This window comes from Triturus cristatus, chromosome 7 (genome assembly GCF_964204655.1).
Source record: "Triturus cristatus chromosome 7, aTriCri1.1, whole genome shotgun sequence".
Classification (NCBI taxonomy): Eukaryota; Metazoa; Chordata; class Amphibia; order Caudata; family Salamandridae; genus Triturus; species Triturus cristatus.
In genome coordinates, this window is record NC_140590.1 from 176672843 (window position 1) to 176744931 (window position 72089).

Consider the following 72089-nt stretch of genomic DNA (forward strand, 5'->3'; position numbering starts at 1 on the left):
AATGCAGATTTGAGCCCCCAGGGCCAAGTGCTGCACACATCAACAACCCCTCACAAGCCCCCCAACATCCAGGAATACCATGATGAGATCCTGGATGCCCTGCTGGACTGCGCAGTACCCGCTGTCTTCTTCGTCGCTGCTTTGGGGGTGGTCTTGGGGGGGTGGTATTGGCAGTGGTTGTTGTTGCCTTAGTGGGACCCCTAAACTGCATGATCACCACATTCATGGCGTCTGTGGCTCTTCTGATGGAGCTCTGGCCTAGTCTTTCCGATGTAGCTCTATTCATCACCAATTTAAGTCATAATTTTATCTGGTGTTAAATTTCTGGTGCTAACGGGGCTTAGCACGACTTTTCTTGTCACTTTGCGGGTCCGGTTCATCATTGATAATTAGGGGTGGGCGGAATTTGCGAAATTCACTTTCGCAAACTATCGCAAAATGTTTGGAAATCTCCGCAAACACGCAGAAATATCGCGAAGACGCAGAAGTATTTTTTCCCGCCCGTTCGCTGTATTTTCTGCGTGATCGCGGCTCGCCAACTTACTTGTTGGATTTGGCGTGTTCGGGGTCTCTTGCTCCTTTTCGTGTTCGATATGACGTGCCCGCGTCCTCACGCTCCCGCTCGCAGTGGAGAATGACGTGTTCGAGATCTCAATCATCTCATACTCTCGCGGTGCATGATCGCGGGAAGAAAGACGTGATCGCGCGACGAATGACGTGATCGTGTGACGAATGACGTAATGTGGGCGCGAACTTTTGCGAGACAGCGCAAATGGCTACCAACAAACCAACATCTCGTGGAGAATGCGACCGGATCGGGAAAACTTGTTGGCGAACGCGGGGATTCAGGTAAGGCGATCGCGCGCACGCAAGAATGTATTTTTTTACAGCGCGAGCAAGAATTTTTTTTTCGGTAAGATGCGGATTGTGGAAATTTTGACATTTTCGCGCTCTTCACGGAATGCGAAAATGTAAAATTAGCGCAATTTCCGCGAGCGGAACGGAATTTCCGCCCAGGCCTATTGATAATAGTGCGATGTTGTGTTAGTGACTTTTTCCGTGAAGTTTTGGGAAGGAACACCTACTTTGAATGTCATTGGCGATAAATATCGCTGGCATGCAAGGCGATAAACAATCCGGCTGCTATCACCGGAAAGCTGTCGCTAACGCCTGTTAGTGCTAGCTTGATAATAGCGCGATTAAAAAAAAACGTTTGAGAGGCACGAAAGAGCCACTAAAGCGGCGATAACTCACTTGATAATATACCCCTAGGAGAGGTGGGACTTGCTGGGTGTCCAAGGCTAAACAGTTCTAGTGAAGAGGGCCAAGAAGGCAGAATAAAAAACTCTTGAGGGCAGCTTGGCTGCCAGTAGGAGACTACTTTGAGCAGATGGTGGCTTCTGGACTGGGAAGTATTTTGAGTACTGTGTATGTGGCAAGAAGGTGAGGTAGGTGTTAGCCTGGGAAAATTTTGCAAAATTCTTAATGCAAAGTTTAAAATAGTGTCTAGTCGGACAAATGAATACTGAGTTAGGAGAGGAGTAAATTTATGAAATAAGTGAAAGATGTGGGTGTCAACAGCATGAAGGCAATGATCAAACTCAGAAGAGCAGACAATTCTTTTTACAAAGGTGGTATAAAGTGAGGAAAGAGGACAGAGCCTTGAGAGACCCACATTGGAGATCAGGTGAGACTTTGTATTAGAGAACCCTGGGTGACCATGAAGGATCATTGAAAGAGACAGGAGGTGAGCCATTTAGAGGCTCGGCCTCAATGCCTTGTGATATGAGTGTGGAGAATTGAGAAGGCCAATTGAGAATATCAAAGGCTTCTTTTTTATTGCATTGGAAATTGTGAGCTTTAAGGTTTGTATGTATTTGATTGCATTATTTTGTAGAAGTCCTCAAAATTGTGTTTTCAGATTATGAATGGTCAGTGAAATCCATGTGTTAGAAATTGGGTTTCTGGTTGGCAAAGCTATGCACCCTGTTCTAGCAGGAACCACAATGCTAGTCAGGGTAAGTCAGATACGCTCCCTAAATTAACCTGTGCTCACCCTCTGGTAGCTTGGCACAGAGAAGTCACTTTTAACATAAGAGGCAATCTGTAAAATATTTGTGCAACACTTCAAATTGTAAAACAGTGAAAACATCACGCAACAAGATATCAAATCTGGTTAGAAAAATCGAACTTGATGTAATGAACAAAAAAAGAGCAAAACAACATAAATCCAATAAGTATAGTCAGAGGTATGAAGTTTTAACAAAATTAAACTGAAATGCAGTACTTAAAAGCATAAACACCAACCGCGGCTATCTGCTTGTGCTAGTTTTGGTCAATTGCAAAAGTTCAGGCCAACCACGCTGGAGCGAGGATCAGGTACAGTTGTTATACGTCCTTTGGATATAGGCGATGCATGGGTTCCAAGATGTGCAAAGTCAGAGATGTATTGAAGCTGTAGGCGACGCGTTGCACCGACAGCGAAAAGCTGTACTCAAACCTTGCAACAGCTGCGAAATGTCGTCCTCGAAAAAGATGTGCCGGATCCATGAGGCTCAAAGCGGGCAATCTGTGGATTTTAGCAGTTACAGCCCTTGTATCCACTTCCAAAGGCCCAAGACTGGGTTGACGCTACTTGGCTGGGCAAGACTTTCGGATGTCATAGTCAAGGTGCTGTAGGATGATGGGTTGGAAGTCTTTGACATCCCTGAGACTTCTAACATGAGGTAAGCCAGCAAGTCACTCTGGTTCTGGGTTGGAGAAATGCAGGTCCAGTCCTTCTCACTCCCAGGGAAAGAGGGCAGCAGGCAGCAGGTCAGCAGAGTAGAAGTCTAGCAGAGAAACAGTCCAGCAGAGTGGTGATACTTTCAGCAGCACAGCAGACCTTTTTCCTAGCAGAGTATCCGAAGGTCAAGAATGTTAGACCTGGCACCATTGGCGTGGGTCACCCTTCCATTTTTGTCTGTGCCTCAATGTGTTTTTGTGCTGGTGTTAGCTGCTCAGGGCACTGTGCCACTGCCATCCAGTGCCACCGTGCAAGTGCTCCCTATGGGAAAATGTATTATGTGAATTGACTTCCATGTTTGGCTTATTTGGTTTACTATCAGTCCCTAGTAGAGTGCACCAGGGGTGCCACGGGCTTGTATATCCAAATGCTGCTAGTGGGCTTGCAGCACTGGTTGTGCCACCCACAGAATCAGCCGGGTAAAATGTGTCTAAGGTCTGCCATTGCAGAACCTGCATACAGTCTGGTACTGTTATGCTGACTGGGCAAGTGTCCCCACTTGCCAGTCCCTAAACCTTCCCTTACCTTCATGTTAGTCACCCCTATGGTAGGCCCTAGGGCAGGGTGCATTGTAAGGATAAGGTAGGACATGCCCTGAAGTGTGTGGCATGTCCTAATAGTGAATTACAGCCATTTTCGTTTTTCACTATTGTAAGGCTACCTGCTCTCCATAGGCCAGAATGGGCTGCTAGATTATAACGCTCTATAATCCTAGAAGGCTCAGGAAGCATGGTAGACATTCAAGTTTAGTATGCCTGAACTCGGAATAATAAAATACATCTTTTAGCAAAGGTTATTTTAATATCCTGGGTTTGCAAATGCTACTTTTAGAAAGTTAGCCTTTGCGTGCCTAACCATTTCAGTCCGCCTCTGCTGGGAGGGGCTATCTTCTTTGTGTGTAGCTCGAGTGACAGGGCTGGGAAGTTCCAGGAGACAGGCTGGGGCTACCTGGTGGTGAATAGAGAGATTACACCAGGATGGGTGGGAGGAGTGCACCTTGACTCTGAATAGGGCAGTGCTCTGCCACCACAATGCTGGCTCCACCCCCTGGGGAGCGTCTGATGTCTCTGCTCTGCCGGCTGAAAGAAGAAGCCAGAGTCCCAACAACAAAGTGCTCCTCACTGAAAAGAACTGGACTGGGATTATGCAAAGGCCCCCCTGGCCTGTAAAGACAAAAGAAACTTGGTATAAATGTGGGAGCCCTGCTCCTAAGAAATCAGATCCTGATTGAACCACGAAGAAACTCTGCCTGACTAGAAGGACCTGGAAGAAGCTGAAGGAGGAGTAACTTTCCCTGACCTGGGGGATTGGCCTGCAGTTGGTGCCTTGCTGAGAAAGGAGACGAAAAGACTAAGAGAGACTTTGCACTTTGTTTCAACAATCTCCAAGGGCTTGGAAGAAGAGCTTGCCCCCTGAACTGAGTCCCAGGACCATTGGACTCATCTGCCTTCCAAAACTGAGTTGCCTAGACAATTCTTGCTTGTTTCCCGCTGGATTTGGCCCCAGTACGACTCGTACTCCATCCGCCGCGAAGCCGTGTCTTTGCCGACCGGCACGTGCATCTACGCTGATCCAAAAGCGTTAGTACGCGCCGTATCCCTTCCGGCCGCATCGCACCTAACCTTCCCCACCGATTCGAGTCGTACAGCCCTGGCTGCCGAACCCTGTACGCTGAACACAAGCTTCGCTGTCCCGCAGGTACGGTCCGTACGCTGCTAACGTACTGCACTGTGCCGTGCTCAGAGCTGAGACGCCGCATCACACTGATCCTCCCCGTACGCTGTACGGCGCCGAGAAGTGTCGCCGCCTATCCACACCGAAGGTACGGCTCGAATGCCGAACGCCACGGACTCTGCAAGCTGATCCGGGCCTCCGCACGTATCCCTGAAGGTCCCGTACCAACGCCGCGTCCCGATGCCGCGACCCGACCAGCATCCGAATACGATGCCGAACTACGAACCGGACCCATCAACTTGTCCCGCACTGTCCGTCGTGGACCCCACAAACTTAAGGTACTTTGTTCTGTTCGCACCGCAGCGTGCACGCTACGGACCCCGGAGTCCGCAATGATTGTTTGACTCGTACTTTACTTGTTTTAATGCCAACGAGTCGCACATCCAGGGACGAACCGTACAGAGCCTGAAAAGAAGCGTAATTGACTAAAAGAAGCCTATTTTTGTATGTTAAGCCTTTCCACAAGAACATTGAACTTTGAAATAATACTGTGGTCATTTCTAATCATTATTCTGGTCTTGTTGTAAGCCTTATATAAAGAAAGCTATTTTTGATTTTGATACAACCTTGACTGGTGTCCATTTGTGGTGTGTCATTGTATTACTTTATGTGTTCACAAATGCTTAACCTATGACGCCCTGAGGATGGTCTTGTCTGCTTGCGCCACACTACCTAAAGGGTTAGCAGGGGTTATTTGAAAGGGTGATCCCCTTATCCTGACTTAGAAGTAAGTGTCCCTGCTTGTCACAAGTGCATACCTGTGCCAACCAGAGATTCCCAATTCTAACAAAGAACTATACTTAATTGGTAGTGTCAGAGGTCCAGTACTTATACCCAGTTGTGCTTTTGAATTGGGGGGACTTCAACAGTCTCTGACCTTCCTGCCCTGGTTCCAAGCTAACTACAGGGGAGTATGCAGCCCTTTGTGTGGGGACAGTACACCTATTCAGGTGAAAGTGTCAAATCCTCCCTCCCATTCTGCCAAGGTTGGTCCATCAGGATGTGGATGGCCCATCAGTCACATCTAAGCTCCCTTTGTGCGTGGCTGTCTGGAGGGAATGCACAAAGACCCGTCTGTCACCCACCCAGATGTGTATTCAGAGACAAGCAGAAGGCACCTAATAGTTAAGATTAGAGAATTCCAACTTCCTAAAAGTGGCATTTTTAGAATTACTATTTAAAATCTAACTGTCACCATAAGTTGGTATTTTAAATTATGATTCCAGCTGGAAATTATACTTATAAGAAGAACTCAGGTAATCCCAATTTTAACCTATAGAAGAGATAGGACTCGCAGTAATGAAAAACAAATGTAAGATTTTTTCACTACTAGGACATGTAAAAGTTAAAAGTACACGTCTTACTTTCTCAATACATTGGAACCTGCTCTTGGCCTGCCCAGTGACTACCTTAAGGGTGACTTATGGTATTGAAAAGAAAGGTTTGGGCCTGGCAAGAGGGTTAATTTTTCAAGTTGACATGTCGGTTTAGAACTGCACACACAGGCTCTGCAATAGCAGGCCTGAGCCATGTTTAAAGGGCTTCTGAAGTGGGTGGCACAATCAGTGCTGCAAGCCCACTAGTAGCATTTGGATCACTGACAAAATATCGAAGGTCAAAAAATCGACCTACAAAAATATCGGACCAAAAATATCGATGTCAAGAATATCGACATCCTATCTACAACATGGTAAGTAGAAAAATATCGAAAATAAAATATAGAGGTGTCGATTCCGATCCTGTAAAACCCGGGTACGAATGGTCAGACGGAGTGTTTTTTCCGTCCGACTGGTACCCGGGAAAAACACCTTACAAACTCACAAGTATGATTTGCACAGAAATACCATTACCGCCCGAGTCGGAAAAAACACCGACCGGCAAAAATTTACATACAAATCTCTGTCTGGACGGCGCACAAGTGATGTCCGGACGGAGTCAGGCAGCGTTTCACGGACCAGCAAGTACGATTCGTGCCGACGTCACTCCGCACGCAGCAGTTTTTACGGGAGCCAAAAACTGCTGGGAAATTGAGGACGACGCGAACAAGGAGCCCCGGCACGCCAGGGACAGCGATGGACCCCAACCTACGCGTCATCCCGGCCCTCATTGCCTACCACCTCGTATACAGAAACCGCCGCAGATGCCGCAGAAGGTCAGAACAACCCCAAGGGCAAAGGGGGGTGTGTGTGCAAGGGTCAGGAAACATAACCCGCACCCCACAAATAATTACAACATCATGCACAGTAATTACCCCCATGGACTGGTCACTTCAGGGGGCGTGTCCACCAATCCCACGTCCCGCCACAACGGAAGTGGACGTGGACGCATACCCGTCACCACGACAATAGTGGTACGGCACATACCACGCCCACCCCTATGTCACACCAACAATGGCGGTACAGCCTGTACCCACGTCCCAAAGGCATGGGTATGGGCCGTACCCCCAAAGTTGGGGTGCCCTAGGGGTACGGGCCCCACCCAGGCCATCAGCGCGTGGGTACGGCTCGTACCACAACAGTGGACAGATACATAGGGGTGTGTGTCTATCACTCCCAGCAGTGCCCAGACATATGAGGGGTGGGTGCCCATCACTCCCAGCAGTGCCCAGACATATGAGGGGTGGGTGCCCATCACTCCCAGCAGTGCCCAGACATATGAGGGGTGGGTGCCCATCACTCCCAGCAGTGCCCAGACATATGAGGGGTGGGTGCCTATCACTCCCAGCAGTGCCCATACATATGAGGGGTGGGTGCCTATCACTCCCAGCAGTGCCCAGACATATGAGGGGTGGGTGCCCATCACTCCCAGCAGTGGCCAGACATATGATGGGTGGGTGCCTATCACTCCCAGCAGTGCCCAGACATATGAGGGGTGGGTGCCTATCACTCCCAGCTGTGCCCAGACATATGAGGGGTGGGTGCCCATCACTCCCAGCAGTGGCCAGACACATGAGGGGTGGGTGCCGAGGACCCCCAGCAGTGGACAGAGACATGGGGGGGTGTACATCATTATCAGATGACCACAGCTCCATGGGTGAATGTAGGTATCCCTAACTTAGGACAATGATGACAGTGCCATAACAACACATCACTGACAGCAGTGTCCCACTCCCAGGAGGATGGACGTCCATCCCCCACTGCATGACACACCACATGTGGGTGTGAGGACAAATTACACATGCATACCCACCCCTGGCGGAGGCAGCACAATACACACACTGAGATCATGCCACAAGACTGCACCCTCATGTCAAACACCACTAAACAAAGAGAGCCAAAGGGAACACACACTGTCACCCAAATTCCAGGAATGATAGGAATGTACAGGTGCCGGGGCAGCCAACAAGTTGTTGCCTCCCATGGAAGGAAAAGGGTGGAGTACACACAGATACAATGCCCACAATTGTTAGGCAGGTGCCCAAATACCCTGCAGAACAAGTAACACATGTGTGCTAGGCTGGGAGTACACACATGCAAAGTGCGGAAAAGGGAAAATGTCCACATGAAGTCATGTCAATATACTCCATACACAAGTACAATTTCCACCAAGGATGCCACAAACGATGCAGGTGGAGACATGGCTGAGCATGCATGGCCAAAGTCGAAGGGATGTGTCACACACCGAGGAAATGTTGACACAGCTAAGCACAACAATTGGGAAACACCCTGCAGGGAAGATGACAGGTGCCACAGAGGAAGGAACACACCTTGGGACAATGTCACCATGCAGTAAGAGCTAACATGACCTACGAATATATGCAGACACCTTGTGACGGCATGCAGATACCAGGGTCCACCCCATGAGCAGGACACAACAACATTTACCAGACACCCAACACATCATCACCACCCCAACTCAGGGAACAGCAGCACCAGCAGCAATACCAAAATAGAAATAGTGTGCAAACGATAAAATAACAACCACATTCAGCATCTCGAAGAAAAGTAACTACAGTACACCATTCAACAAGCCCATAGGCCACGCCAGATGCGAAGTCCCGGGGGGGGGGACACGTTGGGACGTGTCTCCCCAAGCTCGCCTGCACAGTTCACTGTACCATATTATCCACAGAAGGGGGGCATCATGTGGGGGGGAAGAACCAGGCACCGCAGGGACAGGAGGGGCACGGGTAGGTGTTGTGGGTGCAGGGACGGATGACTCCACCACAGGGGGTGGGGCAGCGCCAAAGGAGGAGGGCAGTATGGCACTGCACATGGCCGCAAGCTCTTCCAGTGTCTCCCCTGCACCCGAAGGCACCACAGGCCCCAAGGAGGGGGGGTGGTCGGAGGGATGGGTCGCAGCGCAACTGGGGGAGGGTGTGGACAGGGGGGGACTCAACTACCCTGCCCGGGGAATCCCACAAACGCTTGCGGGGTGGTGTCACACTGGGGCTGAGGGACGGACTGGCCATGAAAAAGAGTCTGTCCGACTGTTGGGCAAGAGAGCCAAGGGGAGTGGTATTGGAGGTAGTGGGTCGTGAGGAATACGGACTCCTACCGTGACAGCGTGGCTGCTGTGTGCCCCCCGACCCAGTGCTTGTGCCTTCTCCCCCCTGTGTGTGCGTGACAGGAGGTGTGCGCTTGGCCTTCCATGGTTGTGTGCCGTGTGTGTCCGGTGGGGTAATCCCAATTTTAACCTATAGAAGAGATAGGACTCGCAGTAATGAAAAACAAATGTAAAAGTTTTTCACTACTAGGACATGTAAAAGTTAAAAGTACACGTCTTACTTTCTCAATACATTGGAACCTGCTCTTGGCCTGCCCAGTGACTACCTGGGGGACGTCTGGGTGTGCATTGGACAGGCATGGGACTGGAAAGTGCGGATGGTGCCGGGGTAGGGGGGGACAGAGCGCTGCAGGAGACCCACCGCTGCCGTCAGTGACGAGTCCATGGACCTCAGCAACATCCGGTGGTCAGACATCACTGATGACATGCCCTCCATGTACGACACCATCCGTGTCAGCAGTCTGGTGTGGCCATGGGGGACACGCAGCAGCGATGTCCGAGCACCCTGCAACTGCCGCTGAATGTCCACAGACTCGGCATTGACGGCAGCAGGGGAGACTGGGGCAGGGGGTGCGGTGCCTGGCACGAAGGAGACATGTTTGGCGTACCACAAACTCCCCTCAGAACCCAGAACCCCTCATCCGACTAGCTAAGTGTCCCATCCGTTAGCCGAGGTTGAGCTCGGCGGTCCCAATGTATAGACAACCCAGAACAAGCAACTCACAACATTCTCAGGAATAGTGGGAATCAGACATACCTGTTCATAATTCTTCTCAGATCAGTCCACAACAGAATAGACACAGACTAGGTAAAGTTGAAAGGGTACATTCAATGAACCTCACGTCCTAAGATGCAGGACTGTGGCTAACATAAGCAGACAAATGGTTAAGGTCAGAATCATCAGCATTGTTGCAATATCATAGACAATGAAAGGAGCAATCATAAGAAAATGACAGTGGAAACAGCAACCTTCCTGTCGCCAGTAAACTAATAGAAGTATCAGTCGACTAATAGAAGGTCTCTAAGCTTGAACGGGGGACCCCCACCGTACAGATCAGCTCAGTGGAATCACATCACAGGATCATCTAGTCCCATCTCCTGCTAAAGTCCTCCATCACAATGAAACGAAAACGTGCTGCACTGCAATATGGCAAGCACTCGTCTATCAGGTATCTGCAGCTGCATGCATGTCATGGCTAAATAGTGGGACAATCAACCTGCACACAACAACATGCACCGTCTAGTCACCCGGACTGTCTGTGTACACAATGTACAGTACAAGCTCGCTGCTCACTGTGAAGGATGTCAATCAACAGACAGTCCTCATGTGAAGTAAACTCGAGTAGGCATTTCAAAAGTAATAACACGCAACTACAGTGTCGCGTGCAAAAGCAGCAAAATTGGCAAGATGGCTAACTAACAACTGACGCGGTGGTGCCAAGTTAGCATTGTACATAGGGAGATAGGAATCGTCACTACACCCCCCCTTGTTCGTAACACTAACCACTAGGGGCGCAAATTCGAGAACGCAGAGTTCATGTGTGATGGAACGGAACCAAGGGCATGAACTGGAAGTCCATAGAAGGGAAGCGAAAAAGTCAGGAAAGAAATTTCAAATATGAACGATGTTGAAGGGCAATTACCCATGTAAAAGGGGAAAAAATATCACATCGACGGATGCACCATGAAATGAGCAGGGCTAAAGTCAATCCATCAAGGCATAAGCAGAATAAGTTGCAACAGCTTCCAAGAGGAAATCATCTGAACGTTCAGCAAAATTGTCTGCCATCCAGTTCAGCAGGGGGAAAGACCACACGTGTTCCTCAACAATCGGGGCATCCAGCACAATTTGTGGACAACAGGTGGGGACATCAAGATAACTTTTGGATAAGAATTCATTTGCAGCCGTTCCGATGTCCCAATTGCCTAGGACTATGTGCAGCAGCACAGGCCATGATGCTGACGCCAGAACAGTCCAACTCATGAGCCGCTGTCTTGTAACGCAAGTTGTGAATCCACAGCGCAGTACGCAGATCAATTATGGCACCCCAGCTACGAGGGCGAGAAGCAAAGGGACACCTCTGAAGACGCTAGACAAAATCGAACGATGAAATGCGGGGATCACACCAAACAGAGTTTGGAAGGAGGTCACAAGGCCGGAGACCACAATGTAGAAAAAAACAGCCAGGCCACCTGTTGACGAGGCATGAAAGATAGTCTGAATCCGAGTCCAAAATATGTAGTGGGAGATCAGTGTTACAAAGCGCTTGCACCTCTTTGCACGTGTGAGCTACGTGAAGGACAAATGTTTCTCGGGATGAAGTCAACACGACTTGTTTTTGAGACAATGGAGGCCTTATTCTGCTCATCTTGTCGGACTGTGCTTTCAAGGTTGGAATGGAAGGCCAGATGGATACATCCAGCCGGCCATGCGGGGGTGGGAAAAGGACGGAATGACAGAAAACCACTCGTAGTGATACAGTCACGATGTCAGGAATTCCCGGAAGCATCCCACAGCAAGCTTCATCATTGAATAGCACATAATTACCGTTAGCAAGTAGCGTACAAGACAGGGTCATGACTGGCACACAAATCCCTTTCAGAATACAAGCTACATCATGAGCGTGCATGTAACAATCACCATGCAATTGAATGTGCCTACACACCACAGAATGATCCAGAGTGGAAGTGCACCCTTCACACTTTTAAAAACACCTCCTTGCCGTCTCTCACGCACCTGTTGTTGCCTAGCACGGACACAAGGGACCCGAGCAACTGGGAGGGCGGTGATGAGAATGGAGGGTGCGGCGAGAGATGGAGTGCTGCTTTCAGCTCTGGGAGCAGCCTCCGCCCCCTCTGGGAGCTCAGCCTCGGACCCATCAGCGTTATAGTCGGTGTTGGGACTGGACAGGTCCTCCGCCTGACTCCCCTCGGCCTCCGTGCCACTTGCTGCGCCAGACTCCCCAGCACTGGTGGCCCCGGTGCTGGTTACCTTCCCCACGTCCGTGCCAGTGTCTCCCTCGGTTTCCCCCGATGATGCTGTGGCCAAGGTGAAGAGACTGTAAATGACCAGGCACCTGTATACATATGACACATGAGTCCAAACTACATAGGACACAGCACATAGCATGAACAGCAACATGAGTGACATCTACAATACTACAAACATATGTAGGCCCTGCACCACACAGTTGGTTTACCCACCATGCCACTGGGAAACAATGGGGAGCATGACACAACAGCAAATTACTTGTTCTAAATCGATACAGAGGAGCTACTCTCTGGGGACAGTCGAGCACTGCATCACTGGCATGGCACAGTCACCTACACCCGCAACTCTCCCCCGATGCCAGGGACACGGATAATGACACCTCACATGTAACTACCGGCGTTGCACGTTGTGACTATGTCATGTGTGTGTCATGTGTTCCCATGAGCTTGCTGTATTTGTTCCGTGACATGCATCTGCAGTTGCTGCATCCAACATGTGTGTGCGTGTCGATGGGCATGGCACACTATTACGCACACAAGGCCACATGTGGAATCAGACATAACGGGTGTATGTATGCATCGCACATGGACTTGCGAGACAAGGACATATCTGCGTAGTCTCAATGTATGTGTCATCATTCCTGACATGTACCCCTTCATGGCAAGGTGTGTGGACTGTCCTGTTTCAAGAACATGCGACCTGTGCCTCTAGTGTCCAGCAACCGGTCTGTGTGACAATACATCCTTCTTATGCACATATGTGGATGTCTGTCACTCCTGTAATGCGTCAGCCTCTTCACTTACACTGGCCCACAGCTAGTTCCATGGCATGTCATGTTGAACTTGCGCACCCACGTGTGTAGCTGACTGTTGTCAGGGGTGTTGCCTGGCTGGCATACGTGTCCTGGATGCATTGCACAGTACAGACTATGTATGTAGCATATGTGTAGTAGCTGTTGAACATGTGCTCAGTCCATTGACAGTGGTGTAGTGCTGTACTCAATCTTCGTTATTCCTTCCAAATTTCTGCAGGGCACCGTCTCTCCCCCGACCAATGCCAGACTTGGCTGCCATGAGGGAACGTGACTGTATACGCCACTACTGCTTCTCCCAACCGTTGATTGACGACTTGACCACAAGGCTCGAGCCACACCTCCAACCACTATACATCTATCCTACTGCACTGACCCCCAAGATGAAGGTGATGGCAGCCCTACATTTCTTTGCCACGGGTACGTTTCAATTGACCATAGCTGATGTAGGTGGCATGTCCCAGACCATGTTCAGCCGTGTCCTGCATGATGTGTTAGAGGCCATGTTGTTACACCTGGATGAATTCATAACTTTTCCAACTCGTGAGCAGTTGACAGGTGTCAAGGGTGAGTTCTATGCCCTGGGAGGGATGCCCCATGTCATTGGGGCCATTGATGGGACACATGTGGCTTTGGTGCCACCACACGCACAGGAGGTAGCCTTCCATAACCGCAAGCATTACCACTCCATCAATGCCCTTGTGGTATGTCTTGCTAACATGATGATATCCCATGTCTGTTCCCATTTTCCAGGATCAGCACACGATGCCTACATCATGAGGCGTAGCATGGTGCCTGAAATGATGCTGCAGCTGCGCAACGAACGTGCATGTCTTGTTGGTGGGTATACTCTGTTAGTCCTGTATTTAGCGGTATCTTCATATCTTACTGCTTCTCATGACCCACTTCTGTCCATGATGTTTCCATGTAGGGGACGCTGGCTATCCCAACATGCCATGGCTGATGACGCCTCTCCGCAACCCCAGAACAGCTGCAGAACACCGGTACAACGACACCCATGGGCAGACGAGGCGCGTGATTGAGAGGACGTTTGGACTCCTGAAGAGCAGATTCCGGTGCCTCCACAAGACCGGCGGCGCACTCCCATATGCCCCGGTGAAGGTCTGCAAAATCTTCCTTGTGTGCTGCATGCTGCACAACACGGCAGTGGAGAAGGCCGTGCCACTCATCCTGGATCTGGATGAGCAAGATCATCCACCCGTGGAGGATGAAGGGCTTGGGCACGGGGCAAGTGAGGATGAGGATGAGGATGAGGACATCCGGAGTCAGCTGATCCACAACTTCTTCTCATGATGGTGAGTCCCTGTGTCTGAGTGTGCACGCTTAGTGCCTTGTGTGGCATGTGTTGCAATGTGTGTGTCGAGCTGGCTGTGTGCCAAGTGACTTGGAGGTGTGTTCTGATGTGTCATACAAGTGATAATGTCATTCCCCATATTTGTGCAGGCACACAAAAATCATTATTTCCATGGTGACAACATCAATCCTGTAGAGTGCATGTACATGTCTGCGGATTACTAGCTCCTCGCTGACTTGTTGTGTGTCTGTCCTCCCCAGGTTCCTGCGGCTGTCGTCTGCTCATGTCATCATTGCACTCCTGCTATTCCTCATGAGTATTACATCGTGTGCTGGATCAGAGTTACATGCACAGAGATGGTGAAAAGTCGTTTTGGGTAAGGAGTGCAGCAAGGCGTTTTGTGGGTGGTACGTGTTTGTGATATGTGGGGACTGCTCCTGTGCATGTTGTGTTACCATGCATATATGTCGACTCACCATGGGCCACGTGACGTGTTGCATGGCTCCCATGAATTCATGGTCACCCTTCCTGACAGTCATCTGTCATGTATTGTGGATTCTGATGAAGGCATCAATGTGTGTATGACGTCCCTCAGGAACATACAGGATGGTCATGGTGGACATGGTGTGGGACATCCCCATATGAGGCTCAATGTGGAATTGTAGACTCTCCGTGTGCAGCAAGGGGTGTGAGGCTCAACACCTTCACTTGTGTGCCAGCTCAGTAGGATTTACCACATCTGTGTGTTGCAGGGGGTGTCCAGTGTAGGTCACACATGTTCAGCCGAATGACCTGTGATTCTGTTCCAATGGATGGAATTCCATTAGTGTGAGGATGAGTAATAAAGGTGTTAGTCATACTCCAAGGTGCCTCGTCTCTGTCAATGCTGGTCTCTTGCCACATGGCATGCGGCATCTCTGGCATACTTGCTGTAGATAATGCATAGGAGTCCGTGTGTAGTTTAGCGACATGCATGCAGTTGATCATGGATTAGGCTCCCTATTGGGAATGTAGTACATGGTCGTGTATGTTTTTTTGCGAGGTCAACCACACAATGGCCCATCACCAGTTGCTGAGGGTGTGTCTCCAGTGCGCAGGTCGGCCTTCAGTTTCCTCATCCGGTGTAATGGTTCTTTGGTGATTGTGCATGCATTGTCTCTGGGTGTGCCATGTGACACTGGACACTCCTCACTTTACACACGCCCCTGTTGCAGTTGTCCTTCTGACATCCTAGTCTTTGTGTGCAAGATGGGCCATTTGGCAGGGAGATGGCGCCTGCTGCTGCAGGCCCTGCACAAGCACCCAGTGGCCACACACACAAGATGTTGTGCATCATGTTTGGCTCTCTCACATATGCCATGCTAGTCCACTGCATCTGTACCTCATGCTGCAACACCCTCTACATCATGCACATGATCCACAGATAGATACACTCTAAGTTACGACAGACCATCCCCCAGGTCCATGACGATATCCATCTCCTATACTGCCCTGCCCTCTACGGAGCAAGTACATCCAAACTCCAAGGACACTGGTCCACTTCCAGGGGGCATCTGCACACCTCAGCTTCTACACCCTGCGCCCCAGCCACCTCACCGTCCACCATAGATAGCTGCAATGGATCACTGTCTGCTGCAGGATGTCCTCCACACACCCCACCCACACTCAGGAGGCAGTCCACAAACTCGACCCCACACCAACCTTGTACGTCTGTCATCCTAGATCCCGTTGGTCCATCTCCGTGCATCCAACCTTGCCCTGGCCACCGTTCTTCACATCCACCGTACTCCAGCATACAGACATAGTTCTCCCACCTGGCCACAAATACCTGGGACTCCCTCCCCGGGTACCTCCACATGGGCCATGGCCTCTACGCCTTGATGATGATCTCCCAAATAGGTCTGTCCGCACAGTTTAGCAAGCACCCCCTCAGCAGCCAGAGGCCATCACAGGTGAGTGTTGTGCTCCATGCCTACAATGAATGATACTTGTGACCCATGTGTGTCCTGTACCAGACTCTTTTCCCAGGGGATGGATGGCTGGAGTTGGTTCAACACTCAGGCATAGTTAGACATTTCCACACACATATGTCGTAGAATAATGCAAAATGACAGCAACATCTCCTGTGCAGAACAATGTGAATTTATTTTTGGTGGGGTGAGTCTTTTGGTACATGTGCTAAGGTGCTCTACCCGGGGAATAGAATCCAAAGTTCACTGGGGGAGATGGCATCCTTGGCATTGGAAGTCATCAGAGTTCAGACCACAGTGTTGGTCATCATTGGTCAGACTGTGACCAGCAAGTACATGTGGCAGAGAATGTCATTGGGTGAGGTGCTGCTGTTGCACCAGAGGGCCAGGTGCCAGGCCAGGTGACCTGGGAGATGGTGATGGTCCGCTGACTCTCACGGTCTTTTACGTGGATGACCCACCTTCCTACGGGGACCCTCAGATGCAGGCCTTGACGATGCTGGGGACGCTCCGTCAGATGATTCCTCCTCCTCCTCTCTCCCTGTGTCTGGTGCTGGTCTACACCTGGTGGCACAGGGAGGGTTTGCCAGACTTTGGGCGATCTGACGGAGTGATTGGCTCGCGTCCCTGTGCACCGCCAGGAGCTCAGCCAGTCTTGCCTCCATCCGTCCTTGGTGTTGTTGATGACTGGCATGATGCTCGACCTGCAGGTTCTTTATCTCATCGAGGGTCCCCTGCATCCCGGAAAGTCTGGACACGACCTGGTCCATGCCTCTGGTGTCACGCCGGTATGAGTCCAGGATGTTGCGTATGTGTGACATACCGGGGTCCTGAGCATGCTGGTCAGGTTCGCGCCTCCGCCTGCCTCCACTCCCACCACCCCTGCCCACACGAGCCTGGCCTGCCGTTGTGGGCACATCGGGTCTACGGGACCCCTGAGGGATGGCATTGGCAGGGTTGTCTGCCTCCTCCTTGGTGCCCGCAGAACCTTGTCCCTCCTGGTCAGACTGGCTGTGTTGTTCAGTGCGAGCAGGGATCCTGGGTGTGTCCTGGGATGTGGCGGGAATGGGGGTGGTGGTTGGCACAGATGTACCTGACGCAGGTGCTGCAGGTGCTTGTACACCAGAGGGGCCAGGTTGGTCGGGGTCATCCACGGAGTGGTGAGAGTCGTCGCTGCCGGTGGGATCCTCTTCACGCGGTGCCTGGGACTGTGATTCTTCCCCCCCAGTGTTGGGGGGAGATCGTCGACATTGCCCTGTCTGTGAGAGAGAGACAATGTTAATGCTGTTTCATGCCACATCCATGTTTCATACATATTCAAGTTGACACAGTTCCCCCAGGTAGTTGGATGTCCCTAGCATTCCTCTCAGTGTCCACTTGGGGATGAGTATGTTGCGGGGCACAGATTGGGATGTTCTCCTGAGTGTGTGACCTGTAGATAGTTGGCTCTGATCAGGCGCGCAACACCCATTGGGCTCACCGGGCTTCTGCCCCCCCCCCCCGTCATGTGTGTCAGCCCAACTGAGACAGCCTCGCGGGCTGGCGTCCGTCTAATTGCAGCCGGACCCGAGTACTTCACAGGTGTATGGTAGACTATTTACTCATTCATGAGGCTTTTGTTGTGTTTTCACCCCTTCTTACAGCCACTCTGCCTATGGCTGGAAGATTTAGCCCCCCCCCCCGAAATCTTTTTCTGCCCCCCCCCCGGAAATTGGCTCTAGTTGCCCGCCTGGCTCTGATGCTTAGTTGGCTCCGGATTGGTCTTGTTGTGTCACATGTCCATTGTGGGAGTGTGTGTATCCGTTGCCTGCCCCGGGGGTGTGTGCTTGTGTTAGGGGGGGGTGTGACCGGGCGTGCTGTTGTGTGTTGTGTGAGTTGTCATTGGGTCTCCCAGGTGATGTGTGTGTCCCCTCATGGTGTATGCTGGCATGACAGTGTGTGTGAGTTCCTGTGCTAGATGCCTGTGGTTGTGGAGTTGGTGTTTGAGTGTACAGTGGTCCCAGGAGGGCCTTGTGCTGCATACGGCAGGGCCCAGTGTCAGCGACCTTGTTAGTAGTTTGCCAGTCCCTGTGCATTGTGAATGGGTATGTCCCTATGCCATATGGGCTGAGGACATTGTTGTCTGCGTCTCATTTTCACGATGTGTTGTGTGGGGCCCACCCTCCAAGCCTCCTGGACATCCAGTCTTGTGTTTGTGGTTGTTGTAGCCTTGGACATGGCCTTGCATTGATTTGTGAAGGGTGAATGGTGACGTTCGTGGCATGGGCGTGGTTATTGAGTGTGGTTGTGTGCGGTGAGTGCTTGGGGGTAGGTGCGTGCATTTGTTGTTGTTGGGGTGTGGATGCCATTCCCCCCATGTTACGTGAGTTGTTTTTGTACTCAACAGGCTCTGCGACTCCTTCCACTCCGTGTAGTCCCACCGGCGGTAGCATGGCCATCACCTTCTCCTCCCAGGGATGGTAGTGTACGGGTCTGCGGGGCGGCCCACCTCCAGTGATGTCTGGGCATGTTCTTCATTCATCTTCCTCTTGACCGCCCTGCGCAGATCGTACCACCTGGCTTGGCATTCATGCCTGGTCCTTCGAACGGGCGCAACAGCATTCACCTTGTCGACGATCCTCTGCCACATGGCCGATTTTTCAGATATGCTGGTCTGTCTGACCATTGTTCCAAACAGCTGTGGCTCGACTCTGATGACTTCGTTGACGAGGAGCTCCAGCTCCACCGTAGTGAACTTTGGATTCTTGTCTGTGGGCATGGTGTGGGGTGTGGGTGTGGGAGGTTGTGGGTGTGTGGGTGTGTATGTGTGTGTGTGTGAATGTGAAGAGGGGGATGTTTGTGGGGGAGGTTGTGTGAAGGTGTGTGAGTGGAGGTGTAGCTAAGGTATGAGTTATGTGGGGTGCTTTGTGTGTGAGCTCTGTCCGCAGTAGGTCTTTTGCAAAGGCTCATGGTTTGTGTGTGTGGGCCCTTTTTATTGGTCAATTTGTGGGTGTGGCTGTGTTTGAATTTTGGTGGGTGTGTTATAAGAGGTGGTTGTGTTTGGGGCCTCTGTTGGCCAGTTTGGATATGGCAGGTCAGTCATTGCTTTGTATTTTGTCGTGTGGACGTGTTTTGTGTTTTTGTGCGATTCGCTTTGGCCCTCCTTGTGCTGTTTTACACTGTCCTGGTTCTGTATGTGTGTTTTTCGCGTAGGTATGATCCGTACATTCGCGATGCTGTGTGAGGGTGCTGGGGTACGATGTTGGTGTGCGGCAAGTATATGTAGTGGGGGGGCTGGGGGTACAGTGCGGACAGAGTGGTGTACGGTGCTGACATATTTGGGGGTGGGGGGGCTGTACGGCTCGTACACGGGCATGAGTTTACCCGTGTACATGGCTGCTCCAGCGTTGGCTCCGTACGGGCCTTTTTACATGCGATTGTGTATTCGGACGGACGGTCGGGATCGTACTTGCGCGCTCGGACTTGTGTTTTACGATTTGCACGTATAAATGTCCAGCTCACTTTCGTACACTTTTCCCGACGATATTCGGACGTGAAAACTTTCCGACGCACTCTCGTAGACTTTTCCCGACGCTATTCGTAGATATTTTTCACGAACGAATTGTACTTGGCCGTTTGTACGGTGCTTCTACGACTCGTACGTAAAAAAATACGGATACGAGTCGTACGCAAATTATTTTTAACGGATCGGAATCGGCACCAGAATGTCAAAAATATAATTTTAAAAAATATAGGGTATTTTTTAGGTTAAAAAAAATATGTAAAATAAACCAAATAATACTTATAAATAAAATAAACATAATCAAATATATTTTATAATGTTTAAAATTAATAATTAATATATATAATTTAATAAAACATTAATTAAACATATACATATAATATATAATATATATACTTACTTAATCAGTTTTAATAATTGTTTTAATAACTTATACGTTATTAAGAATTATTATAAATTACAAATACATCATACACATAAAACAATAACATGAATAAAAATTAAAAAACTATATATAACACACTTAAAAAATTACATTTAATTTGAATATTGTTAAAATTAATTATATATTACATTAGCTAAAATATTACAAAAAATATTAAATAGCACAGACAATAAAACTACTACTCCAGCTCCAAAATAAACAACAGTAAGGAAAATGTTGGATAGCGTAGGGGGAAAAATTACTATTCCAACTCCCGAAAGTGCAACAGTAGAAAAAGTGTTGGATAGCGTAGGGGTAAAAATTACTATTCCCACTCCAGAGAGTGCAACATTAGGGAAAGTGTTGGATAGCGTAGGCTTAAAAATTACTATTCCAACTCCAGAGAGTGCAACAGTAGGGAAAGTGTTGGATAGCGTAGGGGTAAAAATTACTATTCCCACTCGAGAGAGTGCAACAGTAGGGAAAGTGTTGGATAGCGTAGGGATAAAAATTACAATTCCCACTCCAGACAGTGCAACAATAGGGAAAGTGTTGGATAGCGTAGGGGTAAAAATTACTATTCCAACTCCAGAGAGTGCAACAGTAGAGAAAGTGTTGGATAGCGTAGGGGTAAAAATTACTATTCCCACTCCAGAGAGTGCAACATTAGGGAAAGTGTTGGATAGCGTAGGGGTAAAAATTACTATTCCAACTCCAGAGAGTGCAACAGTAGGGAAAGTGTTGGATAGCGTAGGGGTAAAAATTACTATTCCAATCCAGAGAGTGCAACAGTAGGGAAAGTGTTGGATAGCGTAGGGGTAAAAATTACTATTCCAACTCCAGAGAGTGCAACAGTAGGGAAAGTGTTGGATAGCGAAGGGGTAAAAATTACTATTCCCACTCCAGAGAGTGCAACAGTAGAGAAAGTGTTGGATAGCGTAGGGGTAAAAATTAGTATTCCAACTCCACAGAGTGCAACAGTAGGGAAAGTGTTGGATAGCTTAAGGGTCAAAATTACTATTCCAACTCCAGAGAGTGCAACAGTACAGAAAGTGCTGGATAGCGTAGGGATAAAAATTACTATTTCAACTCCAGAGAGTGCAACAGTAGGGAAAGTGTTGGATAGCGTAGAAGTTAAAAATAACATACTTATAAATAAAATAATTATTTAAAATAATTAGTGATTTAAATATTAAATAACTCAAAATTATTTACTAATACCAATACATAATTATTGCAAACATAACTACCAATTAATAATTAATTAACAATAAAGTAATAATAAATACCAATAAAAATAATTAATAAATATTAATTGCCAAATAATATATATTAAACAATACAATATTTTTCATAACCAAAAACATATGAATTATTAAAAAGTAATTACCAATTAAAAAATACTGAACAATTAACAAAACTTATACCACAAAATAATAATGAAACATTAATTACCAATTAATAATTAATTATTCATATATTAATTAGAAATATCAATACATAATATTTAATCATATTTAATTCTCAATTAATAATTTGTCAACAACAAATTATTTTTCATAACCAAAATGTTATAATTTAAAATATTTACCAATTAATAATTAATGGACAATTCATTAATTATCAACACCCAACAACAAATTTAATAATTACTTAATAAGATTTCAATTACTTCCAAGACTAGTCCCCTATAAACGCACAACACACTCCAATAATAAAATAATACACTTAACATAATTATCAATTAATCAATTAATAAAAACTAATTACCAATTAATAAAAATTAATTACCAATTAATACTTAATTAACAATAATATAATTATCAATACCAATAAATGAAAATAAATTATTACTTAATTACAATTAAATTACTTCCCACCCTATTCCCCTATAAACCCACAACCCGCTACAGAACTTAAACGCAAAAATTAATTAAAATTAATTTATAATTCCTAAAAATGTATAATTATTTTCATATAATTAAATTACTTCCCACCCTATTCCCCTATAAACCCACAACCCTCTACAGTACTAAAACACAAAATTGACTTAAAAAAACCATTATTAACATATAAACATTTTATACATATATTTCAAAACCAGTAAAACACTTAACAAAAAATATATAACACATGCATATTAAATACATAATAAAATACATAACAATAATATAAATATCGATATTAGTAACATCAATATTAGTAACATCGATATATTTGATATCGATATTACTAACTTCAATATTACTAACATCGATATAAAAATACTTACCTTAGGGTCGATATTCTGTCCATAGATATTATTGACATCGATATTCTGTCCCTTCGATGTTTAAAACTCGATATTAGTGTAGGTCGAAATTTTATTTTCGATATTTTGACTGCTTACCGTAGCATTTAACATACAAGGCCTGGGCACATGTAGTGCACTTTTACTAGGGACTTATCAGTAAATTAAATATGCCAAGTCTGGATATGTTAATGTTACCATGTTTAAAGCAGAGAGCCCAAGCACCTTAGCACTGGTTAGCAGTGGTAAAGTGCCCAAAGACCGAAAGCCATCAAAAATGAAGATAACAAAAACAGACAGATTTCAGGGGCAACCACACCAAGGATGCCAGGTCTAACACTATGGTTCTGAACATGGGGAAGCAGTGGAGATGGTGCATGAAGAAGGGGAACCAGGAGTGCAACCTTCCCTCTGGTCACAGCTCATATTGCATGACAGCAGTGTAAGGTTCCCTCTCCACACAAAAAGCTGGTACTGCATACACAGTAGTGTAAGCTTCCTTCTTCACACAAAGAGCTGGTATTGCATGCACAGCAGCGCAAGCTTCCCTTTTCACACAAAGACCTGTTATTGCATGCCCTGCTGTGCAAGCTTCCCTCTGCACACTAAGAGCTGGTATTGGCTGCAAACAGTGCAAGTTCGCATGTGCACACAAAGAGATGGAATGTTCTGCACAACAGCTTACCACTTCAGACAAAGAGCTGGTATTCCATGCACAGCAGCACAAGCTTACCTGTGCACACAAAGAGCTGGTATTGCCTGTACAACAGCACAAGCTTCCCCTGCAAACAGTAGAAGTTTGCACCTGCACTCAAAGAGCTGGAATTTTCTGCACAGCAGCTTCCCTCTGCACACAAAGAACTGGCATTGCATGCAAACAGTGCAAGTTTGCATGTGCACACACAGAGCTGGAACTTTCTACACAACAGCTTCCCTCTGCACACAAAGAGCTCGTATTGCATGCACAGCAGCATAAGCTTCCCTGTGCACACAAAGTGCTGGCATTGCCTGCAGAGTAGCACAAGCTTCCATCTGCACACAAAGAACTGGCATTGCGTGCACAGCAGTGCAAGCATTTCTCTGCACACAAAGAGCTGGTATTGTCTGCACAGCAGTGCAAGCTTCTTAGTCCACACAAAAAACTGACATTGCCTACACAACAGCTTCACTCTGCACACAAAACACAGGTATTGCATGCACACCAGCACAAGCTTCTCTCTTCACAAAAAAGCTGGTATTGCCTGCACAGCAGCACAAGCTTCCCTCTGCACACGAAGATCTGGTTTTGCCTGCACAACAGTTCAAACTTCCCTCTCCACAATGAGAGCTGGTATTTCCTGCACTACCATTTCCTTCCGCACACAAAGAGCTGGTATTGCCTGAAAATCTGTGCAAGCTCCCCTCTATGTACAGTCAGGACAGATACACTATAGACATCAGAAGTGTGAGTGTCTTTCTTCCCATCCGAGGTGGATAGGTATAACACAAAGAAAGGAAATGATGCAGCAGAGGGCCGGACTGGGACCATAAAGCAGCCCTGGTAAGATTTGCAGGATCAGCCCCCATACTGTGCATAGTGAGTGCAGCGAGCGAGTCTGACCACTACAAGGAAGGGTTGGGGGGTTTCCGCTCCCAAGAAAAGTTTTACAAAAATTACGCATAATACAACACATATTTCATTATATATATATATGTTGGAAAGTTATCATGTGAGCCCTGTGCACCCCCATTTTTTCTGACAGGAACTGGTGGTATATAACTCTGACTGTCCCTGGGCTCTGTCTAACCAGGGCCAGGGCCAGTGCTATGTTGAAAACACACATGAGGGTACACTATGGTGCCGATTACGATCCGGTAAAAAAATAGCCCGTACGACTCATATCCGGTCTTTTTACCGTATGAATCGTAAGTGCCGTACAAACTGCCAATTACGATTCGCATGGGAAAAAGACCATACGAATCGCATTGGGAATAATTCCCCACACGTCCTCGGGTCGGAAATTGTGTCCGACACGTCCCCGGACGATTTACCGTACAAATGTGAAAAGTGAAGTCCGACCGCGGAATCACGATCCATCCCGTGCGTCCGATGTTACAACCGTATGCAAAAAACACTGTCCACACCGAACACCCATAGCAACCATGGAGACATGTGCCCGCATACGCGCCGAACACCCCCCCAGCCCCCGTACGTTCGAGTCGTACCCCCCTGTGTATGTACACCCGTGTACGTTCGAGTCGTACCCCCACCCGTGTATGTACACCCGTGTATGAGTCGCACCCCCCGTGTATGTACACCCATGTACGTTCGAGTCGTACCCCCACCCGTGTATGTACACCCGTGTACGAGTCGTACCCCCCGTGCATGTACACCTGTGTACATTCGAGTCGTACCCACACCCGTGTATGTACACCCGTGCACGTGTCGTACCCCGCCGTGCATGTACACCCGTGTACGTTCGAGTCGTACCCCCACCCGTGTATGTACACCCGTGTACGTGTCGTACCCCCCGTGTATGTACACCCGTGTACGTTCGAGTCGTACCCCCACCCGTGTATGTACACCCGTGTACGTGGCGTACCCCCGTGTATGTACACCCGTGTACGTTCGAGTCGTACCCCCACCCGTGTATGTACACCCGTGTACATGTCGCACCCCCGTGTATGTACACCCGTGTACGTTCGAGTCGTACCCCCACCCGTGTATGTACACCCGTGTACGTGTCGTACCCCCGTGTATGTACACCCGTGTACGTTCGAGTCGTACCCCCACCCGTGTATGTACACCCGTGTACGTGTCGCACCCCCGTGTATGTACACCCATGTACGTTCGAGTCGTACCCCCACCCGTGTATGTACACCCGTGTACGTGTCGTACCCCCCGTGTATGTACACCCGTGTACGTTCGAGTCGTACCCCCACCCGTTTATATACACCCGTGTATGTGTCGCACCCCCATGTATGTACACCCGTGTACGTTCGAGTCGTACCCCCACCCGTGTATGTACACCCGTGTACGTATCGTACCCCCCGTGCATGTACACCCGTGTACGTTCGAGTCATACCCCCACCCGTGTATGTACACCCGTGTACGTGTCGCACCCCCCGTGTATGTACACCCCTGTACGTTCGAGTCGTACCCCCACCCGTGTATTTACACCCGTTTACGTGTCGTACCCCCCGTGTATGTACACCGTGTACGTTCGAGTCGTATCCCCACCCGTGTATGTACACCCGTGTACGTGTCGCACCCCCCGTGTATGTACACCCGTGTACGTTCGAGTCGTACCCCCACCCGTGTATGTATACCCGTGTACGTGTCGTACCCCCGTGTATGTACACCCGTGTATGTTCGAGTCGTACCCCCACCCGTGTATGTACACCCGTGTACGTGTCGTACCCCCCCGTGCATGTACACCCGTGTATGTTCGAGTCGTACCCCCACCCGTGTATGTACACCCGTGTACGTGTCGCACCCCCCCGTGTATGTACACCCGTGTAAGTTCGAGTCGTACCCCCACCCGTGTATGTACGACCCGTACCCTCACCCACGTACGTATGGAGCATACCCCAGGCCCCAACATCACCACCTTCACACAACATCGCGCATGTACGAGTCGTACCAAGCCAGACACAAGGACAGCACTGTACAACAAAATGGCCCATGTACACACCGTACACATGCTAAAAACGCATGTACACAACCAGGACAAAGCAAAACAACACAAGAATACACCATTCGAATGGCACAAAGCGACAAAACATGTCCAACAACCACAAAAACAACACATTCACTGACCTGCAACTGCCAAAATCCCAAACAGAGGCCCAAAATACAACCACTCCTTATAACACACCCACCCAAAGTTCAAACACAGCCACACCCACCAATGGACCAATAAAAAGGGCCCACACACACAAATCATGAGCCTTTGCAACAGACTCACTGCTGCCAGACCCCACAGACAACCTACAGCACCATACTAGAAGCTTTACCACACCTTACACTTGCACACCTTCACACACACACCTTCACAAACACCCCCTCATCACATTCATACACACACCTGCACAACCACACCCACACACCCACAACCATCCACACCCCCCCCACCATCCACACCCACACCCCTCACCATGCCCACTAACAAGAATCCAAAGTTCACTAGCCGAGAGTTGGAGGTCCTTGTCGATGAAATCCTCATAGTTGAGCCACACCTCTTTGGAACATTGGTCAGACAGACCAGCATTTCAGAAAAAACAGCCATGTGGCAGACGATCGTCGATGCTGTGAATGCTGTTGCGGACACCAGAAGGACCAGGCATGAATGCCAAGCCAGGTGGTACGATCTGCGGAGGAGGGTCCGAGCCAAAATGACGGACGAACACAACCAGGCCAACGTCACTGGAGGAGGGACGCCCCGCAGACGCGTAGAATACCATCCCTGGGAGGAGAGGGTGATGGCCATACTGCCGGTGGTGGCAGTGGACGGATTAGACGGACTCCGAGACCCAGGTGAGTACACAAACAACTCCCCTCACATGGGGGGAACGTCATCCACAACCAAACTCACAAACAGGCACGCAACCACCCCAAGCTATCGCATGACTCAACCACACTCCATGAACACGCACATGCCACTGGCGCCACCATGCCCCATGCACCCAGCTGGACAATGTCAAGTCACAGGCCACAGAAAACACCAACACATGACACGGTAAGACAGATGGCGGGAGTGTGGGCCCCAAAAATCACATAGTGCAAATCAGAAGCAGACAACAATGCCCCCTGCCCATATGGCCTAGGTCACAGCCAGACAAACAGTGTGTCCCCACACAGGAAAGACTCGCAGGCAAATGTCGGACGCCTTGCATCAACACACGGGGGTGACGGCACGTTCTTGCACATGACAGCAGCAAATGAACAGCCAACACTGTGAAAGAGTGGCAGCACACAGAGGGAGGGAGAGGGGGACAGAGAGGGAGCGAGAAAGGGACACACAGGGAGAGCAAATCAGCCTTGTGGTGTGTGGGAATGTCTGCTCGTCAGCAGGTGGACTGTGTGCATGTAGACAAGGGTGGCCAGTGCCAGAACCCCCCCTCTTCTCCATGGCAAAACACAGGGCCATGTCACAACCTGTGCACGAGCACAACGCCAGCTACCTGCATTATCTAAGTGTGTGGAACCACTCCATGTGCACACGTACAGTGCTACACGGAAGGCGCCAATGCATGGCTCGCCACACCTGCCCACTCCACTGCTGACTGCAGTCACAATTGATGCAGCAAGTAAGACTGTGCCACACATAGGTAAAGTCGCAAAAGCTGTGGCCAAGGGACATACCCATGCACAAGTGCACTGTGAGTGGAATGCAAGACATATCCAAATTCCCAGAGGAAATGTGCCAACTTTGAAAACAATGAAACATGGATGTTGCATGGAACAAAATTAAAATTGTCTCTCTCACACACAGTCGTACCCCCACCCGTGTATGTACACCCGTGTACATGTCGCACCCCCGTGTATGTACACCCGTGTACGTTCGAGTCGTACCCCCACCCGTGTATGTACACCCGTGTACGTGTCGTACCCCCCGTGTATGTACACCCGTGTACGTTCGAGTCGTACCCCCACCCGTGTATGTACACCCGTGTACGTGTCGCACCCCCGTGTATGTACACCCATGTACGTTCGAGTCGTACCCCCACCCGTGTATGTACACCCGTGTACGTGTCGTACCCCCCGTGTATGTACACCCGTGTACGTTCGAGTCGTACCCCCACCCGTTTATATACACCCGTGTATGTGTCGCACCCCCATGTATGTACACCCGTGTACGTTCGAGTCGTACCCCCACCCGTGTATGTACACCCGTGTACGTATCGTACCCCCCGTGCATGTACACCCGTGTACGTTCGAGTCATACCCCCACCCGTGTATGTACACCCGTGTACGTGTCGCACCCCCCGTGTATGTACACCCCTGTACGTTCGAGTCGTACCCCCACCCGTGTATTTACACCCGTTTACGTGTCGTACCCCCCGTGTATGTACACCGTGTACGTTCGAGTCGTATCCCCACCCGTGTATGTACACCCGTGTACGTGTCGCACCCCCCGTGTATGTACACCCATGTACGTTCGAGTCGTACCCCCACCCGTGTATGTATACCCGTGTACGTGTCGTACCCCCGTGTATGTACACCCGTGTATGTTCGAGTCGTACCCCCACCCGTGTATGTACACCCGTGTACGTGTCGTACCCCCCCGTGCATGTACACCCGTGTATGTTCGAGTCGTACCCCCACCCGTGTATGTACACCCGTGTACGTGTCGCACCCCCCCGTGTATGTACACCCGTGTAAGTTCGAGTCGTACCCCCACCCGTGTATGTACGACCCGTACCCTCACCCACGTACGTATGGAGCATACCCCAGGCCCCAACATCACCACCTTCACACAACATCGCGCATGTACGAGTCGTACCAAGCCAGACACAAGGACAGCACTGTACAACAAAATGGCCCATGTACACACCGTACACATGCTAAAAACGCATGTACACAACCAGGACAAAGCAAAACAACACAAGAATACACCATTCGAATGGCACAAAGCGACAAAACATGTCCAACAACCACAAAAACAACACATTCACTGACCTGCAACTGCCAAAATCCCAAACAGAGGCCCAAAATACAACCACTCCTTATAACACACCCACCCAAAGTTCAAACACAGCCACACCCACCAATGGACCAATAAAAAGGGCCCACACACACAAATCATGAGCCTTTGCAACAGACTCACTGCTGCCAGACCCCACAGACAACCTACAGCACCATACTAGAAGCTTTACCACACCTTACACTTGCACACCTTCACACACACACCTTCACAAACACCCCCTCATCACATTCATACACACACCTGCACAACCACACCCACACACCCACAACCATCCACACCCCCCCCACCATCCACACCCACACCCCTCACCATGCCCACTAACAAGAATCCAAAGTTCACTAGCCGAGAGTTGGAGGTCCTTGTCGATGAAATCCTCATAGTTGAGCCACACCTCTTTGGAACATTGGTCAGACAGACCAGCATTTCAGAAAAAACAGCCATGTGGCAGACGATCGTCGATGCTGTGAATGCTGTTGCGGACACCAGAAGGACCAGGCATGAATGCCAAGCCAGGTGGTACGATCTGCGGAGGAGGGTCCGAGCCAAAATGACGGACGAACACAACCAGGCCAACGTCACTGGAGGAGGGACGCCCCGCAGACGCGTAGAATACCATCCCTGGGAGGAGAGGGTGATGGCCATACTGCCGGTGGTGGCAGTGGACGGATTAGACGGACTCCGAGACCCAGGTGAGTACACAAACAACTCCCCTCACATGGGGGGAACGTCATCCACAACCAAACTCACAAACAGGCACGCAACCACCCCAAGCTATCGCATGACTCAACCACACTCCATGAACACGCACATGCCACTGGCGCCACCATGCCCCATGCACCCAGCTGGACAATGTCAAGTCACAGGCCACAGAAAACACCAACACATGACACGGTAAGCCAGATGGCGGGAGTGTGGGCCCCAAAAATCACATAGTGCAAATCAGAAGCAGACAACAATGCCCCCTGCCCATATGGCCTAGGTCACAGCCAGACAAACAGTGTGTCCCCACACAGGAAAGACTCGCAGGCAAATGTCGGACGCCTTGCATCAACACACGGGGGTGACGGCACGTTCTTGCACATGACAGCAGCAAATGAACAGCCAACACTGTGAAAGAGTGGCAGCACACACCACCACAGCAGCAGTGCAGACACAGACACTACACCCAATGGGTGCCTGGATATCAGAAACAAACTCACATCAACAATCCAAGGGCCATTCAAAGATATGCTAACAGTGTGTGCCCAGGAAGCTGGGCTGAGGTGACAGAGGGTGACACACAGAGGGAGGGAGAGGGGGACAGAGAGGGAGGGAGACACAGGGAGACGGACAGAGGGAGGAGGCTGACACACAGAGGGAGGGAGAGGGGGACAGAGAGGGAGGGAGACACAGGGAGACGGACAGAGGGAGGAGGCTGACACACAGAGGGAGGGAGAGGGGGACAGAGAGGGAGGGAGACACAGGGAGACGGACAGAGGGAGGAGGCTGACACACAGAGGGAGGGAGAGGGGGACAGAGAGGGAGGGAGACACAGGGAGACGGACAGAGGGAGGAGGCTGACACACAGAGGGAGGGAGAGGGGGACAGAGAGGGAGCGAGAAAGGGACACACAGGGAGAGCAAATCAGCCTTGTGGTGTGTGGGAATGTCTGCTCGTCAGCAGGTGGACTGTGTGCATGTAGACAAGGGTGGCCAGTGCCAGAACCCCCCCTCTTCTCCATGGCAAAACACAGGGCCATGTCACAACCTGTGCACGAGCACAACGCCAGCTACCTGCATTATCTAAGTGTGTGGAACCACTCCATGTGCACACGTACAGTGCTACACGGAAGGCGCCAATGCATGGCTCGCCACACCTGCCCACTCCACTGCTGACTGCAGTCACAATTGATGCAGCAAGTAAGACTGTGCCACACATAGGTAAAGTCGCAAAAGCTGTGGCCAAGGGACATACCCATGCACAAGTGCACTGTGAGTGGAATGCAAGACATATCCAAATTCCCAGAGGAAATGTGCCAACTTTGAAAACAATGAAACATGGATGTTGCATGGAACAAAATTAAAATTGTCTCTCTCACACACAGTCGTACCCCCACCCGTGTATGTACACCCGTGTACATGTCGCACCCCCGTGTATGTACACCCGTGTACGTTCGAGTCGTACCCCCACCCGTGTATGTACACCCGTGTACGTGTCGTACCCCCCGTGTATGTACACCCGTGTACGTTCGAGTCGTACCCCCACCCGTGTATGTACACCCGTGTACGTGTCGCACCCCCGTGTATGTACACCCATGTACGTTCGAGTCGTACCCCCACCCGTGTATGTACACCCGTGTACGTGTCGTACCCCCCGTGTATGTACACCCGTGTACGTTCGAGTCGTACCCCCACCCGTTTATATACACCCGTGTATGTGTCGCACCCCCATGTATGTACACCCGTGTACGTTCGAGTCGTACCCCCACCCGTGTATGTACACCCGTGTACGTATCGTACCCCCCGTGCATGTACACCCGTGTACGTTCGAGTCATACCCCCACCCGTGTATGTACACCCGTGTACGTGTCGCACCCCCCGTGTATGTACACCCCTGTACGTTCGAGTCGTACCCCCACCCGTGTATTTACACCCGTTTACGTGTCGTACCCCCCGTGTATGTACACCGTGTACGTTCGAGTCGTATCCCCACCCGTGTATGTACACCCGTGTACGTGTCGCACCCCCCGTGTATGTACACCCGTGTACGTTCGAGTCGTACCCCCACCCGTGTATGTATACCCGTGTACGTGTCGTACCCCCGTGTATGTACACCCGTGTATGTTCGAGTCGTACCCCCACCCGTGTATGTACACCCGTGTACGTGTCGTACCCCCCCGTGCATGTACACCCGTGTATGTTCGAGTCGTACCCCCACCCGTGTATGTACACCCGTGTACGTGTCGCACCCCCCCGTGTATGTACACCCGTGTAAGTTCGAGTCGTACCCCCACCCGTGTATGTACGACCCGTACCCTCACCCACGTACGTATGGAGCATACCCCAGGCCCCAACATCACCACCTTCACACAACATCGCGCATGTACGAGTCGTACCAAGCCAGACACAAGGACAGCACTGTACAACAAAATGGCCCATGTACACACCGTACACATGCTAAAAACGCATGTACACAACCAGGACAAAGCAAAACAACACAAGAATACACCATTCGAATGGCACAAAGCGACAAAACATGTCCAACAACCACAAAAACAACACATTCACTGACCTGCAACTGCCAAAATCCCAAACAGAGGCCCAAAATACAACCACTCCTTATAACACACCCACCCAAAGTTCAAACACAGCCACACCCACCAATGGACCAATAAAAAGGGCCCACACACACAAATCATGAGCCTTTGCAACAGACTCACTGCTGCCAGACCCCACAGACAACCTACAGCACCATACTAGAAGCTTTACCACACCTTACACTTGCACACCTTCACACACACACCTTCACAAACACCCCCTCATCACATTCATACACACACCTGCACAACCACACCCACACACCCACAACCATCCACACCCCCCCCACCATCCACACCCACACCCCTCACCATGCCCACTAACAAGAATCCAAAGTTCACTAGCCGAGAGTTGGAGGTCCTTGTCGATGAAATCCTCATAGTTGAGCCACACCTCTTTGGAACATTGGTCAGACAGACCAGCATTTCAGAAAAAACAGCCATGTGGCAGACGATCGTCGATGCTGTGAATGCTGTTGCGGACACCAGAAGGACCAGGCATGAATGCCAAGCCAGGTGGTACGATCTGCGGAGGAGGGTCCGAGCCAAAATGACGGACGAACACAACCAGGCCAACGTCACTGGAGGAGGGACGCCCCGCAGACGCGTAGAATACCATCCCTGGGAGGAGAGGGTGATGGCCATACTGCCGGTGGTGGCAGTGGACGGATTAGACGGACTCCGAGACCCAGGTGAGTACACAAACAACTCCCCTCACATGGGGGGAACGTCATCCACAACCAAACTCACAAACAGGCACGCAACCACCCCAAGCTATCGCATGACTCAACCACACTCCATGAACACGCACATGCCACTGGCGCCACCATGCCCCATGCACCCAGCTGGACAATGTCAAGTCACAGGCCACAGAAAACACCAACACATGACACGGTAAGCCAGATGGCGGGAGTGTGGGCCCCAAAAATCACATAGTGCAAATCAGAAGCAGACAACAATGCCCCCTGCCCATATGGCCTAGGTCACAGCCAGACAAACAGTGTGTCCCCACACAGGAAAGACTCGCAGGCAAATGTCGGACGCCTTGCATCAACACACGGGGGTGACGGCACGTTCTTGCACATGACAGCAGCAAATGAACAGCCAACACTGTGAAAGAGTGGCAGCACACACCACCACAGCAGCAGTGCAGACACAGACACTACACCCAATGGGTGCCTGGATATCAGAAACAAACTCACATCAACAATCCAAGGGCCATTCAAAGATATGCTAACAGTGTGTGCCCAGGAAGCTGGGCTGAGGTGACAGAGGGTGACACACAGAGGGAGGGAGAGGGGGACAGAGAGGGAGGGAGACACAGGGAGACGGACAGAGGGAGGAGGCTGACACACAGAGGGAGGGAGAGGGGGACAGAGAGGGAGGGAGACACAGGGAGACGGACAGAGGGAGGAGGCTGACACACAGAGGGAGGGAGAGGGGGACAGAGAGGGAGGGAGACACAGGGAGACGGACAGAGGGAGGAGGCTGACACACAGAGGGAGGGAGAGGGGGACAGAGAGGGAGGGAGACACAGGGAGACGGACAGAGGGAGGAGGCTGACACACAGAGGGAGGGAGAGGGGGACAGAGAGGGAGCGAGAAAGGGACACACAGGGAGAGCAAATCAGCCTTGTGGTGTGTGGGAATGTCTGCTCGTCAGCAGGTGGACTGTGTGCATGTAGACAAGGGTGGCCAGTGCCAGAACCCCCCCTCTTCTCCATGGCAAAACACAGGGCCATGTCACAACCTGTGCACGAGCACAACGCCAGCTACTTGCATTATCTAAGTGTGTGGAACCACTCCATGTGCACACGTACAGTGTTACACGGAAGGCGCCAATGCATGGCTCGCCACACCTGCCCACTCCACTGCTGACTGCAGTCACAATTGATGCAGCAAGTAAGACTGTGCCACACATAGGTAAAGTCGCAAAAGCTGTGGCCAAGGGACATACCCATGCACAAGTGCACTGTGAGTGGAATGCAAGACATATCCAAATTCCCAGAGGAAATGTGCCAACTTTGAAAACAATGAAACATGGATGTTGCATGGAACAAAATTAAAATTGTCTCTCTCACACACAGGTCAACGTCGTGGATCACCCACCAACACTGGGGGGGAAGACTCACAGGACCCGGCTCGGCGGGATGACGGAGCCACCGGCAGCGACGACTCTCACCACTTTGTGGACGAACCCGACCCCAACCAACCTGGCCCCTCTGGTGTCCAACGACCTGCAGCACCTGCGTCAGGTACAACTGGGCCAACCACCACCCCCACTCCTGCCACATCCCAGGAGACACCCAGGACCCCTGCCCCACCACCACAATGCAGCCAGGCTGGCCAGGAGGGACACGGTGTCCCGGGCACCCAGGAGGAGGCAGGCGACAACGCCAATGCCACCCCTCAGGGGTCCCGGAGACCCGATATGCCCACAAGGGCAGGCCAGGTGCAAGTGGGCAGGGGTGGTGGGAGTGGAGGACGGCGAAGGCCTGACCGGTTGGCTGGGGAACTGGTATATTCCCATGTCCGAAACATCCTGGACACATACCGGCAGGACACCACGGGCATGGCCCAGGTTGTGTCCACCCTCAACGAGATGAAGGGGACCCTCGATGAGATCAAGACCCAGCAGGCCCAGCAACATGCGGAGCAACATGCCTGTCTACTGCGACACCAACGGCGGATGGAGGACAGACAGGCTGAGCTTGTGACGGTGTTCACGGGAATTCACAGTACACTCCGACGGATGGCCGACAACATGGGCAACCCTCCCTGTGCCATCAGGCGTAGAACATCACCACCCACAGGGAGGGATCAGGAGGAGGAGGAGGAGACATCCGACGGAGCATCCCAAACATCGTCACGGCCTGCTTCTGAGGGTCCCCGCAGGAGGGCGGGTCGTCCACGGAAAAGACCGTGAGGGTCGGCGCAACAGCACCATCTCCCAGGACACCTGGCCTGGCACCTGGCCCACTGGACCAACAGCAGCACAGCAGCAAAAGACATTCTCTGCCACATGGACTTGCTGGTCACTGTCTGACCAATGTTGACAAAGACTGTGGCATGGACTCTGAGGATTTCAAATGGCAAGGACACCAACTCCCCTAGTGAACTTTGGATTCCACACACCCGGAAAGCCCCTCATGTCAACCCCCCCCTACCCCAACCAAAATAAAAAGTCACACCATAAAGAGAAGATGCCTACTGATTGCATTATTACCTTACATGTGTCTTGTAAAGTCTAACTATGCCTGAGTTCTCATTTGACTTCAACCATCCACACCCTGGGGCCTGAGTCTGGCACAGGACACACATGGGTCACATTGTATTAGGCAAGACAGACATGGAGCACCATACACACCCGTGATGGGCCCAACCAGCTGAGGGGGTGGCCGCACAACCGTGCCGACAGACATATTGACTACAGCGACAGCCATGCGCAGAGGTCAGGGATCATGTGGAGTGTCCTGGGGGCACCCAGGTATGTGTGGACAGGTGGCAGAACCATGTCCTGCAAGCTTGAGTCAGGTGGATGCAGAGAATGGTGACCTGGCCAACGTTGGATGCATGGGGATGGCACATGTCACAATACCCACACAGTCATGGACATCATGCACAATACAGAGTCTAATCCCACACAAACAGCTTGCATCTTGCTACTCTACACATAGACACATAGCCACTATCACGGAAAAACATGCCAGACATGCCGGATGCACCGTGGCAACACACCAGCATTGACTGAGAAGAGGCACCTTGGAGGCATAGGGACACCTTTATTAGTCATGTATTTGGGATTGCAGAGGCAACTCGGAGTACACATGAACGGGTCATGTGGAGTAACATGTGGGTCCAACACTGGCACCCCCCTTCTGCAGCACAAATGCGTGATAGCCATGGAACAGGCACACAAGTGTCGGCTAACAGCTAAACACCCCCTGCTGCTCACGGAGAGACTGCCATACACCATTGATCCGCTGATGTGGAAGTCCCACACCATGTCAAGCCAATGCAAACCATATGTGTCCGATGGCAGTGTAACACACATTGATGCCATCATCACATTCCACAATCCCATCACTGATGACTGTCAACAAGTCTGACCATCTATTCAGGTGTACCCAGCTGCATGTAATGTGTACCGTGGTGATGCAACATGTCTGCAGAGGAACCAAACATCGACAGGGGCAGTGTGCATACATCGTAAACACCCACACCCAATACACCCCTGATGCATCCCTTACCCTAAGGAGACTTCCAAACTTGTCCGTGCGTGTAACGCTGAGTCAGCACACGATGACGTGTCCATGAGGAATAGCAGTGCCACAACAATGCAACCAGCAGATGGCATGCGCAAGTACCTGGGGATGAGAGACACACAAGAAGTCAGCCACAAAAAGCACAGCCACTTGCATGTGCATGTACTCGACAAATGTAAGGATGACAACATGCCAGGTCACAATTATGACTGGGGAAATACACATCACTGCCACCATCACTCCAGTGACACATCCACACACACCTCTGACTCACGTGGCATACATGCAGATGGACACACACATCGCAACACATGCCACACGGGGACCAATGCGTGCACACACAGACACTGGTACTCACCACTAAGCAAAGAAGTCACGTATGAGCCGAGTCCAGATGTCCTCTTGCAGAACCACATCCTCCACATCACTAGCCCCATTGCCAAGCCCTTCGTCCTCCACGGGTGGATGGTCCTGATTATCTTGATCCAGGATGAGTGGCACAGCTTTCTCAACTGCCATGTTGTGCAGCATGCAGCAGACCATGAAGATTTTGCAGACCTTCGCCGGGGCATATGGGAGGGCGCCGCCGGTCTTGTGGAGGCATCGGAATCGGCTCTTCAGGAGGCCAAATGTCCTCTCTATCACTCGCCTTGTCCGGCCATGGGCGGTGTTGTAGCGGAGCTGGGCCGGCGTGATGGGGTTGCGGAGAGGTGTGATCAGCCATGGCATGTTGGGATAGCCAGCGTCCCCTACATGGAAAGCACATGGACATAAGTAGGACAGGAGAAGCGGTCGTGCTGGAAGTCTACGCAAAATAAAGGACAGACAGAGTGTACCCACCAACAACACATGCTCGTTTGTTGCGCAGCTGCGTCATCATTTCAGGCACCCTGCTACACCTCATGATGTAGGCATTGTCTGCTGATCCTGGAAAACGAGCACAGACATGTGAAATCACCATGTTGGACAGACACACCACAAGGGCATTGATGGAGTGGTAGTGCTTGCGATTCCTGTACGCTACCTCCTGTGCCTGTGGTGGTACCAAAGCCACATGTGTCCCATCTATGGACCCAATGACATGGGGCATCCCTCCCAGGGCATAGAATCCACGCTTGACCCCAGTCAACATTTCAGGGGTTGGGAAATGGATGAACTCATCCAGGTGAAGCAACATGGCCTCTAAGAAATCATGCAGCACACGGCAGAACATGCTCTGGGACATGCCACCAACATGAGCTATGGTATTTTGAAAGGTACCCGTGGCAAGAAAATGTAGGGCTGCCATTACCTTCAGCTTGGGTGTCAGTGCCGTAGGATACGTGTGCAGCAGTTGCAGGTGTGGTGCCAGTCTCGCCGTCAACTCCAGAATCAACGGTTGGGGGAAGCGGTAGCACCGGATACAGTCATTCTCCCGCATGGCAGCCAAGTCTGGAATTGGTCGGGGAAGAGGCGGCGCTCTGCAGTAATTTGGAAGTGACATGGAAGTGTGAGTGCACTACAACAACAATGTATATGTACTGAGCACATGTTAATCTGTCAATACACATATGCGACATACGGAGTCAGGTATGTGCCACATGCCCTGGACACGTATGGCTGCCAGGTGACACTCCTACCAAGACCCAGCTACACACGGAGATTGTGAACCTCCACATGCCATGGCATGAGATTAGCTGTGTCCCAGTGTAAGTGAACAGCCAGACGCAAGACAGGAGTGACATACATCCACACATCAGCAGAAGTAGGTTGTCGATTGCAGAGACTGGTAGCGGAACACTAGAGCCACAGGTCACATGACATTACACTAGGACAGCCCACACACCTTGCCATGAAGGTGTACATGTGATGACTCACCACACATTCATAGAGAGGATGCAGACATGTCCTTGTTACGCTACCCTGCGTCCCATGCATACATACGCACCTGACATCCAATACCACATGTGGCCTGGTGTGCGGAACAGTGTGCCATGTCAATCTACACACAGACACATGTTGGTTGCTGCAATAGCTGATGCTTTTGAGGGAGCTCCAACATCAACCTAATGGGAACCCCCCCACACATACATGACATAGTCACATCGTGCACCGTGGGTAGTGACCTGTCTGGTGTGGTAACCCCTGTACCAGGCATCAGGGGACACTTGCGTGTGTTGGTGACCGTGCCATGCCAGTGACGCTCATCCCAAGTGTGCAGTACGACATGCACACATGTCAAAGGAGTCAAGGGCATGCCTGGCACACATTGCACCGTCACACATAACATCTGTACACATCTCATCATACATCTGGTGCCTTCTCCACTCAGGAGTAATGTGCCACATCACAGCCTTTCACACCTGTGCCCCACACATGTAGTACTGCCCAGACAATGCCTTGATGTCCATCCATGGACAAGTATGTCAACCCTATTCCTTCCTGTGTGCTGCCTGTCACCACTGTGATGTGTGAGAGGCACCGTACTTTCCCTAAGAGGGCCTGTGTACGTTCCCTATCACTATGGGAGTGCTGCCGTATGTGTACCCATAGTGATAGTGAGCGTACGCACGCGTGTACGGTCCGTCTCACTATGGGTGTTCTCGCGTATGCGTACTCATAGTGATAGTGAGCGTACAGGCATGTGTACGGTCCGTACCACTATGAGTACGCATACGCGAGAACACCCATAGTGATAGTGAGCGTACAGGCGTGTGTACGGTCCGTCTCACTATGGGTGTTCTCGCGTATGCGTACTCATAGTGATAGTGAGCGTACAGGCATGTGTACAGTCCGTACCACTATGAGTACGCATACGCGAGAACCCCCATAGTGATAGTGAGCGTACAGGCGTGTGTACGGTCCGTACCACTATGGGTGTTCTCGCGTATGCGTACTCATAGTCGTGCGGACCGTACACACGCCTGTACGCTCACTATCACTATGAGTACGCATACGCGAGAACACCCATAGTGAGACGGACCGTACACACGCCTGTACGGGCCGTTGCTATGCATTTGGGGTGCCCCAGGGCCCCGGAACGCACTGTACCTGTGTGTGAAGCTCCAAATTACATAGGGGACACATGAGGGACAAGTATAAAGGCCTACATGCATGCTGGTTGTCATGGAGACCAAGTTTAAAGTTTGAATTTTTTGAAGCAGGTGCACAGCAGTAGTCAGTTTGAATGAATCTACTTTGTTGCAATGTGCTTCTGGAGTTGACATCATGCTGAAGAAAAAAAACACAATAAGAACCCACTGACTGTGCTAGGTTTGAAGGGATTGGAGGAAACATAGGATGCAAATGTGAGTGACCAATCACTCTGTACTCCTGTGCATGAAACAGGCCAGCAAGGCAGATATAAGGCAGCCAGGTCCCATGAGGGAGCACTTGCCTGCACATCTTTGTATTCCACGACCCAGCTGCTGCTACTGATTCCCTGGAACCATGTCAAGGTCTGTGGAGAGGTCACAGCCTTTCACCCTGGAGGAGAACCTGGCTTTGCTGGATGTGATCTTCCCACAGTACCCCATGCTGTATGGGCGACCAGGGTATCAGGTGAGTGCAGAGTCCACCAGCACAGACTGTGTCCCTTTTTAGTGAGTGTGACTTCTGGCATTGTGTCCAGGTGTGGCACACATGCTATGTACTGTAGGGGGGGTCCCGTGGGGGAATGCCTGATGTCTCCCAGCCAGTGCATGCTGTGGTGCATGTCTGCCGTCCTCACTTGCATTGTGTTTACTGTGACAATCACTGCATGGTGCATGCCACATTCTGCCTGTCTTGTCCTCCTGGGAATGTAGCCTCTACAGTCCTCATGTGATTCTGTGGTCAGCCCAGTGTGACAGGTGACTGTTCCCACAGATGTGTGTTAGTTCTGTGTACCTGTGCTGAGAGTGTCCACATGATGTGTTCGTACCCTGGACATCGGTGTGTGTGTAAGTCCCCTGTCATGTGGGTGGGTGCATATGTGGAGTTTAGCACCCGGGCTTCATGAGGGATGGATATACCCTGCCCATCTGATGTGAGCAGGGAGCAGTGCTGTGTGTTTGACGTGCAGAGCCAGCCCCACACCTGTGAGCCCCCCCCCCCCGTCTAGTGGCACATGTGCAGAGTGAGTTTTGTCGCAGCATTTGGCAATGGCAGGTGAATGTCCTGTGCCTGTGTGTGTCTGTGTACTCTGCTGCGGTAGCGTCAGTGGCCTGTGGCATGTGACTGCTTAGAGGTGCTGCACATTATCCTGGTGTAGCTTGTGATGCACAGTGTGAGCCTGGATCATTGATTGTGTCATTGCCCTCATTCCACCTGTGTACTTTCAATGGCACGTACTGCTTTTGCCCTTCCCCAGAGGATCATGTCCCTATGACAAAGGTGCAATGCGTTGGATGCATACTATGCCTTGTTGTAAACAGCACATTTGTTCTAATATGTCTCTCTGTGACATGTGCCTGGTGTATTGATGTAGTGTCACTTGTTCATCCTCACAGGTAGGCGCCTCTGCCAAGAAGCAGATATGGCTGACCGCTGTCAGTGCCGTGAGGAGTGCGGATGGTCGCAAGCGGCGCCTGGCCCAAGTGAGAAAACGCTGGCAGGATATCCGGTGCTGGACGCGGAGGATCACACGGGTCCTGCTGGGGGACTCACCTGAGACCCATAAGAACCGGGGGCGCCGCCGTCTGACCCACATCCACAAGCGTGTGCTGGCGGTGGTATTTCCAGACTTGGAGAGGCGCTTACAGGAGAAGCAGCAGCAGGAAGGGGGTAGGTACATGTGTGTTTGTTGTGTGTCACCAGCATTTGTAGGTGCACAGTTGCATGGATACACTGCCAGGGTTTAAAGCTGCTGTGCAGATCCAGTTACCCACAGTATAGCTGTGCTCTCCTGCCTCCCTTCCCCTCCTTGCAATGTGTTCCCTGGTCTGTGTGTAGTCACTCCTTCACAAGGTAATGTAGGCTGGTGCTTTCTCCACGTGAACTATGCCTGTAGCATCATGTGTGGGGGTGGTGTGTAACAGGTTTGGGGACCTTGCCTGTGCCCTGTCCAGTTCAGTACATGTGGGTTCCATGTCAGTTGGCACTGATGCTGAGTCCAGACATGGGAGTTAGTCTCTCAAGTGTCATGCCTTACAGCGCGCATGTCCTATGTTGTGGCCTGTGACATGATGTGCATGAGTGTGCGATACGCATAGTGCAGGGATGGTGGCGTGTGTTGCAGTCATTCCCATTCAGGACCATGGAGTTGTGTGGCCACTGCTGTCCCCTGGGGCATATGTTCATAGGTGTCATGTGTGTCATCACAAAACGTGGACACTCTCAGTGTCTACAGCATAGGTTGTGCTCTGTGCCATTGTCCCCTGGCACCATGTATATTGACGTGAAATATAGTACAAGTGCCCACTGTACAGCCTGACCTGATTTTCATTGTTCATAGTCACAGTGGCCAGTGCCTGTGTGTCTTGTTACAATCATCTGATGATGACCATTTGTACATGATTATTTGGACAGGCGCACCTTGGGAATTTGGCGTTCAATCTTGCATTTATGCAGCCCCTGTGTATTTCACCCAGACTAAGAGATGTAAGTGCCACCTGTGTCTCAACAAATTGTCTCATGTAGGGGGTGGTTGGTGCGGGCCAAGCCTACATTTCAAAATCAGAATTCTCCTTGCTAGGTCTGGCCAGTGTGTGATGTTTGTCTGGACATACACTCAAGGTGCAGTGAGCCAGTCATGGTGGGCATGTTTTCAGTATTACCTATGCAGCATCTTCCTCAAGTTCATGGATATGGTCCCTCCTCATCCCTATTTTCGGCAACGCTGTGTGGTGCAGATGCAGTGCTGGATTGTCCCCAGGGCCTGGCTCCTATGTCAAACTCCATTTCATGTCATTTGCTATTGTGTCATGCTCTCCATGGATTTTCTTTGGCATGGTGGGTCAACCAACTGTGTGTTGCATGCCCTACATCCGTACCTTGTTTTGTAGATGTTACTGATCTTTCTTTGCAGGCTATGCACTGTAACCTATGTAGACTGGACTCATGTGACATGTGTATACAGGTGTGTGATTAATTGCTGTCTCTTCACCTTGCCCACAGCATCGTCGGGGGACACGGAGGGAGACATGAGCACAGACGGAGCGGAGGGACCGAGCACCAGTGCCAGCGTTGACATCGTGGCTGGCACATTGAGTGGTACTGAGGCGGAGGAGAGTGAGGCCGAGGACCTGTCCACTGGCACGACAGAATATGAAGCTGACGGGTCCGAGGATGATCTCTCCGAGTGGGCGGAGGCTGCACCACCACCTGACAGCGGCACAACATCGCACCCCGCCCCCTCCATTGCCATCAGCCGCCTCCCACTTGCTCGTGTCCCTTCCCAGCATGCCCGGTCACCACATGTCTCCTTCCTGCCAGGCACCGCACCCCCTGCCCCTGTCTCCACTGCTGCCACCAATGCCGAGTCTGTGGACATCCAGCGGCAGTTGCAGGTTGGTCAGGCTGCGATCCTTAATGTCCTCCATGGCCACAGCCAAGTGCTGCACAACATGGAGGCATACTTGGAGGGCATTTTTTCATCGCAGGCTGACCAACGCCAGTTGCTGAGGTCCATCGACTCGACACTGACTGCAGCAGTGGGTCTCCTGCAGCACTACGTCCCACCCCCTACCCCTGCCCCATCCACACTTCCCTCTCCCATGCCTGTCCCACGTACACCCAGACGTCAGCATGCACCCACCACAACAGACACAGGCACCACACCAGCAGGGAAGGTAATACGCACACCTCCTGGCACGCACACACAGGGTGAAGTAGGCACACCCACTGGGTCGGGGGGCAAACGTAAGTCATGCAGCCAGAGTGGGAGTCCGCATTCCACCCAATCCACTCCCTCCAAATCCCCTCCCCTCAGCTCTCCTGGCCACATATCCGGCAAGGACTCCTTCATGGCCGCTCTGTCCCTGAGCCCCACTGTGACACCACCCCGCAAGCGGTCAAGGGAGTCCCTGGTCAGGGTGGATGAGTCCCCCCCTGTCCGCTCCCTCCCCCAGTGGCGCTGCGACCCATCCCTCCGCCCCCCCCCCTCCTTGGGGCCTGTGGTTCCTTCGGGTGCAGGGGAGACACTGGAGGACCTTGCTAAGGTGTGCAGCGACATCCTGGCCTCCGCCTTTGGCCCTGCCCCACCCCCTGTGGTGGAGTCCTCCATCCCTGCACCCATGACGCCTACCCTTCGCCCTCATGTCCCTGCAGTGCCTGGTCCTTCCCCCCCACATGATGCCCTCCCCGCTGTGGAAGACGAAGGAGTCTGACTGTGCAGGCAAGCAAGGGGACACGCGTCCCACTGTGTCCCCTATCCAGCTGTGACTCATGGACTGCCCTATGGGCTTTGTAAATATTGAACTTGATCCACACACACATTATTTGGAAATGCTGAATAAAGCCTTTTTTTTTTTCCTTAGAACACTACTGCTTTTGTGGTGTTGCTGTTGGTGGGGCTGCTACGTGATTTTGGGTGGTGATCATGTGTTGGGTATGTGGGAAATGTAGTAGTGTGCTGGTCATAGGGGGGACCCTGGTATCTGTGTGCCATCACAAGGTGTTAGCTAGGTTTCTCTGTTCATGTAAGCAGTTACTGCATGGTGAAATTATCCCAAGGTGTATTCCTTCCTCTGTGTACCCTGACATCTTCCCTGCAGGGTGTTCCCAATATTTAGCGGTGAGCTGTGTGTACATTAGCTGGGTGTGTGACGGACCCCTTCAACTTTGGCCATGCATGCAGAGCGATGTCTCCACCTGCATCATTCATGGCATCCTTGGTGATCACTGTTCTTGTGTATGTAGTCTGTTGACATGACTTCATGTGGACATGTTCCCTTTTAGGTTGTATGCATGTGTGTACTCCCAGCCTCGCACACATGTGTTACATGTACTGCAGGGTCTTTGTGCACCTGACTGACAATTGTGGCAATTGGATCTGTGGGTACTCCACCCTTATTTCTTTCCATGGGCAATGCTGGGGGCCTCTGCACCCACCCCTCCTGTGTCTGGGCACTGCTGGGAGTGATAGGCACACACCCCTCCTGTGTCTGGGCACTGCTGGGAGTGATAGGCACACACCCCTCCTGTGTCTGGGCACTGCTGGGAGGACTCTGCACACACCCCTCCTGTCTCTGGGCACTGCTGGGAGGACTCTGCACACACCCCTCCTGTCTCTGGGCACTGCTGAGAGTGATAGGCACACACCCCTCCTGTGTCTGGGCACTGCTGGGAGTGATAGGCACACACCCCTCCTGTCTCTGGGCACTGCTGGGAGGACTCTGCACACACCCCTCCTGTGTCTGGGCACTGCTGGGAGTGATAGGCACACACCCCTCCTGTCTCTGGGCACTGCTGGAGGACTCTGCACACACCCCTCCTGTGTCTGGGCACTGCTGGGAGGACTCTGCACACACCCCTCTTGTGACTGGGCACTGCTGGGAGTGTTAGGCACCCACCCCTCCTGTCTCTGGGCACTGCTGGGAGGACTCTGCACACACCTCTCCTGTCTCTGGGCACTGCTGGGAGGACTCTGCACACACCCCTCCTGTGTCTGGGCACTGCTGGGAGGACTCTGCACCCACCCCTCCTATTTCACGATATGTACGCTTAGAACATACACGTGTCATACATACACGGTTGGGGTGGGGGTACGCTCCATACATACGCGGGTGAGGGTACGGGTCGTACTTACACTGTTGGGGTGGGGGTACGCTCCATACGTATGCGGGTGAGGGTACGGGTCGTACATACACGGTTGGGGTGGGGGTACGCTCCATACGTCCGCGGGTGAGGGTACAGGTCGTACTTACACTGTTGGGGTGGGGGTACGCTCCATACGTACGCGGGTGAGGGTACGGGTCGTACTTACACTGTTGGGGTGGGGGTACGCTCCATACGTCCGCGGGTGAGGGTACGGGTCGTACTTACACTGTTGGGGTGGGGGTACGTTCCATACGTACGCGGGTGTGGGTATGGGTCGTACTTACACTGTTGGGGTGGGGTACGCTCCATACGTACGCGGGTGAGGGTACGGGTCGTACTTACACTGTTGGGGTGGAGGTACGCTCCATACGTATGCGGGTGAGGGTACGGGTCGTACTTACACTGTTGGGGTGGGGGTATGCTCCATACGTACGTGGGTGAGGGTACGGGTCGTACATACACTGTTGGGGTGGGGGTACGTACGCTCCATGCATACGGGGGTGGGGGTACGTACGTACATATGCGTCCCCACGCTATGTGATGCTTGTGCGGGCCGTACCCATGCCTTTGCCACGTGGGTACAGCCGTCCCGCCATTGTTGGGATGACGTAGGTGTGGGCGGGGTACGACTCGTACCCACGCTCTTAAGGCGTGGGTACGAGACGTACCTGTATTGTTGTGTTGCTGGTTCGCGTCGTCAAGCACTTCCGTTGTGGCGGTCGCTGGCTTTGCTGGACACGCCCCCACCCCCTCGTAGTGACCAGGGCCTGGGGGTCAGGTATGTCCAGGGCATGTGTGCTGTGTGACTTCGGTGGGGGTTTTGTGGCCTGCCCCTGGTCCTGCCCCCCCCCCCTTTCCCCCCTCCCTTTGTTGTTCTGACCTTCTGCGGCGTCTGCGTCCGAACCTGTAGAGGAGGTCGACTGCTATGAGGGCCGGGATGACACGTAGGTTCGGGTCCATGTCTGTCCGTCGCGTACAGGTACTCCTTGTTCGCGTCGTCCTGATTTCCCGGCAGTTTTTGGCAGCCGGAAAATATTCACCGTGCGGGATGACGTCGGTGCGAATCGTGATTCCTGGTTCGTGAATGGCAGGCTGCGTGCGTCCCGACGTCACGTCGGCACTTTCCCGGATCGCATTTGTATGTTTATTTTCGTCGGTCGGGGTTTTGTACGATTCGTACGGAAATGGTGTTTCCGTGTGAATCGTAATTCCATGTTTGTATATTTTGACGACCGGGTACGCGTCAGACGGAGAATATACTCCGTCCGACGGTTCGTACCCGGTTTTTACCGGATCGTGATCGGCACCTATATATTAGGGAACACTTACAATTGGGTTGACCTAACCTATAAGTTCCTAGTAGATAATAGGACAGGGGGATTACAACTACCTATAACCCCCTAGTATATAATAGGGCATTGCAGTTTATAGACTTACAGCCCTTTTCGCTCTTGCGTGTTTGCACTGCTGAGAACCTGAGGTCATTTTAAAAGCAGCCCCCTGTTGCAGTATTGCTTTTAAATGTAAACTGTGCCCATACTCGACTTTGGTGATAGAGGCACTTAAAAAGTGATAAACTACAAGATTTAGGCATTTTAAGGACAACCAGGGTTTCTCCTATGTGTCTCAGGGGTTGGGATAATGTCATTATAACGAGGGTCCCTATAACATATGTTTTACATGCCCCGGGGCATAGGGACATTGCACATTTCATTTTCCCCTTTGTAGTAAAGTGCCTCCCAAAATCGACTTTGGTGCTCGGAGCACTGTGCTGTGAGGATCTACCCCTAACAAATCCCCTTTGTAGCCCATGGGTGACAGTGTCATGTAACAATAAGCTGAGCTTTTATAATTATGTTTTATATGCCCTGGTGAAGGAGAAATTTCACATTTAATTTTCTCCATTGTAGATACTTAGCTCCATAGGATAACATTGCAGTAGTTTATGAATGCATAAATATTGCTAGGAATTGAACTAAGATATCATTCAAGGATTAGGAGAATGTTATTGATAAATCCAGCAATATGCCATTGCTTACTTTATCCTAAATAGTACAGAAAAGAAGTTATAAGAATTTCTTTTCTGTAAGCCAAAATTCTGCCTTCCTGCCCTTGTCCCTGATTGGTCAGAGTTAACAAGATTAGCCAGGCTGCTTTGATGAAGTGATAAGTGGCTCACTCAGGGAGAGGCTATCTGGTGGAGAGAGCTCTGCTACACATGAGTGCGAGAGCAGGGGGGAGGAGTCATAAAGAATGAAGCTTCAAAGAGAGAATAGGACAGGCAGCGAATGCCAGGTCCATCTACCCACCAGCCCCTATGACCCAGCCAGATGGAGGTTGGTTTTACTAGTTCTTTCCCCTCTGCTGAGATTTCAGCCATACTGAATTTTGTAGGAATAGTGCTATCAGGGAGAAGATTAAGCCAAACACTTTGGAGGACGTGGTCATGCTCTGGGGTGTTGATCTGCGCCTCAGTGGACAGGAGTTGCCTGCTGCATTATCTTGATCTACAGCACTTTGGATGTTCTTTGCTTTAAGAGGAAGAAAGAGTGTACTCCCTGCGAGCTTCAGGTTAACAGAGCTCACCTGGACCATCACCACCAAAAAGCCCCTACTGGGAGTGCGTCCAGGGCATTTGTAAGGATTTTTTCCAGTGCATTGTGGGAATTGTAGTCCCAACCTTTCAAGGACCATCTTGGATCTTCCAGACCTTTGGAATGTGTTTGGACACTTTAGACACTCAAGAGGAACTTCAGGAAGAAGATCCTGAAATTTGGAGCAACTTTGGAAAAAAGCTCCATAGAGGGACTGACTCAACCGCGAGAACCATGCCGGCCATCTACAACCGCATGCCGGCCTGACCTAAAATAATGTTCCGTGATCTGCATGGGACATGTTCTCTGCAGAAGACATGTTAACCCTCTGCCTTACCTTAGATGAGCCAACACTGCCACTAGAAAAAACTACATGTCTCTTCAGCAGGTACATTAATCACCAGTTATCTTGACACTTAGTTTGTTGCCAGAAAGCTACTGGACACAGAGGAACTCTGAGGGTGCTTTTAAAACTGCTACACTGCTACATAAACGGCCCCCAGTAACAAAACCGGCCCCTCACCATTCCAGCCTCACGGGGAAACGCCCAATGCCTGGTAAAGCCAGTCCGGCCATGGCTCATTGCAAGCCTCCTCTGGGCATGCATGCACAGTCAGATGCGCACACACACACACACACACACAAACAGGTGCAGCACACAGACGATCGGGATGTGGCAGTAGAAACTCTCTTATCTACAAATACACACACATATAAACTAGGGTGCGTGCCTACAGCAAGGCAGGCTTCCTTCTGAGTACTAACAACAGTTGCAGCACGCATGCGGGAAAGGCTGAGGCCGTTCAAGCATTCTCTACCACACACAGGAGAGATGCGGCACAGAGCCGGTGTTGTGTAATATGTGGTATCCCCTCGGGATCCTGTATCCCTGGTGATCGGCAGACTCCGGAGGTCATGCCTATTGGACTGCTCGGACGAGCCCCCAATAGCCCCACCCACCCCAGGAGAGGAGAGCCTCGGCTCCAGCAGGCAAAGGGAGAAGCGCGCCGAGCAGAGCTTCTGCTTGAAATGCACGCATTAAAGATCGGTGATTCTTAAACAGCCATTGTATCCCTCACGTCTTGGAGACAGGAGAGGAAACAATTAACAAATTAATGCGTTCTGAAATTAGCTCATATTACAATTCTTATCTGGGCCATCTCCTACTGCTGGCTAAACACATTTTTATTATGTTTCCGGATGGAGAGTTATTTTAGGGAGCACGATTTAAAAGTGATTTACAGTCAAGTATTTCTTGAAATGTTATTCAAGTTTATGTGCGTGATTATGTCTGTGGTGTGTGGGCATATGTTTGTATTTGTGCGTCTGAGAAAAAGCATGTATGCCTTTGTGCCACTTTCATCATGAGCTGTGGAGGGCACACATGTTTGTATATCTACTTACTTTTGATCAAGCACCAGCCTTTGCTTGTTTCTGTAAGTGTCTGTGACTTTGTCTTTCATGGCTCGTTTCTGTGTGTTTGCATGTGTGCATGTTTGGGGGTGCATTTGTGAGGGCATACACATGGGCGTTTGCAGACATTTTTCCAGGGGGGGGGGGCTAACCTGGCAAATGAAAGGGCATGGCTAATGTTAATCAATATGGTCGGGGCTAAAATGGCAGACAATCTGGATCGGGTAATGCGCCAGCCAAGCTGAGAAGAACAAGCATTGGCATAGCCAATAGGTCTCGCCTTTGGGACCTTATAAGCATTTAGTTATGCAGCAGGTCCCAAAGGCGAGACCTATTGGCTATGCCAATGCTTGTTGTTATATCTGGGCATGTTGAGAGGCTAGGGGACTGGGTCTCGATGTCGGGTTGGGAGCACAGCAATGATTTACTCAATTTGAATGCCTAGGTAATACAACCGCAGACGTTAAATGAAAGGTTCACTACCAGGAACAACAGGAAGGTAGAAAGTTAGGCTGGTTAGAAAATAAGGAGGGGTAGAGGCAGGCATGGTGGTGAGGGGAGAAACAGATGCATGCTAGGAGAGCGCTGTGAGGGAGGGAGGCGAAATGGGAAGAGGAACTGAAAGGTGTGTCGGGTAAAGACCGTAGAGAGGCAAACAGAAGGGTAGCGACGGGTGAAGGGTAGACAAAGAAGTGTAGAAGAAAAAGATTCAGGAGCAGAGATAGGTATATCAAAGATGGAATGGGGAGAATTACACAGTCGTAGAACGTGAGAGGGCCAGATAGAGAGAGGGTGAGGTGTGTCAGACAGGTAGAGACAGCTGAGGAAGAGGGAATAATAAAGACTGAGGTATACTGGTGAGGTAGAGGGGTGCGTTGATATAAAGGAAGTGCAGAGATGTGTCAGAGAGATGTTACTGAAGAGGAAAAGAAGTAGAGGTATTGAGAAAGGAGTAAGGTAGTAAAAGAAGTAAGGGGGTGAACAGAGGTAGAACGAGTGGAAGGGGAGAGAACACGTAGAAGATGAATGGCAGATAAAAGTGAGTATGAGGAGTGTGATACAGAGGGATATGTGGCAGTGAGGTGTGGGGTACAGAGGGATATGTTGTGGCAGTGAGCACAAGGTGTGGGGTACAGAGGGATATAAGGTAGTGAGCGCAAGGTGTGGGGTACAGAGGGATATAAGGCAGTGAGCGAGAGGTATGGGATACAGAGGGATTTTAGGCAGTGAGCGTGGGGAGTGGGGTACAGAGGAATATAAGGCAGTGAAACAGGGTCGGGACGTCCTGCCAGACATGATAGGGTGCATACTGGCAGATAGATATGTTATTGACTCAAGACTGTGTACGTTTTAGTGGGATCTGAAATCCGGGCTATGCTGCCACCTCAATTTTTGACTTGGGAGGATAATGCATCGACCTCCCCTTCCCCCCAGAACTTCATTCAAAAGACCCTTTGCTCTCAGGCTACACAGTGTTAAAAGGAGGTCTTGGTGTCCAGACCTAGTTTGCCACTTCCCCTTAGGATGCAGCCTGCACTTTCACTTATGGCTGATTAAGGAAAGGACTGCACAAAACAAAATGCCATTGAGCACGAGTTTGAAGGGGGTGGTTGTATTTCTGCACCACCTCTAGCAGTGGTTATGTCAAGTGGAACTCGAGGTAGAGCCTGTTCCGTTTCATGGCCTTAGGGAGAAAAACACGATCATGGCACACACAACACTGCTCTCTGTCCGCTGGTCTCGGCAGCGCATACCCAACCGGCTGAGCTGTCTCATTGGTGCAGGGTGGGATGTATGCTTTAGCAGCTCAAACTGGCCATTGTCATTCTGTATGTGATAATCAGCCACAGACAGAATGACAATGGGCGGGAGGGGCTGCGAGGAGGCATGCAAAGCGCCCCATCAGGGAGTTGAGGCCTCTGGCAGGGAACAGTGCTGCTCCCTGCAGGGCCCAGAATTACGGACAAAAGGCGTCCGTAAAAGCATGGGTGTCCATGGGGGGGGGGGGGCAAGGAGGGGGGCTCCTGGCGGGGCAAGCGCCCCTCATTGACCCCCCCCGCGGACTCCCATGGGCATACATTATGTGGATGTGCATGAGTTTGGGCACATGCATGCATTTGTTTTGTTTGTGTGAGTGTATGTGTGTGTGCCCTTATCTTCCACGGCAGGTCTCTATGTTCATGTTTGTGATTGCATCTCTGTGACAGGGGCGGTGTGTCCATTTGGGCGCTTGGGCGTTGCCCGCCCACTGAGCGTTGCCGTCAGTCACTCTCTCTGACTCTTGTCTCACTCAGTCACACAATGCAATTATCCCAGGCTGCCGAAGCCGGAGGCAGTCGGCTCAGAAGGGGGTGGGGCAGCACTACAGGTGTTCAGCTGCTGCAAGTGTCTCTGGATGATTGACATCGACATGTATCACAGCAGCGCACAACACTAGGAGTGCGCATGCTCTGCTTAGGGCTTAAAAAATTTGCGACCAGCCGAACATGCGCACTAGACGGTGCTCTTTAGAAGAGCGAGGGTTTTTCCATGCCGCTCTTCTAATGATCAGCCTAGTGCGCATGTCTGGGCTGGTCACAAAAAATGTTAAGCCCTATACAGAACATGCGCATTACTGCTCAAGCCAATCCTGGCGCTGCTGCTGGAGCAGCATCTGGATTGGCTGAGACCGACGCAGGTGGTACTTGCCAAGGCGCCAACGCGGGAGTCGGACCCCGGCCCAGGAATCAGAGGACTTGTAGAGGCGGCGCGGACCTGGTGAGTTTAGTTTGCTTAAATAATTGCTTAATAAATATTGCTGCTTTATTTTAATCTCCCCCGCGCCGTGCGCGACCCCCAACACCCCCCCCCCCGCGAGTATTGGAGCACGAGCCACGACTGTCAAACAGTCCTCCTTGTCACCCCACAGATGCATAGGGGAGAGACGTTTGGTGTCTTTCCACCACTCGAGTGCAAGAGCGTTTATTCTGCATACTGTAGCGCACATCGCGTGTATTGAATCGCCTTTAGGCGCCATCTGTCGAGCACGTTCAGAAGCTGGGAGGGAGAGTGAGAGTTGGGTTTCCTGTGAAATGAGAGGGTCTGGGACACCTTAAGATAGAAAAATAGTTTATTTTGCCCACACAGATGGTGTAGCGTCATAACTTCTCTTTCAGGCTGTAATGTGCACGAGACGGCCCCTCTGTCTTTGTGTGGTCTGTTGACGCTGAGAGTTATATCCGTATATTGCATAACAATACGGGCAGCGCACCAAAGCATTGCTCCAACATTGGTCTGGTGCGATAAGTTAAAGGGTAAATTAACCTGCTGTGAGACTCTCCAATCCACCTTGGTGTCCCTATTGCGCTTCATCCTACCGAGGTCGATAAACGGATTGCCGCTAAATGGGATTATGAAGGCGCTTGGATACACGGATTGCCAATAAATGGGACTGTAATGGTACTTGGATAAACGGAGTGTCGCTAAAGTAGAATTATATTGGCATTTATAATTTTCAGCGCTTCAAAGCTGCACCCTTCCACAGTAAGCGCTACTCTTTAAAATTGATTAAAAACGTCTCTAGTTCAGCCTGCTTTGATAGTGTTTAACAAAACTGTAGCTAATATTTGTCGGCCATCTCGGCTTGGAGGTACTAACTCGCAGCTGCTGTCACATCTGTCTTTGCTTGACATGACTTACTTCTGCAGTGGTATATGGGTAACCCAGGATAGTCAGAGCCGGCGGCCAGTGTGCATGGTTTTTACTCATTTATTTCTTTGGTTGTCCATGATTGTTGTAGGCCTGGCGGCCGCAGGACCGCCCTGACTTCGCGCCTTTACCATTCTTAGAAGTCAGCTTATTCTTGTCCGCTTACTTAGTTCTTTTTCTTTGACTTTGAAGTTACATGCAAAGGACAGATTGCCACTACGTGATTGAAATGGAATTACTGGAATATTTACCTTGGAAAGGCAGCAGTGTACTTCTTTTAACGTGATGTGCTATTAGGGCATGGAGAGAATCCGAGCGTTTTTAAACTTTCCGAACATATGTCCACATTAGATGTATTCATTTGGGCTATTGCAGGCCGTAATTTGTAAAGTGCACATTGCGAGATTTTTTTAACAGATTTAATTTAAAAGAGCAGTTTTGGGTGAGCACAGAGTGCGTTATCTTTATAAAAGAAGACATTTAAAATGATGAGACGCACGCATTGTGTGAATTGTGTCAACAATAGTTAATAATGAAGCAAGTTTTAGGCATTTATTTTTGTATGCAAAACACCACAGAACAGCGCGCACTCGTCACGCTCACCAACTACACACAACAAAACACATAAGCTCACCAGCACAAAAAGAACCTCCACGTGCATACGCAAATAAAATAAAAAGTGGACAAGTGGTGAGCCAAATAGAGATGAAAAAGTGATCGCAAACTAGAGGAAGAACTATAGGAAGGAGTATGAAAGAGGCCCCGCGCAGATCCCGGTTTTATTGCCCTCTCCTGAGCTGGCCAGGTCGAGGGTTAACATTTATTCGTCACTATTTAAGTGGTGGAATCTCTTTTTAAGTATATCCCTACTACCCTGCATTACACTGTAAAATGTAGTCAACCCTGCGGCATAATTTGGTTATTCCTGTTGCATAATTCCAGAGGACCTGATCAAAGTGCTGCTGAGAGGAGGAGAGAAGCAAAGGAGAGAGATGGGAGGGTAATAGGGGTCATAAGGAGGTGGCTGGGGCATTGCTGGGTGTATTGCACTATTATCCTTCCTGTATCCTCAAATTTGCTTGAAAATGCTCCATTTATCCACTATTTTTTAGGTAGGAAACGTAGGTTGTTTGGGCTCGCTCGCTACGCTCAGTGCAGTACAGCGATAATTTTACGCCGCACCACTTTCAAATGTCATCAGCCGCCACTGCTGTGTGGGCATGCAATGTGAGTACGTGTGTGGTTGCATGTATGCCTCGTGCACACACTTGATTGCTGCAATATATCATTCAAACTTAAAGTATAAGATTCTAAATTATATCCTGAACTGCCCAGTTCTGGTAAATAAGAGCAAATACAACAGTCTAAACAGTATGAGTCTTATTTAAAGTTTTTAAATGGATGGAGACATGCAGGTTCCTGGTGGATGATAGGCTTGGTTGGGGGAGGTAATCATACCTGCAACTGCACCGTAAGAACCTTATTTGTGTTATTATACTTTGTGACAAACCGATGGTGAGAGCAACAGAAATTGCACAAATTCATGTATGCTCACTGGGATTTCCTGACAGCAATTTTATTATTGGTAAATCCAATCAACAAGTACTGTATTTTCCAATAAATACAAATATAATACATACAAAAAAATAGAGCTGCTATTGGCTGAGCACGTTTTTAGTAAATAAAGGTAGATACAATTTCATTTTTTAAATAAACCTATCGGATGAGCTTGTTTTAGGTAGACTGCAAAGAAATAGTCTTTCAACGTCAGATTTTGGGGTGGAGTCCTCAATGTAAGAAAAGAGTGCTTTTTTAAAAGACTGTTAGGGTTGGGACGACCATCATGTGCTGCATAAGAGGCTTGCATATAAAAGTACATATACAATAAATATTTTTATAAAGCTTCTAAATGAAGGTAATTACAATACCAAATTTAAAAGAAAGCTTCAGTTGTCTGTGCCTATTTTAATGTGAAAGGGCTGGGACTGTGTCAGCTAGTCATGAAATAGTTTTATGATTATGGATAACCAGTTATAGTGAAGCAGCAAGTGTTAGAGGCCGTAGGTTACTGTCTTTGCAAAGACAGTTAAGCATGTGGTAAATGTTAGTGGAAGACTGGTGGCTGAGAGTTTTAGTTAAGGGAAGATGGCCATACCTGGGACAGCAGCATAAGTGGGTTGTTTGTGTGTACCTAGTGAAAACCCCCAGATAGCATGGAATCACCTGTGCGCAATGGAGTTACAGGAGAGTGATTTGATCGCTGTCAATTCCAAACAAGATGAATTGTATTCCTCCCCCCAAAATCTAAAACACACGAAAAACAAAGGAAAGCTGAAAAGCTTTAAACATGCTGACTCAGTAAATGAAGGTAAATACAGTTCTGTTTTTAAAATAAACCTCCTGTTGGCTGAGTGCCTTTTGTGCAGAAAGGGCTGCTAAGCCTGTAATTGATTTGGTTACTAATAAAATAGTCTGACGGTTATAAAAAAAACACGGTGAAGCAGCCAGTGTTGAAAGCCAAACTTTACCATCTTTGTAGGGATAGCTAAACATGTTAGATGTTAATAACAAACTGGTGGCTGATAGGTTGGGGGGGTGGACAGTCTTAACTTCAACGGCAGCATAACGATGCAGGGGACATGCTGCAAGTACCGCAGCATAATGAACTACAGGGGGAAACGCAAGAGGAAGCCAGTGCCTGACAAAACAAGTAACGCAGGAGCTGGTTGGAATTTTATGACTTCTGTGCCGCGGACAGGAGACAGTATCTGAAGGGTAGGAGGAAACGCAAGAGGATACTTGTGCCTTCTGCACGTCGGCATGGGCTGGATTCAAGTGGGCTGAACTCAGTGTTCAGAATGATACCGGAGGAATAGATACATTAAATGGTGTCTAAAAAAAACTATTCTGAAAATCTTTTACACACTGCAGAACACCCAAAAAACTGAGATCCTTCAATTTTGAGCAGATCAGTCCCTGGCGAGTATACATCTGAAGTTGTCCAATACAAGTCGTAAAACTATGCTTTTAGCTCGGTTTTGGAGCACTTTGGTTCACCCATGTATCCTAAGCATCTCAATGCAAACAAAAAGAAAATAGCTATTGAAATCACAATTTGGAGTGTACCTTCTTTTGACCTAGAAACATTCCATCCGTGAGGATAAATGCGTTTTTAAATCTCCAATCGTGCTTTCATCCATAATGACGATCACTTGTGGTTTGGGTTAAACGTAACAAGTGTTTTTAGCAAAAAGATAATGTCATAGTTTGGTGTAGAATTCACTGGTAGCCTTCTAATTGACAGTTAATTTTGTAAAACACTTACACACCCCCAGCTTTGCTTCCAGACACAATTTGTGCATTATACACAGCTGTAAATACATTATGAAATATATAAAAATGAATGCACTCGTAAAAAAAAAAAAATGGTACTATTAATTTTAATTAGTTTTATATGAGTCTAAACATTAGTCTCCTATTTCTCGTACTTGGTCGAAGATGCTTTAGGCAGGCATCCCGAGACTTAGCATCTCCATTGCCAATGGTAGTGCTGGTAAATACAGGCAAATGCAGAAGACATCTTGGAATACTTTTTATTTGACTTTTTTTGATACATAAACTCATTTAAGAAAAGTTTTGCTCATATTAATTAAAAAACAACCATGGTTCTAGGATGAACTTTATTTGCAAATAATGAAAAATCGTGACCCGACCATTTAACGACATGCTCGGTTGTATTCACTCCTTTCTGTTTACATGGCAATATAAGGGCACTTGAGCTCTACAGTGAACTGCTTGCTGCACACCAGCAAGGGGTCCCATCACCTGAAAACTTTAACAAGTCCTGGCTTTTTAGCCAACAGGATTGTGCATGTGCCATGCAGGGAATTTTGAGTCCCATACCCAGTGCTTAATGGGTAAAACAATGAGTGCCGGTGCCCAAAACTCGACTCAGAAGCCCTCGTTCTGCATTATTAAATGTTAGCTCACCGAAAACTAAAGTTGTATAGTCTTCAATCTACCTTATACCGCGTTAATCCTCTACCAGACACCATCTTCCCCTTTATCTCATCCTTGAAGGTTCCTGCTTTGTCTTCTATGCTGCAGTTCCAGTGCCCCAAAGCAGAGTATGAAAACAAGCCTAATCTCCCTTAAAAGGAAGCCAAAATCTAACTAGTTCCTACTAAAAGAAGCCGAAATGACGGTCGACATTTGCAAAAAGACAGATAATAATAAGAAAACAGGCAGCGGAGCAGGAGACAGCACTAACACAACTGTAGCATTAAGAGGAGGTGAAAGGGAGGAATGCTATATTAAAATGTAAGCAGGTATCACACCAAAGCTGTACACAGGCAACCAGTAACAGAGCAGGAAACCAAGAAGAAAATAGTCCCCCAGAGAACAGATAAAGAACCTTAATGTAATACGACAGTACTTTGTCCCTGCTGCATGGGAGGAATGGGAGAGAAAAAGGAGGGACAAAGAGGCAGGACTGACCACTAGAAATCAAGAATTTTTTAAGGACACTGAAACAAACAAATCAAAAGTAGGGGGATGGCTTTAAGCACACAAGAGAAGTTATAACAGGTCTTGAATGCTCGACCTGAATGAATGAATGAATTTTTTATTTGTATTGCACAGTTACTTAAAACCATTTGCAATATGACTTACAAACAATTTAAAAGAGAGTTAAAGGAACCATTCATAAAATGCGTTTACATACAACATTATCAAAACATGATAAAAGGATGGATTATATACATTAGTAAAACGGCGAGAGATTGCCAGTGCAACCTTTTAGCAAATTTAATACGAGTTCTATAGTTTAATAGTTAGAAATAACATCTTCACCGGCTGGATACTGGAGACTAATTATTTAATAAACCAGATTGTCTTTCATATTGCCTGGCCCCTCTTCTACTATAAGCCTAAGTCGAAGCTCGACCATGTATCTCCCAAACCTGGCCAAGTCTGGCGGTAGAGTACAGGAAAAGAGTACCGAGGCTGCTTCTTTTACAGTCCGGAACCCGTTACGCAGCCATATTTGTTTTAGAAGGATCTGACGGGGCTGAAGCATACCGGGACAACAACAAATCAAGTGTAGCAGAGATTCATGTTTGAAGTTGCAGATTCTACATCTGATTTTGTGTTCAAGGGACTTCCACCCAGGATTTAGATCTTTGATTGGGAGGGGCACTAATCTGGCCCATACAATGTTTTTAAGTGCTTTCCTTCCCAGATCTTGATTGAGATAGGGCTGGATTTTGTGCCCTGCATATGATGTTGACAGCCCTGGAGGACCTCTTCCCGTAACATGTTCCGCTAGGTCATTTGTATGAGACAGTCGGTAGCATTGTTTATTAATTGAGTTTTTAATGGGCAAATAGATTATAGACCCTTTGTCCCAATTTTCAATTGCCAAACTCAGAGTTTCCACTGATTTCTACGTGTAGCTTTGCCACGGGTTGGTTGACCCTCCATAGATTGGCTTCAGAATGCTTTTTAAGCTTCCGGGTGGGGCTGTCAATACTTGATAGTAATATTTTACGTGCATTCCAAAGCATTCTTTACTTTGTTGGTTCAGTCCAAATTCCAAACGAATTAGGCTGTTGTGAGTGTATTTGGGCATTTTGAAAATGCGTTTATAGGCCAGGCATTGTACTTTGTCCAACATTGCTTCCATTTTGCCCGGGAATGCCTGCTGTGCATAACCTGCAGTTGCCCTAATTTTGGCTTGTATTACTTTTCTGATAGGGGCTGTTGTTGGACTATGCATTAACTCATTTAGTTTGCATAGGGTATAAGTTGTTGACTGTGCTCTGGCCTTCATTTTGTGGAGATGTAGAGTTGCTTTACCTGTTTCACTTAGCCAGCACCCGAGGTAGTTGTAGGATTTCGCAGTGGCGATAATTTCTTTGTCCACATGCCATTTCAGTAAGGCTTTTTTGGAAAAATTACCGAAAATGACTACTTTTGTTTTTTGAGCATTTATAATAAGCTCATTTCTTTCGTTATAATTATTGAGGGCGTCTAGGCCCCTTTGTAGCCCGATTTTTGTGTGGTCCATTACCACTAAGTCATCTGCGTATTGTAATATTTGCAGTTTGTTGGCTCCAATTTTCGGAGTTACCAAACTGGCATTGTGAAGATTCTTCCCCAGGTCAGCGGTATATAGGTTAAACAATGTGGGGGCAAGTACACATCCCTGTTTTAGTCCGCGGTTTGTCAAGCACTTCTTCGTTGTGGCGTTGTCTGCTAACTTCACTTTAATCCAGGTATTACTATATAATGAGATAATGGCATTGAGGAGACCTACTGGGATATGCCAGTTGCGCAATTTGACCCAAAGCTTATGTCGGGGCACCCCATTGAAGGCAGCTGAATAGTCAACAAAGCATGCAAAGACTGGTGTATTGTTTTTGCCGTTTGCTTGCTGGCTTAGATACGACAAGGCCACAATGTTAACAGTTGTGGAGCAACCTTTACGAAATCCGGTCTGGTAGGGGGGGAGGATTTCGTTCGCTTTAATCCATCTATTTAATTCATTCAGTAAGGTGCTGGCATAGGCTTTTCCTTCAATGTCCAAGAAGGCTCGACCTAAATATAAGCTGTTCCACACAAAACCAAATGAGATGCACATTAAATGTTTCATATGGAAATGATTTAGATGATTTGTATGAAAAGAGTCGAAAAGGAGAGCTTCCTTTTTATCAAGTATGTTAGTGGCTCCAAGTGTTGTGCTCACAGAGTTTCTTGTGAAGTAATTGCCAATTAGCCATAAACTTGTAATGAGGGCCTTTCTAGTCTGCTATCAAAGATTAACTCGTTTGACCTGATTGTCACTCTGTCTTAAGTTTCTATGGGAAAGCACTGCTCCTGTCACTCCTTCAGAGAACCTCCACATGTGGGTAATAGATGAGGTCCCCAGGCCAGCAAAGAGCAGCTATTTACAAGATGCGAGAGGAATGAGTGAGAAAACCCTTTCACGCTGCACAAAGCTTTCTCATATGTCAGAATCGTGGGAGCAGATGTGAACCTGGACTTCCATGGGCATGTGCAGAGCCAAGGAAATGGGTGCTTTATGTGAAACTAGATATTCAAAGGTAGTGCTGCCTGTTGCAATCTGATTTGGTGGGCTAATGCTCCTGCAAAAGAAACCTGTGTTCAATCAACAAATCATGAATTAGAATCAAGTTGGAACTACTAAACCTTGTTTCATGGTGTCTGCACAATGAGAAGGCATTGTGTAAGTCAATTAGTCTGGCTTAGAACTGAAAGTACCTCTATGCCTTTATCCATGCAGTCACTCATTTGAACTCACATGAAAGTAGTCACTCTTTATCATACAGTCAAGCATCTGGCCTCACCGTACCAACCTATGAAAACCTCATTATCCGACAATGCTCCACAGCTCATTCATCACAAGCCCAGAAGACTGACAAATGAGCAAGATGATTGATGTGCGTGAGGCCTAACTTTGGGAACGACCTGGACCCTTTTTATGAGAAACTTGTTAAAGTCCCTTCTGTTCAGAAAACACCTTAGAACCTGCCTTTTCAGAGATGCATTCAATGTTGACCCTTTAAAACATAGTCAATATAAAAACCAGACAAAAATGTCCTCCAAGACCTTTTTGTAGGATTACCATTGATGTGTCTACTAATGTGTACCATGTCCAGGTGGTCCAATTCTTTTCATCACCATATAATTGTATTCCTTTCACCTTCTTTACTTCCATAGTGCTCTAGAGTAGTCATGGGGCAACATATAAGAGCTTTGTAAAACTATTAAATGCATAAACACATCTGCACTCTAGTTGCATTTCCATACCTGAGTAAAATTATATATGTCCTATTTATCTTGCTTGCAGAGGGGCTCAGACTTAGTAATTCAGTAATTTGCTTGACTGGCCAACAAGTATGGAACCTGCTTTGTCCATCCACAATTCTTTGCTGCCAGCCTGGTTGGATCGAGTTGGAACTGCGCTACCCACAGTCATCCATTCATGGTGGTCATGTGATGATTGCTGGTGTCACTTACATAGGCGGGGCCAGTGCAGGAACAAGGAAAATACAGGTATTCCTGCTGACCCTCCTCAAGCACTATAACATGTGACACCATTGTGTGCTGCCTCAGCCTTCCCAGAAGGCACAAGTGACTTACAGGCTTTGACACTTGTTATCATCCCTAATGATTGCAACCATCCTTCATAACATTCACTCAGAAAATCAAGGCTGAGCCCAAGTGCATGTCTGTACAGCACCTGGGGAAAAAAGCCAACACAAGGAAATGATGGACCGAGCACTGAAACTTTTCAGACACTCACCCCCAGTCACAGAGGTGGGTTGAATCCATCATCCTCCTTTAGCTTACTTCGCCACCTCAGTTTGGACCCAGCTATATGCAAATCAGTCTTGATCCTGAGCCTCATGGGAACAGGCAAGCGCGAACTGCTAGGCCAGGTCCTCCCTGGACCAGAAACAAGAATCCTGGGACCGGTTTCGGGGTAACACCCCTAATTAGCCAGGCTAGCTTGAATCCAGTGGCAATGTGAGCAAGGGACCCACGTCTGGGCATACCCTGCCATCTTAGAGTGAACAAAGCCATGACTGGTCTGTTGGTGTTGAGTGGATAGGACGCAAGCTGGCACACAGGCACCTAATGATTGACAGCACAGCAGAGAAGTACAAAACTAAATTCATCATTTTAAATTGGTGCTGATTTTACTACTGAACTAGTAAGCTGCATGGGCTGGGCCTCCTCATGCACAGTGGCAGTGCTCGGACAGGAAGAACAGAGGTGTCCCAATGACCACCAACCTCGCCCTTGGCCATGGTGACTTATGACCCCTGCCGAGGGTATAACACTGGCGTGTCATTAGCGCAAGAGACCGCCATGGCACACCTGCAGAAAGTGTTGCATCTGTTCAAGGCAGATTGCATCAATCATAGTGGAGATGCAGATGCCCCATCTAAATCACACAAAATTACCCTCAGGAAGAATGGTGCCAGCATATTGTTTTTTCTTTCCAAATGTGTCTTAAGACATGTCCAGCTTCTGATGCGGAAACAAGTGTTCCATAGCCTCTACTCACAAAGGAGACTACAGACTCAAAACTGTTAAGTCAAAAGACTCCTCTGGAAGCAACTAAGACGCTTAACCGGATGATTTTAGAAATAACTAAAGCGAACACACTGCCTCTCGCATGTTCGCGCTCCTGAAAGATTAACATTGACTCACTTAGTGTTTAACACCATTGTCTGTGCAAATACAGCCGACATTTACAATTCTACTGAATGTCCGTATAACAAAACTCAGGGGTCAACTACCTTAAACATTATAGTCCTGAAGATGGTCTCTTCCACAAAAGTCCAGAGACCGAAACGTCGACTTGTTCACTTTTTTCCTAATATTCTTCGTTTGTGATTGTGAAAAACTGTATACAATTGTAACAGTGAAGGTTGAAGTAATACATTCTTTCCTTCTTGTTCCATTGTATGTGTTATATATGAGTACCCTTTTTTTAACTTTCAAGATAAAAATCTACTATTTTTATACACACCCCTGTTCTCTTGCTTGTTGCTACATATTCCTTCGATATATATATTTATGTGATTTGTTCAAAAGTATCAAAATATTGTGCTGCTAGAAAATAGGTTCCTACTAGAAATTAACTAGCAAGCAAATAATAAATCTTGCTTCCAACTGTGATTGAGAACACTACAACTGAGTACTTGAATAAATCCCTTGAAGGTACACTTGCCCGTTCATTAACTTTGCCCGAGCCCTCAAGGGTAGATTGGGATGCCCATTATACCTGCCAGCTTCCGCTACAGCTGCACTGTTCTGGTAAATTGCATCATTTGTTAGTTAGCATGCTCATTTCAACAATTGTTAATGTTAACCCATTAGCAGTGAGTAGCTTGTATTTGCCTTTGAAAGGCTATCTCTGTCCTCTCACCTTCCTGGCTGTTAATGCCTTACAACAGAAAAATCAGTCAGGATGTAATTTTCCTTTTTGCATTTCACAAGCCTGCCTAGTAGCACTATGACATATGATACTATCAGACATTCCTGGCTTTTCAGACCACAGCACTGTGGGCCTTGTAGTTTTCATTTTTGCACTTTTATTAAGGGCTCATAATCCTAGCAGTCAAAGTGCTGCTGGCTAAAATGTCAGAATTGGTTGGTGTTGTTATACAGACCTTGAGACAATTGTCAGCTATGTTTAAAAATGAAATCAAAGCGATTTAGATCAGTGGTTCTTACCCTGTGGTCCCAGGACCCATGGGGGTCAGCAAGGCCAACTCAGGGGATCTATGATTGTGTTACGAAATGAAATAACATTAAAATAAATACATTAAAAATAATAAAGTGTATACAAAAAAGGAAGCACAATTGAAAATGTTGAAGTTTATGTTGCTGTGAATTAAACAAAATATTTCAATATTTAAGAATTTGTTTGGTATATGTTTGTTTTTGTATTTTTTGGCATTGTTTTGAGATTCAAATCATGAAAATTGCTTAGGCTGGGGGGACCCCATCTTCCAATAATGACTCAGGTGCGGTCACCACATTCCAGTAATGATTCAGTGGGGGTCCACAGAAGTCAAAAGGTTTTGAACCCCTTATCTAGATAACTTAAAAACGGTTTGTTTCACACATAAAACCAAAAGTAAATTCTGCTCACATATTTTTGAGGGTTCACTCACATCATGCATTAAAACAAGCATAGGCAATATAAATCGTTTTGTCCTATGTGTAGTGGGAAGTATAATACTAAGCTACATAACGCAATAAAGGTACCACATGGACGGCAGCAGCTCAACCTTTCCTAAATCTGGAAGAAACTGGCTTGATATCCCTTTATTAGGGGGGGGGGGGGGGGTACTGTGTTTTGATGCTACTTTATAAATTCATTAGATTGTTGTTGTGACCATTTTTAGGTCTCGCAGACCTAGCGTTGCATCGCTCATGTGCTGCTCGCTCTGCAAGGCATATTGTAGTAGGGTAGGTTTTAGAAGTGGAGTTGAATCCCCGCCCATCATCGTTTATTTTCTGATTGAAAATGAGGTTTCTTTGTTACCGCCCTGTCTCCTTTTGGGACCTCCCATCTGGACTGGATCGTTTCCTTGCGGCGATACATGGTGGGCTTTATCTGGTGGGTGAGCATGAATTTTTAAATGGACACTGATGGGGACAATGGCGGGTGCAGCGCTATGAGCTCTAAATTGTATGTTTTTAATTAATTTAATGAGCGTGGCGCCTACTAGGGACACCAGGCTCACTTTATTTATTTGTATTTTACATTTATGTTGAGCGCGGCGTCCACTTCAGGGACACCGCACTCGGTTTGTGTTTTTGTCACTTTAAAACTGAGCGTGACGCCACTTCAAGGACACCGCGCTCGGTTTCTTTATATATTTTTTTAACTTTAGCAGTGAGCGAAGCACCCATTTCAAGGACACCGCGCTCAGTTTTAAAGTTATAAAAACAAATTTTAAAAAAACAAGCACGATGTCCTTGAAGCGGCGCCAAGCTCAGTTTTAAACTTAACCATTTGCAACGCAATTTGACCTATTGCATTGCAAATGCTTGTTAACTTTAGTAATGAGCGCAGCGCCTGCTTCACGGACACTGCACTCTTTCTTTTTTTTTTTTACTTCAATGAGCGCGGTGTCCAGACACAGCATGTGCCCTAGGCACAGCAGTTAGCAACTGCACTTCTCCACCTTCCGTCGGTGGGCTGGCCCCAGCGAAATGGGTGCAGATATGCTGATTCTTTACTAGTGGTTAACTGTGGGCATCCAGAAGACCACAGTGGCCGGTGAAGAAGAGTTTATCACTGGTAAGTAGGTTCGTCACTAAGGCAGACTATCAGCCACGCACTTGGGGCCCGATTCACAGAACAAACTTAAGACTAAATCCTAAACTTAGTACCAATCTGGTATTCACAGAATGCACCTAGTACTTCTGGTATTCACAGAATGAACTTACTACTTTTGCGATTCACAAAATGAACTTAGGACTTTTGCTATTCACAGAATCCATTTACGACCACTAAACTTACGTCCGCACTCGGGCTGGAATTTCCGCACCCGGAGCGGAATTTCCGCACCCGGAGCGGAAAGTCCGCACGCGGGCCGGAAAGTCCGCTCCGGACGCGGATTATCCGCTCCCGGGCCGGAAACTCCGGCCTCGGGCCGGAAATCCCGCTTCCGGGCCGGAAGTTCCGATTACGGGCCGGAAAATCCGGTTTGGTGGCCATTGATCATGTGAGCCAAGGGTGAACCTGTCCAAGTCCCTACCATCCCCCACCATGCATCAGCTGACACACTCCAGCCAATCCTAGCTCGGCAGCACGTATAACTGCAGAGCAGACACACACAAACCCTTTCAACATGTCACTGAATGTGTTTGTTGCACTGCCCCTTGCCATGCAGCAAAACCACTTGAGGAGGAGGAGGAGGAGGAGAGCCAGAGCAGAGAGGATCTTCAGACAGAGGATCAACTTATTTGGAATGTCCAGTCAAGATATAAGGGCCAGGTACCGTTTCGCTCCAGAAATCATCTTGGATATGGTATGTGAGTGGGAGCAGGAACTTGACTCCGTGACCTGCTGCTCACATGCAATACCAGCATACCTCAAGATCCTATCAGCGCTCCATTTCTTCGCCACTGGCTCATTCCAAAGGGTCTCCAGTGACCATGTGGGCATATCCCAGGCGAGCCAGTCGCGGTGCCTGCATCAGGTACTGCGATGCATCACTGCAAGATCCCACCACCACATACATATGCCACCGACACTGGCCCTGAGACAAAGGGCAGCACGAGATTTCTTTCGCATTGCACAATTTCCACGTGTGCTGGGTGCAATTGACTGTACCCATGTGGCCCTTCAGCCACCCCGCCACATTGCACACATCTTCTGCAATAGACACCAATGGCATTCCATCAACGTGCAAGCTGTCTGTGATGCCAGAGGGAGGTTCATTGATGTGCATGCGGTTTTCCCTGGCAGTACCCATGACAGCTTCATACTCCGCATGTCACCTCTTGCCCGGCGGATGGCTGCGGAAGAATTTGGCAACATGTGGCTACTGGGTAAGTACCAAGCATTAGAAAGGAGGAATATGTGTTTTTGAAATGTCTGAATGCCCCCCAAAATTAACCATTGTACTATAAGAATCATAAAGCTAGATACAGGGCCCACCTGACAATGCATGTAATACAGTATAGATCATGTCCTGTTCAAGTCAAAGAGGGAAATCTAACCAACTGCCCTTTCCCCTCTACTCAGGTGACGCTGGGTATGCACTCACCCCACATCTCCTCACCCCTTACAGGCGTGCAGACACTGTACCACAGCGTAGGTACAATAGGGCACACATACGGACTCGAGCCATCATAGAGCGCACTTTTGGTCTGTTGAAGTCGCGATTCAGATGTCTCGACCATACAGGGGGGGTGCTGCAGTACTCCCCAGAAGTAGTGTGCAAGATCATTTTAGCCTGTTGTGTCTTGCACAACATTGCCTTAACGCATGGCTTACAGATACCGCTGGAACCTCGGCTACCTATGAATCTGGGAAACCGGGCCATGGCACATAACCGAGGTCAGGGCATGCAAGTCCGTGAGCAGCTTGTTGCCACGTTCTTCACATGAGCAACCTGTAGTGGAATGGACCAAATGTGGATTGCTGTCTGTTGCCAATGATGAAACTTGGATATACACGACTGTGTCAATAAATTCCTTCCTGAGGCAACTTTGCAAGCCACACTAACTGCATGTTAATCACAGCTCTTGACAGTAGTCAAAAGGTTGAGCCTGCATCAGCACATGTGCCCATGTCAGCGATCAGTGTAGTGGATGTCCCGAAAGAATCTATAGCCACAGATGCAAGATGATACATGTACTGAGAGACACAGCCGGACCTCATGAGGATGGGTCTCTTAATCAGAAAAGGCCATAACCACAGCATTGTCGGCCCTGTGCCATCAACAGATGTGACTCCCCCACAAATGATGAGCCCACGACGTGAGTGATGCAATGGGTCAATCAGACACCATGGGGCAGATTAATGTGGGACTTGCGGCCCTTTCACGCTGCCGTTGCGTCACTTTTGTGACGCTGCGGCGGTGCAAAGCCAGCGCCATGCTGCGGGGTATGTACTATATGACGCATCTGGGAGATGCGTCACGTTGTAAAGGCCTGCGCCACATGCAGGCGTTCTGGCGCAGGGGGGGGGCCTTCCGGGTGCAGAAACGCCTCCTAGAAATCTACAATATTTCACTCAGTCACTTTTAAGGCCATGCTGCGTCAAAACCCTGCGCCTGCTTGAAGCAGGCGTAAGGATTGACGCAGCATCATAGGGATAGGGCACCCCCGAGCCTTGCTGGAGCTGCGTTGTGCATGCGACGCAACTCCAGCAATGCGCCGCCTTTCCAACGGGGGATGCGTCACGCATCTGCACATCCGAGCAGCACGGTGCACCGAAATGTCAATGCGGCGCATCTGTGTTGGCGCACAGGTGGGCAGATGCTTTGCAACTCTTCTGACGCATCTCTGCTGATTAGCAGAGATGCGCCAGAAGCCGTAAATCTGCCCCCATGTGTCTGTGATATATCCACACTTCTCAAACACAATGTTCCGGAACACATCACACAACTCTGCAAATGAGCACCTAATATGGACTACATGTACCATAATGCAAAGCATGAGAAACTGAAACAGAAACTGCAGAAATGTCTTGAAATGGTCACTTCACCCTCTTGTCACATTTAAATAATTCTCACATGCACTGTCTTTTCTTTTTTATCCACAACAGTACAGCAGGATGGCAGTAGATGTGAATCCAGATTGTGGATGGATCTGGATGACTACAAAATGGCAGGCAACTACTTCCTGTGATGTATTTGCTGCCTCCCACTCCCTGTCAAAAATTTCCTGTATGGAATTATATGTTCCGGGTCATTTTCGGAATTTGCGGCCAAAAAGCGGAAGCTCCGATTACGGAGCGTACGGCCCGTGTGCGGAAGCTCCGGAACCGGAAACTGCGCACACGGGCCGTAAACTCCGAAAATGACGCAGAACACATAATTTCATTCAGGAAATGTTTTACAGGAAGTGGGAGGCAGGAAATACATCACAGGAAATAGTTAGCAGCCATTTTGTGTTCATTCTGAGTCATCCTCTATCACAGACAGATCCTCTGACATCCTGCTGCTCTCATCCTTCTTATTATCCCCATAATGGCTGAGGGTTACGAAGAGAAGGCACCCCCTTTCACTGAAAGTGAGTTGGACATCTTGGCTGAGGGGGTGCTGGCCAAATTTTCTCAGCTATATGGGGACCCTGAACACCAGCTGAGCAATGCAGCCCGGGCCAGGCTGTGGGCCAACATCGCCGATCGCTGCAGTGCAGTGGGAGTCCACACCAGGAGTGCGAGGGCATGCCGCAAGCGCTGGGAGGACCTAAAACGGTGGGCCCGGCACAAGGCTGAGGAGCTGGTGGGCCAGTCTTCCCAGCACCATGTGCATCGTCCTCGCGTATCCCCACTGTACAGGAGGGTCCTGCGATCAGCTTGGCCGACCCTCCATGCTCAGCTGGAGGAGCATGAGCAGCAGGGACATGGTAAGTGCATCATATGCTACATGTGTCTGGGAGTATGATGTGAGTGAAACAGTGCTGTACCATTGTGTGTCCGATGCCTCCATTCACAGATTCCGTGTCCATGCAGCAGTAACCAAGCTTAAAAAGGCACACTGTGGCATATGGACTGTACAGGGCAGAGTTCATTTTGGGAGTTGGAGTCTCGTCATGACAACTGGCTAAATGAGCCATATTTGTGCATTTGTACTGAAATCAGCTCTTCCCGCACCACTACAATTGGCACTAGGAAATCATGTGTGCATTGGATGAGCAATGGTACAGACACTGTCCAGTGTGCGCATGGCAGGCCAAAGGGTATTGGATGCTATGACTTGCATTGCATTTTTAGAGTTTGGGTTCCAATTGTGACAAAACATCATGTGCCATGGAGTCAAGACAGACTTTGACATCCTTGTATCACTCTTAAGCGCTTCTAAATTTACAAGGGGTGTCCACTGACAGACGTCTCAGCCTCAGTGGCCTGTTTCACATTTCACATGTACAGGTAGCTGTCACTAAATTCCCCCAGTTTTCAGCGGTGTACTGCATTACCATATCAGTCACCAAAGCCAATATGTGCCACTGGATTGTCAGTACATGTGTGGGGACAGCCAAAGGCTAGACTCACAATTTAGCTACAGAAATAGGCCAGAGCCTCAGTGCATGTGTGACCCACATTCGCCACTTGTCGTGTCCCATACAATGCTACAAAGCAGATGACACTTGTCCAGACCTTCAATAGCTGCGACTCCCTATGAATGGCCATAATCTGAGATTCGGGACTTCATGTTCTCCATTGGTGGACTGCTTTTGGAACCTGCACATGTAGCTGTGGCAGGACACACAGATCCCCAGAATGCCAGGTTGAGGGTTGGCCAATACAGTGGTGTAAGCCACACACATCCACGTGAGATGGCCATGTCAGACTCAATCCAGGAAATGACGGTGAACATACACGTTATGTCAGCTCATAGACACTGACAACTATTGAGTGTGATCAGAGGAAAATAAGTCTGACCTTGGCTCCTATGAATGTGTCTCGTCCTGCATGACACAAACATAACATTCGGATTTTGCTTACATTTCAGCAGGCACAGCTGGCGAAACAGAAGGGCAGCAGGACCAGGTCCGGAGCAAGAGGCCACCAGTGCGGCGGCGGCTACACCCTCTTTCCACCAGCGAGGAAGAGGAGGATGAGGAGGGACCCTCAACATCAAGAGGCAAGGGGATTGCGCCCACCCGGACTGACAAGGGACACCCTGATGCTGGTGCCACATCCCGGGTGGAGGCTGCAGACATTGAATCGGGGGGTGGGGGAGGGGGGGTGAACACGACACCTCGGACCATGAGGTGTTGGAGAGCTACTCTCCTCAGGAATCTTCACCTGTGGTCCCTGAAAAGGTGTCCTCGGGGCAGGCCAACAAACAATCTGGGCCTGCCATCAGCCCCTCCCTACCTCTAGAGTTCCCCATTCCATCGGGGGACCCAGCTGCATCCCCTGCAACCAGTCCCCCTCATCGTAGCCGCCAGCTCCCCAACATCATTGGCTCCGGACCTCAGGCACCACATTCCTCCTTTTCCACCCAGACCCCTCCCGGTGTTGTTCCTCCCCTGTGGCTGTGCCAGTGGACTTGATGTGGATGTGTGAGGGTCAGCCAGACATGTCCGCTCGCATCCAGCTACAAGTGTGTATGGAGGTACGCATGATGCGAGAGGACATGCTCCGAACAATGGCCACCCTCACCACCAGCATCAATTCACTGTCCGCAGCCATCTCGTATGTTGTCTCCCCAATCCCTTCCCATACCACTGTCAATGTCTCCCCCTGTCCGTTGCCCCACACTGTTTCCCCCCGTACTCCTCGTGTGGCACGAACCCAAGTGGTGCCTGTTCCTGCACCCGCCATACGTGTGCCTGCATCGGACTCTGAGGATCCGGACATTGTGGTCCTAGAGGATGACCAGAAGGACACTTGACTTTTGACGTGAACAATTATTTCATTTTCCCCTTGTAAATAGACTGTTTTCCCTGACGCTCCCTGACGTGTTATATTTTTTTTGCCCCACCCCAATCCAGGTTCCCATCTCCCTCTGCATTAAGATCATCATTTGTTTTCCTTTCTCCCTTCCAAACGGACGGTTGTTCTTTTGTACCTTCTTAAAATACAATTGGGGATACTAATAACTTCCACTTGTTTTACTTCATTCTGAATGTCTGGTTCTGAATATGGACACATATTTGGTGAGTCATCTGCTATGCACATAATGGCTGGTTGCAATGATGGGTTACACTTGTAACTGTGTCACACACACACATACCTTCTCACATCTCGAGGCCACCTGCAACGTTACACAGGACATGATACACAACAGATTATTATTTTTGGTAGGTGTTTATTTGGTGCACACACAATCACGTGATCACATTGTCCTGGGTTCCTGTCACTGGTGAGTGCGACGCCGCAATTTGGGGGGGGATGACCGCTCCGAGTGCTCAGGTCTGGCTCGCCGCCTACATGGAGGTGGGTACTGTCCAAGGGACTGTCCAGGGTCATCCACATGTGCTGGGGCAGATGGTGTATGCACACTTGATGGTTGTGCCTGGACAAGGGCAGGATGTGCACGTGGTGGGAGTGCCTGTACAGGTGGTGGTGGTGGTTGTGCAGGTGGCGGGAGTGACTGTACAGGTGGTGGTGGTGGTTGTGCAGGTGGCGGGAGTGACTGTACAGGTGGTGGTGGTTGTGCAGGTGGCGGGAGTGACTGTACAGGTGGTGGTGGTTGTGCAGGTGGCGGGTGTGACTGTTAAGGTGGTGGTGGTTGTGCAGGTGGCGGGAGTGACTGTACAGGTGGTGGTGGTTGTGCAGGTGGCGGGAGTGACTGTACAGGTGGTGGTGGTTGTGCAGGTGGCGGGAGTGACTGTACAGGTGGTGGTGGTGGTTGTGCAGGTGGTGGGAGTGCCTGTACAGGGGGTGGTCTTGGGAGTGCCAGTTCAGCCCGCTGGTGTGGATGTCTCCCTTTGCTGTGTTGGTGTGCAGTTGGTACAGGTGTGGGGATGTGCTGTCCTGTGGGCCGATATGATGGCTCCCCTCCCTGCGTTGACCGTGAAGGGAGAGGTTGGCTCACTCTCAATATGCCCTCCATCATCTTCATGGCCAAGGCATGGTGTCTTGCACTCTCTTCCCTCTGGATGGATAGCATGTCTTGCATATTTCTGGACATGTCCTATCCATCCTATCCAACACTTGGCTCAGCCTCTCCACCGCCTGAGGGAAGTGGACCATGTCCTGCAGGGAGTCCGACATGGCGGACAGGGTAGCCCCAATGGCACTAATGTCCTGCCTCACATCGCTCTGCTGTTGGAAGAAGTCCTGCTCCCACTGGTCATCACAGCCAGGTGCAGGCCCTCTCTGCAGCTGTCTGCCATGGATGGGATGTGCAGGTCCTACGGCA